Source organism: Scyliorhinus canicula, chromosome 7 (assembly GCF_902713615.1).
Source record: "Scyliorhinus canicula chromosome 7, sScyCan1.1, whole genome shotgun sequence".
In the NCBI taxonomy this organism is placed as follows: Eukaryota; Metazoa; Chordata; class Chondrichthyes; order Carcharhiniformes; family Scyliorhinidae; genus Scyliorhinus; species Scyliorhinus canicula.
This window is the reverse complement of record NC_052152.1, coordinates 41,843,474-41,896,256: the sequence shown is the minus strand read 5'-3', so window position 1 is coordinate 41,896,256 and position 52,783 is coordinate 41,843,474. Positions and strand designations below refer to the sequence as shown.

The 52,783-nt window shown below is 49.1% G+C and overlaps 1 protein-coding gene across 1 annotated transcript; it reads left to right on the top strand.

The window, feature by feature from the left end:
* Nucleotides 1–13,232: 13,232 nt before the first annotated feature.
* On the top strand, nt 13,233–52,081 carry si:ch73-264p11.1 (uncharacterized protein LOC100000923 homolog). Its single transcript, XM_038801228.1, has 5 exons — nt 13,233–13,387; nt 30,545–30,770; nt 39,937–40,000; nt 42,992–43,142; nt 50,985–52,081. Exons 2-5 carry the CDS (start codon nt 30,625–30,627, stop codon nt 51,023–51,025), a joined length of 402 nt encoding a protein of 133 aa, XP_038657156.1. The 5' UTR covers nt 13,233–13,387; nt 30,545–30,624; the 3' UTR covers nt 51,026–52,081.
* The last annotated feature ends 702 nt before the right edge of the window (nt 52,082–52,783 follow it).

Below are 52,783 nucleotides of genomic sequence, written 5' to 3'. Positions count from 1 at the left end.
CTTGATGAAGCCTGTCTGGTCTCCTGAGATCATCTCTGGGAGGCAGGGCTCCAACCGCAATGCCAGCACTCTTGTGAATAATTTGGCGTCTGCATTCAAAAGCAAAATGGGTCAAAAATATCCTTGTCCTTCTTCAGGTTCATAGAAATAGAGGCCTGTGCAAAAAACCACGGGACAAGAGCCATTGAACATATCTGATATTAAAATAACTAACTGTCCTGTCCTGCACACCTCTGATAAACTCAATAAGAAATCCATCAGGGCTTTACCTGTCTGCATTAACCCAAAACATTTCATAATTTATTCAAGGCCCAATGGGAATTCCAACTCATCACACCTCTCCCTCTCCACCTATGGGAAGGATAATCCATCCAAAGACACCGCCATGCCGATAGCGACCCCAATGTTTCAAAAGCTGCATTGACCTTGTGTGGGCTGGAAAACAATCAGCCACCCAATCAGGCTGCACAATCTCCCAGGAAGCAGCCTATTGCCTCAGCTGATGAGCTAAAAGGCGACTGGGTTTCTCCCCGTGTTCATAAAAGGCCCCCCTTGAACATCGCAACAGGCTCACCTCCTTACCTGCTGATAGTAATTCAAATTGCTTCTGCAGCCTTTTCCTACTCACAAGCAGCTCCGGGGTAGGGGCAAGCGAGTACTGATGTTCTACCTCAAGGATGGAGTCCACCAGTCTCTGCTGCTCTGTCCTCGCACTCCTTTCCAGGTATTCTTTGTAGGAAATTATCTCCCCCGATGACCAGCTTCAGGACTTCCTACAATGTGGATGGTGAGATAAATTCACTTTTATTAAATGTAATGGGCTGCGTTCTCCATCGGCGGGATTCTCCTTTGCGCCGGCAGCGCATCCACGCCTGCGGGTTTCCCAGCGGTTTGGGGTGATCACAGTGGGAAATCCCATTGGCAGGTGGCGGGAAAAGAGCATCCTGCTGTCAGTGAGGACGCGCCGCCCAGGAAAGGGAGGCTGGCGGGCCTGAGAACCCACCCAATATATTTCCCAATGGCAGAGGTTATGAGTTTGCCAAATCATTTGTCCACCAACAACACCATATTCAATCTCCATGGCAGGATGTGGGACGGACCCGACTCTAAGATCAAATCCACAAAATGTGGAACATGGGCCGGGATTCTCCTACCCTGCGCCAGGTCGGAGAATCCCCGGGGGGAGGCGCGAAGCCCGCCGCGCCGCCCGACGCCGGCTTCCCTATTCTCTGGCGCCGTTTTTTGGGCGCCAGCGGGATTCCCGCCACGCCGGTCGGGGGCTGTTGACAGCGGCCTCCCCGGCAATTCTCCGGGCCCCGATGGGCCGAGTGACCGACATGTTTTGCCCAGGCCCGCCGGCATGAATTACCCACCTCACACAAGGCGGGACCTGGCAGGTAAGTGTGCGGGGTCATCCTGGAGGGGGGGAATCTGACACTAAGTTGGCCTGGCCCGCGATTGGAGCCTACCGATCGGCGGGCAGGCTGGTTCCGTGGGGGCCTACTTTCCTCCACGTGGGCCCCTGTAGGGCTCTGCCATATTGCCTGGGCGCCACCGCAGAGAAGGGAACTCCCACGCATGTGCGGAAATATGCCGACCGTTCTGCACCTGCGCGGAAATACGCTGCCCGTTCCGTGCATGCTCGAACTCGCATCAGCCCTTTGGCTGCGGCTAAAACATAGCCCCATTATTAGAGAATCCCACCCATGGTCTGAAATCACAATCGCCAAAGATCCCGCCCTCTTCACCCACAGAAGGAGAGACCTACCCACCACAAAAAAGTCAGGACGCGATTCTCCGCACTCCCGACGGTGCGGAGAATAGCGTGGCTCGTAAAATTTTACGGCCACGCTGTTCCGACGCCCTCCCGCTATTCTCCCCCCCCCCCCCCACGCCCGACTCCCGATACGAATCGCTGCCGCCGTTTTTTTACGATTCTCAGCTGATGGATGGGCCGAGTTCCCAGCACTTTACGGCTGTTTTTACGAACGGCAAACACACCTGGTCTGGCCGTTCGTAAAAACGGCCGTAAACTGTCGATTATTAAAACCATGGCACCGATTGGCACGGCAGTACCACGGCTGTACCAAGGGTGCCATGGGCCCGCGATCGGTGCCCACCGATCGCGGGCAGTGGGCCTGATGCCCGCGCACTCTTTGTCCTTCCGCCGCCCCGCAGTATCCATTCGCGGGGCGGCTGAGGGGCATCCCGGCCCGCGCATGCGCGGGTTTCGCGCAAATGCGCGATGACGTCATCCGCGCATGCGCGGGTTGGAGTCTTCCAATCCGCGCATGCGCGGCTGACATCATATGACGCGTCAGCCGGCGCTAACTCTGGCAAGCGGGCTTAACGAAATTCGTTAAGCCCGCGATGCCGGAGTTTACGGCGTCGGGATGCTAGCCCCGACCGGGGACCAGAATCGGTTCCCGGTCGGGATGGGGGGGGCTGGCGTCAAACCCGCCCGGATTTGACGCCAGCCTTACGATTTCTCCCCATATGGGAGAATCGCGCCCTCAATATGTGGGTAAACCTGATGGACATGGGAGAAAAAAGAAAAATCTCTATCCCTTGGGAGCAAAAAATACCACGGATCTGGCCCTCCCCCATCTGTTTCATAAAAGACAACAACGCCTTTGCCCCACTTGATTGTGTCAACAATTTGTTCCATCCTGGTTTGATCCATCTTCGGATCTAAAACATAGTTAAAGCCACCCTCCCCAAAATTAGCTGATGTGTGTCCAAATCCGGAAAGGAGGTGAGCAGCTTGTTAATAAAACCCGTATCACCATAATGTGGTGCATAGACATTGACCAGGCCCACTGCGGTTCTTCCCAAGAAGCCACTAACAAATCACATGTCTACCATTAGGATCCGCCAAGATCTTGCCGGCCGAAAATTGAACCGTTTGATTGGTCAAAGCTGCAGCTATTGCCACCGCTCCTGTTAGCTAACCCTTCAGCTAGCAGGGTGGCCCCCGCCCAGAGTTAAGAAAAATACAAACAGAAAAAAGATACAAAGTAGAACAAACCCCTTTCAACATCGTACTCCAACTGGGAGCTATATTTTTCCCATAACAATGATAGCACAAAGAACAAACCTCCCAAAACATTAAGTCTCCCAAGAAATAATCCAACTTTCAAAACAATTATCCCACACAAGAACTAAGACATGCGAACATGTACAAGGAACCCCAACAACTCCCCATATCCACATGCCCACCCGCAACATCCAGAAAACCTCACAGAAATCTCAATCTACTCGCACCCAGCCTATGTTTTTTTACAAAAGTATTTGCATCCTCTGGCACATTGAAAAAATAGTCTTTCGCGTCAGTCACTCTGAGCTGGACCGGGTATAGCACCCCAAATCAACCTCCACTCTTATATAGGGTGGCTTTAGCCTTCTTAAATGTCATCTGTTTCCTTGCCAGCTCAACACCAATGTCCTGATAAAGCTCAGTAGCGTGGCCTTCCTATTTCTCGTCACAATGTTCCTTAGCCCATCTCAAGACGTGTTCCATTTCCTGGAAGCTGTGGTACCTCACAAAAACAGCTCATAGTGGTTTGTTGGGTTGGGGTTTTGCAGAGTGTCTGGTGAGCTCGATCAAGCTCGGGATGGGACGCAACTTCACCCTCCCCCACCATCTTCGAAAAGTAGTCTGTGGGAGTTGGGACTTCCATTCCCTCTGGCAACCCCACAATTCGAATATTCTGCCTCTCCAGTCCACCCACTTTGGCCTTCGGTGTTTTATTCACACTCCCCATCAGAGACATCTCAACTTCCAGAGAGGCAATCTGGTCGCTATGCTCGAGAGAGAGAGATGACCTCATGCCCTTTATCGTAGCGCTGCGCACTTTTACCATCTCGTTGGTCTTCTCCAACGTTGACTGAATGGGAGCCAGGGCATCTTTCATTGACTTACAGACACAACCTGTTATTGCTTCTCAAATTCTGCCACTAAGACGCGGGTAAGTATCTTGGCCGTTAGTGGATTGGCCGGAGTCGCAGCAACAGCCTCTGCCATTTTCTCCACCAAAGGGCCCGAGAAGCCCCCGATTTTGTTAACCAAATTCTGTCTTCAACATTCTTACCTTGGTCCTTCTGGACATTCCCCTTATGTGGGCACCTTATACCATCGAAGAAGAGGTATCCAAAATCTGGGCGAAAAGGTCTAGAAGTACAGTACCCTAGCGGGAGCTACCTTGTGTGCATCTACATACCGCCACCGGAAGTCTCAGATTTTTGAAAGTTAAACTTATCGTGTATCTTCATACAGTTAGATCTACATGCACAGTACTGTCACAATAAACATTTCCTGAGAAGACTGTGGTGAATGTATTATACTAATAATCCACCAATGTATTTGTATCTGTGCTGTCACACTTGTATTTGTATATTTGTATCTGTGCCATACTGTTGCCCTTGTGGGCTTCTCCTATGGGCCATTGTATGGCATTATCCATAGGGGAACATGTTGGGGCATGTATGGGCTCCGCCCATGGCTCCTGCCCCTTCAAGGGAGGTATAAAGAGCAGTCGACCTGCAGGCAGTTCTCAGCATTGGTTCAGTCGCAGGCAGGCTCTGTTCTAAGTTGATTAAAGCCACGGTTTACCTCTACTCATGTCTCTGGTGACAAGACAACCGTGCAAATTCCCCCACAATAACACCAGGGAACTAGGGCCAAAATTGTTCTTCACACTACAGTCTTACATAGGTATGCTCAGAAAATCATACATTAATAGTCAATGTGCAGATCCCTCTATCACCATCCTTGGGTCTGTCCTGTCCCACAGTCAGGGCAGACCCACCTGAGATGGTGGTATTGTGGTATAGAGTTTGGACGGTGTGGCCACGGTGGCCTTCAATATTGATGTCTCATGGCAACAGAACAAATACAAGGAAGAAAACTTCCTGCCGTTGCCATCTAACACCCTCTCTTAATTGATGAATCAGTACTCCGCCATGTTGAACACCACACAGAAGAAGCCCTGAGGATGGCAAGGGCACAGAATGCACACTGGGTGGGGGACTTCAACATTCTTCATCAAGAGTACTGACCGAACTGAGTGAGACCTGAGGGACATTTCTGCAAAATTGAGTTATTGACAGGTTATGAGAGAATAAACACGAGGGTAATGTAGAACCCACGGTAGAACACACGGTAGAGTGGAAATGAACGGCAGGTTTATTATGGTGTACATGAAACTAGGAAAGACTATAACTCCTCTCCCCGAAGGGCCAGCATCGCTGACCCAGGTCAGGGTTTTTATGCTGTTTCCTTGTTAAGGGGAAACCTCTCCCCCAATTACCGGGGGGAGTTCATACTCAGCTGTGCATGAGGGAAACCGAATGGAGCACAGTCCTTGGCCCCAAGGTTATAACAAGTAAAACCTACTTGATGGCATACTCACCAAACTACCTGTCACAAATGTAAATGTCCATGACAGTCCTTGTGGAGACTAAGTCCATACTTAGGACAGCCTCTATTGTGTGGTGTAGCACTACCACTGTGCTAAATGGGATAAATTCAGAGCAGATCTATCAAGTCAAAAAGGAAGTGCCAACCATATACAATTGCAACTCAGGTCTGCATACATGCTGGACAACTGAAGTATCATGCTACAGGAAAGGGGTCATGGGAACTCCACAGAACACGTATTACTACTAATGTATGGTATGGTAGTATGACTAGGGGTATTACGGTACCTGGGAGTGTGAGCTGCCATTGATGCAGAGGACTCGCTGCCCATTGGCCCAGGCATCGTGTGCCTCTTATCCCTATTGGCTAAGAGGAAGGTAGCTCCGCCTATGAGGCGGGGTATAAGAACCCGTGTTCCCGGCAGCCAGCCATTTTCCTGTTTGTCTGCTGCCTGGCTCACCTATGCTAATTAAAGCCTTTTGTTTCGGACTTCACCTACATTTTGTGTCCATTGATTGTGCATCATATGGCCTTTCTGTGGTTGCATCATTTTATTTCCTTTGCTGAGTATCACAAAACCAGAGATTATATGCCTCAGAGAACCTCAATGTAGCTATGATCATGTGGAACCTTGCATTTGTGAAATTCAACCTCAATCTTGTATCATCAGCAAAGTTATTTTTGAGTATTAAAGTTCAAGAAAGTCCCAGCTTTGTACCATAATCAGTGCTGAGCTAGCTGATTACAGCCAGAGCAGTTGCAGAAGTAGCATAATTTGCCTCAATATCCCAGGGTTAAGATGGAAAATGATTGTCAGGATGACTGCTATTAATCACTGTCTGATGATGTGTAATTCAAAGAAACACAGGGTTCAGATGGATAAACTGATAAAACGGAACTAACAAGTTTCAACAGGCATGGTTTTTTCTTTTGATCTGTTTACTGTGTTTTTACCACAGAGACTACATGCTTCAGAGAACATAAAAGCAGTTATTAATTTGGGATGTGGATGAGATTGTAGTTTAGCCATCAAACCGGTGAAGACTGAGGGCGCGATATCCAGCCTCGTTGCGCTCTAGCTTGAGCGAAACAATGCCGGTGAATAGTGGGAGAGGTCGAAAACGAGAACCACGGCAGGCGCACACGTTGTAATGCAACCAGACCGCTCCCATAGGCGAAATCGAGATCTTTTCACGACTTAATTATCACTACTTAAGCCTTATTTCCATACAATTAATGGGAGCGACCCCATAGCCAACAGCCTCCAGTCATTCATCGGTCTTCCCAACAAGTGGTCACATTGATGTTGTATACACCTTTATAAAAACATGAGCCTAGCAGAAGGGCTTCTGCAGGGAGCTGAGGAGATAAGTAGCAATTTTTGCTCACAGGCAATAAGCCCGGGGATGCTAGGCCTCCCGCCCCAGTGCACAGCTGGGGGACAGTCCCAATTGTGTGGACCATCATGGGAGGGGGGTGGTGCTGAGGGGGGCAACCAAGTGTAGCATCAGCATGCCAACCCCTGGATTGTGTGTACCCATTCTGGGAGCAACCCTAGCTCTTGCCCGTCTGCCCCACCAGCTACCCATAACCCCCACAGACTGCTGAGGCCTCTGGCTGTGTGACAGAAGGCTATTGCTAATTGGCAATGTGAGCAGTTCATACAACCCTGTGGGTGGGTGGGCCATGGAGCATGTGGGAGACATTGCCTAGCATCCCAATCACACCTTGATGCCTGGACACTGTGTGATGCGACCATCAATTCACTCCGAGACACGAGTTGGAGTAAACGTGACTTTAATCGGCTTACAACTGAGCCTGCCTGCGACTGCACGATACTGAGGGCGGTCTCGCAGGACCGCAGCACTTATACTCCCTAAAGGGGGCGGAGCCCTGTACATGCTCCTCATCTCCCCCTGTGGGTAGAGCCGCACAGTGGCTCACAGATGGGGCCCACAGGGACAACAGTAAGGTACAGTGTGCATTACTAGTTACACATTCACCACACTGTGCTTGAACACTGCAGGAGGCGACATCAGACACGCAGCAGCCAACATCTGAATCCTAGAGGATGGGACACAGCTCCAGGATATATCCATAGGCGGTCGGTGGATAAGCGCTACGGGGCAGGGGAGATGCCTGGAGAGATGGGCCAAGAGTTTGGAGGTTGGCCCGCATTGTAGAAGAGACAGAGGCATCCTACTAGTTGTGCTCAGCTGACATACAGTTCCCTGCTCCTGATGGTGCTGCCCAACTCTCCCCACCACCCCCTCCAGTGCCCTTAGTGATCCTCAGTGTGCTTGGCCTTTCTAGCTCTTCTGCTACATCTAGGTGTCTCCCCAAGGTGCACAGCTGACGTGGAGGCTGCCAGCTTCTTACCTGGCTTCATACCTGGGGACTCTGAGGTCAGAAGTCCCCGGCGCGCATGTCGATGGCACATGTACAGCCATGTCTCCCTGTCCCGTGTGCTGTCCTCGAGATGCGGCCTCATCAGAGGGAGTGCTGGTGGCCACTGTCGCCACTCCATGGGAGAGGTCCGGCTTGGCACTAGTTGGTAGGTGCCCAAAAGGCCCTGGGTTCACCTTGGGATGGAAGGGCAGCTGAATTGAGCCCTGGCTATCCCAGCGTCATCTGGCTCTGCCAGCCCTAGGGGTCCCGATGACTGTACCACGGTGTCGACACCCTCGATGATGATCCTCAGTGACGGGACCATACTCTGCAGTGCCTCGGCAATGCCCACCTGTGACTGGGACAAGCTCCGCAGTGCCTCGGTCATTCCCATCTGAGAGTGGGACATGTCACGCAGCATCTCATCAAGGTCAGCCTGGTGCTCGGTACCATCCCCCAACGAGTCAGACATTCTGCCGTAACTGCGCAACGTCTTGGACACCTCCACTAATAGTGCCGATGTTGTGCACTAGGCTCTCCACTGCGGTTGCCACCCTGTCAGTGTTGGCCTTGGTGGCACGCAGTTCTGGTGACATATACTACGCCCATAGCCTCTGGGACTCCTCCAATTGGCTATGGGCGTACTGGAGTGTCGCTGAAATCTCCCTTTGAGTTTTCTGACCGCACCCTAACGTCTCCATCAACTCCCGGTAATCCTGTACCAGAGGCTCAGCATCTGGCTAGTACCCAGCTGGGTCCCTGGATCAAGCAGACCTCCGACTGCTGTCTCGCCTGGGGGTTTCTGCCTCCATCTGATGTGCATCATCAAATGTGTGGTGCTCATCAGATGGTGCCCCTGATGCCTGACAAACTTTTCCCACCGAGGCGTGTGTATATGCGCTGGTGGAGGGTCGGGATGACATCCGTGACTCATCGAATGTGTCTTCCCCGGAGCTCTCCTCCGAGGTGTTCTCATGGTAGGCTGGAGAGGGGGCCACCTGGGATGGGCTTCCCCATCTGTTGGAGGACCTATAGGAGAATGAACATGTGGTCAGTGGGAGGGATGGGTCAGTCTACATGGCAATTACAACTCAGGTCCTCTGGTTGGGGCCCAGTGATTCCTCACCTTTGCGTCTTCCGCCAGTCTCCGCGTTGGTGACCGCGCTGCCCTCGGCCACCCCCGTCACTCCCAGGGCCCATTCCTCGTTAAGTGGACCAATCAACGTTGAATAATGTTGCTGGCCTTGCTGGGCCGAGCACCTGGAAGCTCACAGCAGTTTCCACTCACTACAACACTTAGAAATCTTTCCAGAGAATCATGCCCAGAATCTAGCTTGGTTGTGATGCCCTTCATGTCAGAGCAGTGCACTGGCATGCCATTATTTGGGGTCACCCACGATGAACACATAATGTACTGGGAGACGGCTAGTTCTGGTAGAACTAGGTCCCATAGTTAAAGAAATGAAAATCGCTTATTGTCGCAAGTAGGCTTCAAATGAAGTTACTGTGAAAAGCCCCTAGTCGCCACATTCCGCTGCCTGTTCGGGGAGGCTGATATGGGAATTGAACCGTGCTGCTGGCCTGCCTTGGTCTGCTTTCAAAGCCAGCGATTTAGCCCTGTGCTAAACCAGCCGCACTAACCCAAGTTAGTGCCTTTATAAGAAGAAAACATTGGAAAACATTTTGCTGAATAAGTAGGATAATTACTGCTGCTCCCTGAACATCTCTCATTGAAGGCTAAAGAAGGTAAAATTGGACATTGCATTTAGCAAATGTTTTATTTCCAGTATTAATCCAGATTGACAAAAATGAGTTTTTGCATGAAAATGGAATTTTACCCGGAGCATTGGATTAATAATGGATAATGTTGTCCAGGGAAAAGTAAAATACTGTTCGATTTTCCTTTATCTTCTTCTTCTTCAAGAGTCACGTTTTGCAATGCTCTCTAATTTTCATGTTTTTTGATAACAGCCAACGTACTGCTGTTCTCAAGTCCTGTACATAGGCGGTAGGTGTATTTCCTCCATTGTCTGTCTCCCTCTTGCTTTGCTACCCTCAATTTTACCCGTTACTACCAGATGTTCCAGTACTTGCCCAAGGAATTGCAATTGTTACTCAAATCTAATCCTCATCATATGTCTTAGAAGCCATGTGCTGGATTCTCCGCCAACGGAATCCTTCATTTTGCCGGCGCCCGGGGGGGTTTCCCGAAGCATGGCCTGCTCCACAATGGGAAATCCCATTGACCGGCCGGTGTAACAGAGAATCCCGCTGGCATGTCGGGGCAGAAATGTGGCGCGGCGGGGCGGAGAATCCAGCCCCATGTCTCTGTTGCCTTTAATTTATTTTCCATTATCTTGCTAATATTCTAACTTTGGCGTGATTAGGGTGATCATGGCTCGGCACAACATTGAGGGCCGAAGGGCCTGTTCTGTGCTGTACTGTTCTATGGTTCTAGGTAGGTTTTAATGTGTAGCATCTTTTTCTTTATATTGGTTAATATTGCTACAACTAAGGGGAAGTGGTAGCATAGTGATATTAATCGCTGGACTAGTAATCCAGAGACTCACGATATTGATCTGGGGACCTGGGTTCGAATGACAGTTGATGGAATTTAAACAGATGACCAATATTGCTACAATCAGTGCCTTGAGCATTTTTCATTGTGAAAATGCTACATTAATGAAAATTGTCATTGTTCCTTGAAGTTTATTAATTATTATATTCTGAATTAATTACGTACATCAGTGGCTGGGATAGAAACAATTCTTCTAAATCTACTACATGCGCCAAATGTTTGGACATATAAATGATTGAACATGCACTTATATTTAGATGTTCTTTTTTATAACCCCCATGTGACCCCCCCCCCCCCCCCCCCCCATCTTGCCCCCACCCGCCCACTGGCCCAGGTAGCCGAGCTGCAGAATAGTCCAGACTGGGACTGTTACTTGTAAATAGTTTACTTTTGGTAAGAAATCATTTGTTTGACTCACCTTTCCAGACTTCTCTGCGACTACTAAGATTTTGCATATAACAAGGCCTTCCAATGCACCTTTCTGGACTGGAGGAAAATCAGCAAAAAGTGGAGTTAAAATTACAGGATGTAACCAGAAGATAAGATTTGAAGGGTTTTTTAAATGAAGAAATAAAGCAAAAGTGTTTTCAAACAGAATTCTAAGTAAGGGACGTACTTCTGGAATGTTTTGAAATGATACTGTAACAGAGCATTGGGTGGGGGTGCTCGTGGGTTTCGAAGGGTGGGGAGGTGGATAGAAGTGAAGAAGGATTTCAAAGAGCGAAGTTAGATCATAACTCAGGAGAAAACTGCGGAGGTGGAATGGAACGTTGCGAGTGAGAGATTTAAAGACGAGAACACGGAATTTGAAATCTTGTGTTTTGATGTCTGGGGGCCAGTTGGAGTTAACAAGGTCTCGGTTAATAAGTATGTGGGACATTTGGACAGGTTGTGGGAGTCAAAGTTGGAGTTAATGGATGGAATCTTACCAGAATTTAGAAAGTGTCAGGCTCAGACTGAAAACTAACAGAACAGCTTTCTCTCCAAATATTGAGCTTCATAGACAAAAAAAAAGAGTGATCATGGTTTATGGTTTCACTCTGGCAGGATGGGGCCTGATAGATCTGGCAACTAGCTCCACAGAAAACGGGGCGCCATCCTTAAGGGGCTCCCCTATCAACGCTGGAGGATAATGGCCCCCAGCCTCCATCACAGATGTATCAGGGATTATCCCGCACCCTGACAATCCTCGAAGGCATTCCACATCCCCTTCTTCCTGACAATCCTCGTTGGCATCACTGCCCCCTCCCACTACCAACACTGTGGAAATATCGCTGGCACTCTCCCCCCCCCCCCCCCCCCCCACCAGTGTCTGCTCTTTACCCCCCCCCCCCCCCCCCCCCCCCATCCCACCACACATAAACTCCATGGGGCTCCCACTAGGGCCTGCTCTTGGCACTACCCCAGCAGAGGTTGGCACTGCCATGTTGGCACTGTACCAACCTGTGCCAGGTTCACACCCTTTGTGAGTGCAAACCTTCTGACGTAGCCAGTGAGAGGCAGGGAAAATCAAGAAGTGCGATCTCTCCGGCGAGAATTGCGGTTTCCATTCTCATGGGATTTTCTGCTTGTGTTGGCAATGCCACACATGGCTAGAGCGGGCTCAGAATCGTCTCCAATGTGTCAAAGGCAGGCAAGGAAAGCACTGGAAAAATTAAGAACTGATGCTGCAAAAGCTATGGATGGGTTTTTTTAGCAGGCCCATGCATGTTGAAGAGATGGAAGAAGGGGATGTTTTGGTGGTGGATTATTCCTCTCATGGGCCTGAATTTGGAGCTTGGAGAAAGGTAGAGAATTAGCACTGTTAAATTTACCCTGAGCAAAATCTGGGACAGAAGATGATAGGTGGGGTTATGGGATAGGGCAGGGGAGTGGGCAAAGGAAGGATGCCCTTTTGGAGGGTGAGTACAGACTCTTTCTGCACTGCAGGGATTCTATAGATTCTATGACTGTGACTAAGGGACACATGTTCTAATGGGACCCAACATTTTTATAGTCTTGAGTTAAGGAAAGTTCTAATTCATTCATGACTTGATGCCAGACAGGCATCTTAATTTCATAGAACATAAAACAGTACAGCACAGAACAGGCCCTTCGGCCCTCGATGTTGTGCCGAGCCATGATCACCCTACTCAAACCCACGTATCCACCCTATACCCGTAACCCAACAACCCCCCCCCCCCCCTCCCTTAACCTTACTTTTTAGGACACTACGGGCAATTTAGCATGGCCAATCCACCTAACCCGCACATCTTTGGACTGTGGGAGGAAACCGGAGCACCCGGAGGAAATCCACGCACACACGGGGAGGACGTGCAGACTCCGCACAGACAGTGACCCAGCCGGGAATTGAACCTGGGTCCCTGGAGCTGTGAAGCATTTATGCTAACCACCATGCTACCGTGCTGCCCCTTTCCATATTTTAATGGATTTTAAATATAAAATCGATGCAAACATTTGGAAGCAACTATCAAAACAAGCCGGAATATTCTGATGGAATATTGAGAATTGGATTTTATTTGAAATTATTGACGTTCTGTCAAATTTCCAGATCTAGATTCACGAGATGGTTGCTGTTTTTAGACCCTGGAAACAAACTATTTAAAGACAGCCTATTTTTCTATGATTCAGTGATTGTATCATGTCTGTGACGTGACTAATAGCAATTTGATCTGGCCACAAACAGTGGAAACTAAATCGTCATGGAACTTACCCTCCCACATTTACACACAGAGATCGCTTTGGTAAAATGCCTGCGCAGTATTGCACTACTTTTGTGAAGTATGCAGGATAATTTACATATTCATAAGATAAATGAATACTGTGTCTAATATATTACACCAGACGTCACATTTTCTACCAAGGTTGCAGCTGCTAGACAAGAGTTTGCATCTATCTAGTAACTTTCACATGGTGAACTGTTCAAAGGTGCTAATCAACCAAAATGTGACACAAAGCTACGTCAGGAGGTAATAGAGATGGCGAAAAGCTTGGACAATGAGGTAGGTTTTAAGGAATTTTGTTAAAGAGGAGAGAGGTGGAGTCATTTAGGGAGGGAATAGTAGAGTTTAGGGCTTAGAAAACAGAAGCCTTGGCCATCGATGGTGGAGTGGTTAAAATTGGAGATGTGCAAGAATTTGAGGAGCACAGGGTTGTAGGCTTGAAGGAGGCTACAGAGTTAAGGAAGGGAGAGGGCATGGCGGAATTTTAAAAATAAGAATTCTAAAATTGAGCAAAGTGGGGATGAATGAACGGGACTTGGTGGGAATTAGAAAATGGGCAGTGGAATTTAGGATGACCTCAAGTGAATGTAACGTAGAAGATGGGAGGTTGGCCAGGAGTGCATTGGAATAGTCAAGTCCAGGGATAACAAAAGTAAGGAAGTTGGTTTCAACAGCAAAATTTGAGATAAAGATGGAGTAGGGCAATGTAATGTAAAGTGTGAGGTTATGGACTTTGGAAGGAGGAATTTAGGCATAGACTATTTTCTAAATGGGGAAATGCTTAGGAAATCAGAAGCACAAAGGGACTAGGGAGTCCTTGTTCACAATTCTGTTAAGGTTAATGTGCAGGTTCAGTCAGCAGTTAAGAAGGCAAATGCAATGTGAGCATTCATGTCAAGAGGGTGAGAATATAAGACCAGGGATGTACTCCGGAGACTGTATAAGGCTCTGGTCAGGCCCCATTTGGAATATCGTGAGCAGTTTTGGGCCCTGTATCTAAGGAAGGATGTGTTGGCCTTGGAAAGGGTCCAGAGGAGGTTCACAAGAATGATCCCTGGAATTAAGAACTTGTCGTCTGAGGAATGTTTGAGGACACTGGGTTGGAGTTTAGAAGAATGAGAGGGAATCTTATTGAAACTTACAAGATACTGCAAGGCCTGGATAGAGTAAACATGGAGAGGATGTTTCCACTTGTAGGAACAACTAGAACCAGAGGACACCATCTCAGACTAAAGGAATGATCCTTTAAAACAGAGATGAGGAGGAATTTCTTCAGCCAGAGGGTGGTGAATCTGTGGAACTCTTTGCCACAGAAGGCTGTGGAGGCCAAATCACTGAGTGTCTTTAAGACAGAGATAGATAGGTTCTTGATTAATAAGGGGGTCAGTGGTTATGGGGAGAAGGCAGGAGAATGGAGATGAGAAAATATCAGCCATGATTGAATGGAAGAGCAGACTCGATGGGCCGAGTGGCCTAATTCAGCTCCTATGTCTTGTGGTCTAATGCAGTGGAACTAGGTGGTCTTGGTGATCGAACGGAAATGTGGTCAGAATCATATCTCAAAGTCAGACGTGATACTATGTAAATGGTGAGATTGTTTCTACTGGTTCTGTTGGTTTTCACATTTTATGTTGCACATTTCAGTTCGTACATTAAATTACAAGTTTCATAAGCGCGCATAACACCAAGTAAAAGCAACCAAGGAGAGTTTAAAATTTACAAAGGTGAGATACATCAAAGAGCGAGAAAGAAAACATAAACAAAGATCACCATAAATATTCATATCTACTTGTCTCCCCCCCCCCCCCCCCCATGACTGTGCGCATCACTTGGCTGATCTGCCTCAGCTGCCGTCTCCAGTGTTGGCCCGAGTGTGTATTGCTGGTGTATTGTTGCTCCCTCTTGTTTTCCGATAGCCCTTGGGCCCGTCCCCTGTGGCTCTGCCCCGTGTGACTCGCAGTCTTTTTTGGTGGGCTTTTTCCTCCCTATCCCCCTTCTTCCTTCCTTCCTTTTCCTTTATGTTTCATGGCTTATCTGTGCCTCCCTCCCCTTCCCCACCCCCTCCGCTCCACTGGTTGCTGGCTGCAAACAGGTCTTGGAACAAGTTGGTGAACCGCTTCCACCTCCTGTGGAAGCCCTCTTCCGAGCCACGGACAGTGAACTTGATCTTCTGCAGTTGGAGGAATTCCGACGGGCCGGACAGCCAGTCTGAAGCTTTGGGTGATGCTGCGATCACCAGCCAAGCAAGATCTTTCGGCAGGCTATTAGGGAGGCAAAGGCTAAGCCTCAGCCCGTCTCCCCATAAAGAATTCTGACACCCTGAAGACCGCTATTTTTGGGCATGGCCCCACCCTTACCCCTAACCACAACCTTAGACTTCGCCTCAAAAAAGGTCGTCAGAACCTGACAACCCTGGGGCAGGCCCAGAGCATGTGGGTGTGGTTAGCCGGGCCTCCCTGGCACTGTTCGCATTGTCCTCCACCAGGAAAAACCTGTTCATTCGGGCTCTGATTAGGTGCACTCTGTGCACCACCTTTAGCTGCATTAAGCTCAGCCCTGCATGTGTGGAGGTGGAGTTCGTCCTTGTAGTGCTTCAATCCAGAGTCCTACCCACATCTCCCCCAATTCTATGCCTAGTTCTTCCTCCCATTTTCCCCTTGTATCATCCAGGGGGGAGCATACCTCCTCCAACATCCGCTCATACAGATCCCCACAGTTCCCCTTCCCTAGTCGTCCACACTCAACAGTTCCTCAACTAGCGAGTGTCCTGGTATCTGGGTACGTTGTTGTTTCCCTACGGAGGAAGTTTTTGACCTGTGTAGACCTCATTTCATTTCATTTAGGTAGTTGGAACCTCTCCGCGAGTCCCTCCAGAGACACTAATCTGTCGCATGTGTACATGTCGCTCACCATCAGTGTTCCCTTGTCCTTTTGCCACCCTTTGAAGGTGTGTGTCCTGGTCACTGCAGTGATGAAAAATGACATAAATCCAGGGTGTAAATCTTCCTTTCCACACTCTCAGAACCCTGGATCTGGCTGTCTGAAAGAGAAATGGAAATGCACTTGGGAAAGAAGAATGAAAAATAAATTAGGGAAAGTTCAGAAAGTAGGATTTGTTTATAGTGGATCCAACTGAACAGCTAGCACAGTTATTTGGGCCAGGTATCCACCTTTGGTGCTGTGATTGCTGTGGTGTCTGATATAAAACCATGTAAAATCATCTCTAGCAATTGTGCTGACCTTTCCACCTGAATCCTCTCTTTGTGTCAGGCACCCCATCTTGCCACCACAAAATAGGGCTAATTTTCCAGACTCTTGCCTCTGACGGGCTTTCAGAGATGCCAGTAAAGAGCAGAGACAATTTAATGGGGAAAGAAATTTTAATCCCAAGAAATTTATGTCAATCTCAGTGTCAAGGACCCGAGTCCGCTCCCAACCTGTGCAAACTGTCCGTGTGAAGTTTGCACATTCTCCCTGTGTCTGCATGGGTCTTACCGCCACAGCCCAAAGATGTGCAGGATAGGTGGATTGGCCATGCTAAATTGTCCCTTAATTGGAAAAAAAAAAATTTGGTACTAAGAGACTTATGTCAAAAAAGCAGTTCAGGTCATTTCCAGCATCCAGCTTCATTTTTGTAATGGAAGGCTTGTTGAATAATATGGCCTGCCTCAGAACCACCTCCAGAAAGGTTCATGGGGCAGACTTAGACTTGAAGATTTATTAACCCAATCGCTCTGGATCTTGAAATCCCATTTAGGACATTCTGGTTGCCATTCTCCATCAACCAGCAAAACGACTCAATGGTCTGGATAAAAACTCCAAAGAGGATAATGAACAAGGGTATTTGACATTGGGTGGGAAACCCAGAAGAATCTACAATCTGTCTGTGGCGGCCACCCTGTTATAATTTTCATGGAATCCATATCAGCAGGCGAGTTTGCAGGCCAACGTAATGAGACGTCAATTGGAGTATTTAAGAGCCAATCCATAGATAGAATTTGGAAGACTTTGAACAAGGAGACAGAGAAGTTTCCTTATGGATTCATGAAGGTCAAGTGTGTCATGTAGTGAGTAAGCAAGGGATACCCTGACCAAATTTGCCAAGCTTACCTCATCAATAGCGTCTCACACCCACTTACCCTTGCAAGCACAGTCATTGTTCTCTTTTTCTTTGCACTTCCTCACATCCCCATCTAGCAATCCAAACTCTGCCACCCACCTTCATCCTATGCAATTTAAAGCTTCTACCAAATAGCCACGCTTACCAATACAATGCATTCATTGAGCGAGCACATCCAATTACAGTCTTTCCCCTGTTCCAGAAGGAGAGAGCACAGAGGATTAGAAGTGACCATCCCACGGATTTCCAAGTTAATAGATGCTGGGGCGGCACGGTAGCATAGTGGTTAGCACTGTTGCCTCACAGCTCCAGGGTCCCAGGTTCAATTCCGGCCTCGGGTGACTGTCTGTGTGGTGTTTGTACTTTCTCCCCGTGTCTGCGTGGGTTTCCTCCGGGTGCTCCGATTTCCTCCCACAGTCCAAAGATGTGCAGGTTAGGTGGATTGGTCATGCTAAATTGCACCTTCGTGTCCAAAAGTTTAGATGGGGTTACTGGTTTACGGGGATAGGGTGGAGGTGTAGGCTTAAGTAGGGTGCTCTTTCCTAGGCCCGGTGCAGACTTGATGGGCTGAATGGCCTCCTTCTGCACTGTAAATCCGATGATTCTGTGATAACAAAGAAGGAGATCAATGGCATTCTTTTGCTGCTGATCATCAGAGATGGAGAGATCGGGACATACCAGCTACCTAAATAACAGTATACCTCATGTCACACAACACTAGTCATGTTGACTTGATTTCCAATAGTAAATGGACTATAAAACAAAAATGCAAAATGCAGGACAATCACAGCAGTCTGACAGCATCTGTGGAGAGAGAAGGAAGCTAACGTTTCGAGTCTGGTTAACTTTTTGTCATCGCTGAATCTGTTTTTGTTTCAGATTCCATCATCCACAATAAATTGCTTTTATTATTATAGCAAATGGAATCTTCCTAAAATCTTCTTAATAATAAGTTCTAATATCCCTCCCAGCTAATGAATCCTCAGAGAAACTGATTATTTCTCAGGCTCTTGCGTACCATGCACCAGCTCAAACCCAGCTATGTAGTTAGTTGACAGTGGTGGTGGGGGCACCTTGGTGAGTCTGCATCAGAAGGCACAGCTCTCTCCAAGCTCTGCTCTGCTGGACGCAGATGCTATACTTTGGACATGAGAGACATAAAAGGAAAATCATTGAGGGGAGCAGAAAATCCGTACAATACTGGTAGGCCTTCCATCCATATTGCCCATGATTGCAGAGAATGTTTTATGATATATTTAGGGAAAACAACATGACAACACCAGAAGGGAGGTGTGTCATGCAATCCTGTCTTTGTTTCACATTTGCCTGTGAGCAGAACACAGCACAGCCCTGATGTACTCAAGGTTGTTATCTTTGTATAAATGTTCCCATGTGCCTAGTCTAAATAAATGAACCCACAATCCCTTCTGGGCGATTGATGCCTGTAGCATGGCAGCATTATATAAACTGCTTGATGCCATGGGGATCGGAGAGCAACGTGAGTGCAGTTGATGACTCCCTGCACTTGTGAAAAGCCTGCAGTGTGGACGAAACCCATGTCTCTTGTGTCCTGAGTAGCCTGATCCAGTTGAAATGCATGTAGTTCTGAGCCATAAGGAAGAGTGTGTCCATCACCCCTTGAAGCACTTATGAGCGGAGGACTGCAAGATGTTGCAAGGGTCACCCATGGAGCCCTGAAAGGAACCAGTTGCATAAAAGCTGAGGGTGGCTGTGTCTTTCAAAGCCATGGGCAGTGGATGTCATCCAGGTCCATGTAATGCCAACTCCTACAGGAGATCGTATAAGTGAGCCACCGTATCCCTGGACAGATGAAATCGTTGCTGACACTGGTTACCACTCCATGGGGCATAGAAGTACCCGCTCTCTAAGGTCCGTCCTGTAGCAAAAGAGCAGCCCTTCCTCATCAGGGTTCTGCTCCTGCCTCTGGAGAGTAAGACACCTCAATTGACATCTTCTCTCCTCTCAAAGCGCTTGAAGAATGATAACCAGTTCCAAAAGCTCCATCTCTCTCTTTCGCACTAATCACTGCAAGGAAAAAAAGGATTTTTGCCTCCCTTTCCCCATTCATCTCCGTTAGCCGGATTTCGATGGCCAGTGACTTCTGGGCAGGCCATCATATTGAGGACCTTTCCTTCACAATCTCCCAGAATAGACAAGACCCACATCACCCTCTTCCACTTAGGCTAAGTGAGTTGACGTTACTTTAGCAACCCTCCTGTCTCCTGAGCTTGATTTAAGGTGAAGATATTTGTCAAAGGGCAGGCCCTGAAGGCATCACGTAGCAATCACACCCGATGGATCAGGGTACTCTGTTTAACCTGTTTGCCCTCGCCCTCTGCCGAGGTGTGTACTCACCCTCTCAGTGAATGGCACGCGCAGAATGGGGAGGTCAGTGCGCAAATGGTTGACAACTGATAGGTAACCAGTTGCACTTACACACATTAGTTTTCAGACTGAATCAATGTTAATAGACCAGTGGCTGAATCAATTTGGCCAGAATTCTCTTTTTGTTTAAGACTAAGTGTTGCTGCTGGGACTGAATTGCGTGTGCTTTGGTGCTCCCGTTGGGGCTACTATTTGGAAAGCGAGTCATTGATTTATTGATTTATTGTCACATGCACCGAAGTACAGTGAAAAGTATGTTCTGCAAAGGAAAGTTCATTGTGCTGTCATGTCTTTCCCTTAGAGTTGACATGGTCAGTCATGAACACACAGGTGCACCAGCCTCAATCCTCCTGCCCCAACATCTTAGTAGGTCCTTCAGCCCATGTTTACTGGACCCCACCTAACACAAGCAGCTTCCTTGATGTTCACTCTGACAAAGGAAGGTTCAGACGTGAAGATAACTTCAACACGTTTATTAAACTATTTACAATTCTCCTACTCGGATTCACCTTTTCATCCTTTATAGCTACTCAGAACGACAAACCAGTCTGCTACAATCCACGTGGTGGGTGTGATATTGAATCAACCCTGTGTCTGTACTCACTGAGTGTCTCCACTGGAAAGAGGAAGATCATGTGTGCTGTGTCCTTTTTATATGGGTTGGTGTAATGCCCCCCTGTGGTAGTGTCACCTCTGTGCGTACCGTGAATGCCCATTGGTCATGTCCTATCTTGCTGACCTATTGGCTGAGTGTCTGTGTGTCATGCCTCTGGTGCTCCCTCTAGTGTCTATCTAGTCTACGTTTACTTACATTAACCCCTTGTGTATCTACAGTGATGCATATCACCACAAGGACCATCCACAAAAGCGGAGATTCAGCAGCTGCAGATTGTTGCCTCAGGATGACTCAATTTGAATCTTGTTTTTCTTCCCCTCCTGGCTCAGATCCTCTCACCTTCAAAGGCCTACCATTTCTCTCTTCTGGTGACAGGACTATTGCCCCTTTGCCCCCACCTGCCAAATCACCCCCTCTGTCTGCTGCCCAGCCCTCTGCCAGGTCAGCCCCTCGGACTAAACAGCCTTACCGGTTCAATCCCAAACACCTATCCTGCCCTGACTGCTTGCCGATGATCACCCTCTGCCACTGAAACCCCCTCGACCCGGAGCCCTTTGCAGATTCACCCCCCACTTTGCCGATTAACTCCTTGCACCCCAAGACCCTTTGCCTGGTTAATTCCGTGCACCGCAAGGCCCTTTGCTGATTAACTCCCCATATACCGAGACTATTTGCCAGGGAACTCCTCGTACCTTGAAACCCATTGCCAATAACTCTCCAAACCCCGAGGCCCTTTGCCAGTAACTCCCCAAACCCCGAGGCCCTTTGCCAGTAACTCCCCAAACCCCGAGGCCCTTTACCAGTAACTCCCCATATCCTGAGACCTTTCACCAGCGAACTCCCTGTACCCTGAGGCCCTTTGCCGCTGAACTCCACGTACCGTGAAACCCTTTGCCGGTTAACTCCCCGCATCTGAGCCCCTTTACTGGTTAAGCTCTCACACCCGAGACCCTTTGCCGATTAACTATCCATAACCCAAGACCCTATGCTGGTTGACTCGCTGTATCCCAAGACCCTTTGCCGTTTAGCTCCCCATACCCTGAGACCCTTTGCTGGTTAAATCACCATACCCCGATACCTTTTGCTGCTTAAGTCCAGTGCACCCCAAGGCCCTTTTCTGGTTAACTCTCCACACCTTTATACCCTTTGTTGGTTAATTCCATGCACCCAAGGCCCTATGCTAGTTAATTCCATGCACCTTGAGGCCCTTTGCTAGTTAACTCCCCATATCCTGAGAACTTTCGCCGGTGAACTCCCTATACCCTGAGACCCTTTGCTGGTTGATTCTGTGTACCCAGGACCATTTGCCGATTAACTCACCAGATCCTGAGACCTTTGCTGGTTAACTCCCCTGCACCCTGAGACCTTTGCTGGTTAACTCCCCTGCACCCTGAGACCTTTGCCGGTTAATTCCCTGTACCCCAAGCCCCGAGACCCTTTGCCGGTTAATTCCCTGTACCCCAAGCCCCGAGACCCTTTGCCGGTTAATTCCCTGTACCCCAAGCCCCGAGACCCTTTGCCGGTTAATTCCCTGTACCCCAAGCCCCGAGACCCTTTGCCGGTTAATTCCCTGTACCCCAAGCCCCGAGACCCTTTGCCAGTTAATTCCCTGTACCCCAAGCCCCGAGACCCTTTGCCGGTTAATTCCCTGTACCCCAAGCCCCGAGACCCTTTGCCGGTTAATTCCCTGTACCCCAAGCCCCGAGACCCTTTGCCGGTTAATTCCCTGTACCCCAAGCCCCGAGACCCTTTGCCGGTTAATTCCCTGTACCCCAAGCCCCGAGGCCCTTTGCCGGTTAATTCCCTGTACCCCAAGCCTCGAGACCCTTTGCCGGTTAATTCCCTGTACCCCAAGCCCCGAGGCCCTTTGCCGGTTAATTCCCTGTACCCCAAGCCCCGAGACCCTTTGCCGGTTAATTCCCTGTACCCCAAGCCCCGAGACCCTTTGCCGGTTAATTCCCTGTACCCCAAGCCCCGAGACCCTTTGCCGGTTAATTCCCTGTACCCCAAGCCCCGAGACCCTTTGCCGGTTAATTCCCTGTACCCCAAGCCCCGAGACCCTTTGCCGGTTAATTCCCTGTACCCCAAGCCCCGAGACCCTTTGCCGGTTAATTCCCTGTACCCCAAGCCCCGAGGCCCTTTGCCGGTTAATTCCCTGTACCCCAAGCCCCGAGACCCTTTGCCGGTTAATTCCCTGTACCCCAAGCCCCGAGACCCTTTGCCGGTTAATTCCCTGTACCCCAAGCCCCGAGACCCTTTGCCAGTTAATTCCCTGTACCCCAAGCCCCGAGACCCTTTGCCGGTTAATTCCCTGTACCCCAAGCCCCGAGACCCTTTGCCGGTTAATTCCCTGTACCCCAAGCCCCGAGACCCTTTGCCGGTTAATTCCCTGTACCCCAAGCCCCGAGACCCTTTGCCGGTTAATTCCCTGTACCCCAAGCCCCGAGGCCCTTTGCCGGTTAATTCCCTGTACCCCAAGCCCCGAGACCCTTTGCCGGTTAATTCCCTGTACCCCAAGCCCCGAGACCCTTTGCCGGTTAATTCCCTGTACCCCAAGCCCCGAGACCCTTTGCCGGTTAATTCCCTGTACCCCAAGCCCCGAGACCCTTTGCCGGTTAATTCCCTGTACCCCAAGCCCCGAGACCCTTTGCCGGTTAATTCCCTGTACCCCAAGCCCCGAGACCCTTTGCCGGTTAATTCCCTGTACCCCAAGCCCCGAGACCCTTTGCCGGTTAATTCCCTGTGCCCCAAGCCCCGAGACCCTTTGCCGGTTAATTCCCTGTACCCCAAGCCCCGAGACCCTTTGCCGGTTAATTCCCTGTACCCCAAGCCCCGAGACCCTTTGCCGGTTAATTCCCTGTACCCCAAGCCCCGAGACCCTTTGCCGGTTAATTCCCTGTACCCCAAGCCCCGAGACCCTTTGCCGGTTAATTCCCTGTACCCCAAGCCCCGAGACCCTTTGCCGGTTAATTCCCTGTACCCCAAGCCCCGAGACCCTTTGCCGGTTAATTCCCTGTACCCCAAGCCCCGAGACCCTTTGCCGGTTAATTCCCTGTACCCCAAGCCCCTGAGACCCTTTGCCGGTTAATTCCCTGTACCCCAAGCCCCGAGACCCTTTGCCGGTTAATTCCCTGTACCCCAAGCCCCGAGACCCTTTGCCGGTTAATTCCCTGTACCCCAAGCCCGAGACCCTTTGCCGGTTAATTCCCTGTACCCCAAGCCCGAGACCCTTTGCCGGTTAATTCCCTGTACCCCAAGCCCCGAGACCCTTTGCCGGTTAATTCCCTGTACCCCAAGCCCCGAGACCCTTTGCCGGTTAATTCCCTGTACCCCAAGCCCCGAGACCCTTTGCCGGTTAATTCCCTGTACCCCAAGCCCCGAGACCCTTTGCCGGTTAATTCCCTGTACCCCAAGCCCCGAGACCCTTTGCCGGTTAATTCCCTGTACCCCAAGCCCGAGACCCTTTGCCGGTTAATTCCCTGTACCCCAAGCCCCGAGACCCTTTGCCGGTTAATTCCCTGTACCCCAAGCCCCGAGACCCTTTGCCGGTTAATTCCCTGTACCCCAAGCCCCGAGACCCTTTGCCGGTTAATTCCCTGTACCCCAAGCCCCGAGACCCTTTGCCGGTTAATTCCCTGTACCCCAAGCCCCGAGACCCTTTGCCGGTTAATTCCCTGTACCCCAAGCCCCGAGACCCTTTGCCGGTTAATTCCCTGTACCCCAAGCCCCGAGACCCTTTGCCGGTTAATTCCCTGTACCCCAAGCCCCGAGACCCTTTGCCGGTTAATTCCCTGTACCCCAAGCCCCGAGACCCTTTGCCGGTTAATTCCCTGTACCCCAAGCCCCGAGACCCTTTGCCGGTTAATTCCCTGTGCCCCAAGCCCCGAGACCCTTTGCCGGTTAATTCCCTGTACCCCAAGCCCCGAGACCCTTTGCCGGTTAATTCCCTGTACCCCAAGCCCCGAGGCCCTTTGCCGGTTAATTCCCTGTACCCCAAGCCCCGAGACCCTTTGCCGGTTAATTCCCTGTACCCCAAGCCCCGAGACCCTTTGCCGGTTAATTCCCTGTACCCCAAGCCCCGAGACCCTTTGCCGGTTAATTCCCTGTACCCCAAGCCCCGAGACCCTTTGCCGGTTAATTCCCTGTACCCCAAGCCCTGAGACCTTTGCCGGTTAATTCCCTGTACCCCAAGCCCCGAGACCCTTTGCCGGTTAATTCCCTGTACCCCAAGCCCTGAGACCCTTTGCCGGTTAATTCCCTGTACCCCAAGCCCCGAGACCCTTTGCCGGTTAATTCCCTGTACCCCAAGCCCCGAGACCCTTTGCCGGTTAATTCCCTGTACCCCAAGCCCCGAGACCCTTTGCCGGTTAATTCCCTGTACCCCAAGCCCCGAGACCCTTTGCCGGTTAATTCCCTGTACCCCAAGCCCCGAGACCCTTTGCCGGTTAATTCCCTGTACCACAAGACTCTTTGTTGGTTAATTCCATGCATCCCGAAGCCTTTTGCCAGTTAACTCCCATACCCCGAGATCCTTTGCCGGTTAAGTCTCCGTACCGTGAGACCCTTTGCTGGTTAACTCTCCATACCTCAAGACCCTTTGCCTGTTAACTCACTGAGCCCATTGCGAGCTGCTCCCTCACCTCCAAACTCCCCTCAGAGCTGTGCTCACCAGTTTCCTGTTTTTAAAGAGCTGTCTTAAAAGACACCATTGTGCACACGCTGCTGTCGGTGGATTTTCTAATGTGGGGGATGATTGCTGCGAGGAGCCATGATAAAGAGATGCTACTGTGTTAAAATAGGGTTCCCAATGTTGCAACTCTGTTGTATCGTTGGCAGGGGTGCAGGGATAATTGCTTTGGGAAATACTGCTGGCTGAATCACATTTTGGGCTCCCGTTGAATCATGAATCCTGGCCATATCCACAACTACTGTTGAGTATTTCCAGCATTTTCTGCATTTATTTCAGGCAACTAATTAGCTGTCAGCTTACAGCAGATTGAACTTTCTCTGCTAGGGGCATCATTTGTGGGGTAGGCCTGACATTAGCCTAAAGGGCATTTGATTCCTTCAGGCCTCCTCCATGGAACTGCTGAGTGTGGTGAACGTATTTTACTAACCATTCACCACTGTATTACATTGTATCACGCTGTTGCCCATGTGGGCTCCACCTATGGATCATTGTACTGTACTACATGGAATATATCATGTTGGTTATCTCTGCCCCTGGCTCCGCCCCCTTGAGGGAGGTATAAAGAGCAGCTGCCCTGTAGGCCGGCTCTCAGTAGCAGAGCAGTGTTCTAGTCGATTAAAGCCACAGTTTACATCTACTCTCTGTTTCGCATGAATTGATGGTCGCATCAATTTAATCGACTACAACACCGCAATGGAATCAGCCCTCGAACCTGACCGACTGGAACTCGACCCACAGGCCGCGGAAGCTAAAGGGATATTTTCACACTGGCTCCGATGTTTCGAGGCCTATCTCACCGCCTCCTCCTCGCCCTCTGTCACCAATGAACAGAAGCTGAGTCTCCTCCATGCCCGGGTGAGCCATCAAATCCCTAGACAACTCGAGGAAGCCTCCACATATGCGGACGCTCTCGCGATGCTGAAGCGCCTATACGTAATGCCGGTGAACGAAGTGTACGCGCGGCATCTCCTCACCACTCGCCACCAACGTCCCGGGGAATCGCTGGAGGACTATCTACGCGACCTCAAAGTCCTCGCACGAAGCTGCAACTACCAGGCCGTTATGGCCACTCAACATATGGACCTCGCCGTCCGGGACGCCTACGTGACTGGAGTCAGGTCCAACTATGTCAGACAGCGCCAACTCGAGAAAGGTGCCCTCGACCGAGAAGAGACGGTAAAACTAACCACCTCCCTAGAAGTAGCGTTCCAAAGCCTCAACACGTTCCCGTCTGATCACATGACCCCCTCGTGGACCTCCGACCAGAGAGTACCCCAGGCCTGTGCTGCACGGCTGCCCGCCCAACACGGGGGGCTACCCTGCTATTTCTGCGGCCAGCACTAGCACCCCAGGCAGCGCTGCCCGGCTCGGAACGCGAACTCCAGCGACTGCGGCAAAAAGGGACACTTCGTCAAAGTTTACCTGGCCAGGTCCAAATCCTCCAAATCGCAGGCCCGATACTCGGACTCACAGGCCCGCAGACCCCGCATTGTGGCTGCGTGCCCTCCGCCCCCTCCGGACGCGTCATCTGCCTCATATTGTCCGTGGGGGCAGCCATTATCAACCCCTCACAACACGTGCGACTCACGGGGGCCGCCATCTTGGCCGCCATTTGCAATGCCGCCCGACACATGAGACCGACCGGGGCAACCATCTTGGGACCACTCCATTACCTCCGACCACGCTGGCTACCCACAACTCGGGTCACCCTCGACCAGTCACAACCAAAACACCTCCAGAGCTCCATGATGACCGTCCGGGTCAATGGACACGAAACGCCTTGCCAGTTTGACTCCAGGAGCACGGAGAGCTTCATTCACCCAGACACGGTAAGGCGCTGCTTGCTCCAAATCTTCCCCGAACTTCAAGCAATGTCCCACGCTTCCAGATCGCACTTAGTGCAGATCCGGGGGTACACTGCCGCGAACCTCACGATACAGGGCGCCGAGTATGCCAATTTTAAACTATATGTACTCCCCGACCTCTGCGCTCCTCTCCTGTTGGGACTGGACTTCCAGTGCAACCTCAGGAGCCTAACCCTGAAGTTCGGCGGGTCCCTATCCCCACTCACCGTATATGTAGCCTCGCGATCCTAAAGGTCGACCCTCCCCAGCTCTTCGCAAAGCTCACCGCCGACTGTAAGTCAGTCGTCACCAGCAGGGGCTGGTTTAGCACGCTGGGCTAATTCTCTGGCTTTTAAAGCAGACCAAGGCAGGCCAGCAGCATGGTTCAATTCCCGTACCAGCCTCCCTAAACAGGCGCCAGAATGTGGCAACTAGGGGATTTTCACAGTAACTTCATTGAAGCCTACTCGTGACAATAAGCGATTTTCATTTTCATTCAGAAGAAGGCGGTACAGTATCCAGGACAGGACTTTTATCAGGCCCGAGGTCCAGCGACTCTTGCGGGAAGGGATCATCGAGGCCAGCAATAGCCCCTGGAGAGCTCAGGTGGTGGTTGTCAGGACTTGGGAAAAGAACCGGATGGTTGTAGACTACAGCCAGACCATGAACCGGTACACACCCCTCAATGCGTATCCCCTCCCCCGGATAGTGGACATGGTTAATCAGATCACACACTACCAAGTCTTCTCCACGGTGGATCTGAAGTCTGCATATCACCAGCTCCCAATCCGCCCAGGGGACCGCCACTACACGACGTTCGAGGCAGACGGCTGCTCTTCCACTTCCTTCAGGTACCCTTCGGCGTCACAAACGGGGTCTCGGTCTTCCAAAGAACGATGGACCGAATGGTGGACCAGTACGGGCTGCGGGCCACATTTCAGTACTTGGACAATGTCACCATCTGCGGCCTTGACCAGCAAGGCCAACGGCGCCAACCTCCAGAAATTTCTCCAAACTGCCCAAGCCCTCAACCTCACTTATAACAAGGAGAAATGCATTTTCCGCACAACCAGACTAGCCGTCCTCGGCTACGTCGTGGAAAACGGAGTTCTAGGGGCCGACCCCGACCGTATGCGCCCCCTCCTGCAACTCCCTCTTCCCCACTGCCCTAAGGCCCTGAAGCGGTGCCTCGGGTTCTTTTCCTATTACGCCCTGTCCGTCCCAAACTGCACGGACAAAGCCCACTGATCAAAGTTACCATCTTCCCACTGGTGGTTGAGGCCCTCCAGGCCTTCAGTTACATCAAGGCAGACATCGCCAAAGCCGCAATGCACGTGGTGGATGAGTCCGTCCCCTTCCAGGTGGAGAGCGACGCATCAGAGGTCGCCCTCGCCGCCACCGTTAATCAGGCGGGCAGATCAGTAGCATTTTTCTCCCGCACTCTCAACGCCTCTGAAATTCGACACTCCTCAGTCGAAAAAGAAGCCCAAGCCATCGTGGAAGCTGTACGGCATTGGAGGCACTACCTCGCTGCTAGGAGGTTTACCCTCATCACCGACCAATGATCGGTAGCCTTCATGTTCGATAATACGCAGCGGGGCAAGATCAAGAACGATAAGATCTTGAGATGGAGGATGGAACTCTCCACCTATAATTACGATATAGTGTATCGTCCTGGGAAGCTCAATGAGCGCCCAGATGCCCTGTCCCACGGCACGTGCGCCAGCGTGCAAGATGACCGACTCTGGGCCATCCACGATGACCTCTGCCACTCGGGGGTCACCCGTCAACCTGCCCTACTCCACTGAGGAGATCAGGGCCATGACCAGGGACTGCCAAATCTGCGCTGAGTGTAAGCCCCACTTTTATCGACTGGATAAGGCCCATCTGAAGGCATCCTGACCCTTTGAGCGCATCAGTATCGACTTCAAAGGGCCCCTCCCCTCTACCAACCGCAACACGTATTTCCTCAACGTCGTTGACGAGTACTCTTGCTTCCCCTTTGCAATCCCTTGCCCCGACATGACCGCGGCCGCCATCATCAAGGCCCTACATAGTATCTTTACCTTGTTTGGTGTCCCCAATTACGTCCGCAGTGACCGGGGCTCCTCGTTTATGAGTGATGAACTGCGTCTGTACCTGCTCGGTAAGAGCATCACCTCGAGCAGGACTACCAGTTACAACACCCGGGGAAACGGACAGGTGGAGAGGGAGAACGCGATGGTCTGGAAGGCCGTCCTCCTGGCCCTATGGTTTAGGAATCTCCCAGTTTCCCACTGGCAGGAGGTCATCCCCGACGCGCATCGCCCCTGCCCCTACATGGCCTCCACACCCCTCCTATACTCTCTCCCCCCTTCGCCGACCCACAGGAACGAAGCTCCTGAAGACACACTCCCGGAGTCTACGCCTGTGCACGCACCAACGAATTCACCACCCATGCCCGCACCGACGAGTTCGACACCCGGGCCCGCTGCGATACCAGTGCTCCGGCGATCGCAGCGCACAATCAGGGCGCCGGACAGACTAAACCCGTGAGCCCTTTACCCCCGCCGGACTTCAATTTTTCAACAGGGGGTGAATGTGGTGAACGTATTGTACTAACCATTCACCATGTATTACATTGTATCACGCTGTTGCCCATGTGGGCTCCACCTATGGATCATTGTACTGTACTACACGGAATGTATCATGTTGGTGCCGTTGTGGGCTCTGCCCCTGGCTCAGCCCCCTTGAGTGGAGGTATAAAGAGCAGCTGCCCTGAAGGTGGCTCTCAGTAGCAGAGCAGTCGCAGTCAGGCACTGTTCTAGTTGATTAAAGCCACAGTTTACATCTACTCTCTGTCTTGCGTGAGTTGATGATTGCATCACTGAGGTTCTCCCACCCTGGGACGAGACTCCTGTCTGCCTGACAGAATCCGTCCAGCATTTCTCCCTACCTGACTTTACCCCTCTAATCAATACATCATTGCCTGTAAGTTCCACAGAGTAGCAATCTCCGGAGGATTGCTACCCTTGCCAGACTTATCTTCGTTGGAATTCCTAACATTAGGGCTAAACGAGTTGGGTCGGACCCGGGGGTGGGGGTTGGGTGTGGTCGGGTGTGTGGGTGGTCTGGTGGGTCCTGTGGGTGGTTGTGCTTGTTCAGGGTATCCTGTGCAAAGCTGGGTCTGGGTTTTTTAATAGTCTCCCTGGAGTTAGAAGTATTTTTTTTACTGTAAGTCTTTCGGAGAGTGTGGAGTTTGCACATTCTCCCCATGTCTGCATGGGTCTCGCCCCCACAACCCAAAGATGTGCAGTATCGGCAGATTGGCCATGCTAAATTGTCCCTTAATTAGAAACAAAAAATTGGGTACTCTAAATTTATTTTAAAAATCTCTTTCAGAGTATCTATCAGGGTAAAACTGGCAGAACCATCTGTCGTTGCCAATTTAAGTCACTTCTGCCGAATGGTTCCCAGTCTAGCGAAATTGTCCAGAGGACGTTAGCTCTCCTGGGCAATTGCCGGATAATCCTTACTTGGGAATGTTTGAGAAGGATTCCCAGCATACCATAGGAATACCCCTTAGATGCGACGTTGGGGAGCCCAGACGTCATGGGCTCATATTTTCTATACTTTATGCACTGATTTGTACTGAATCGCCAGAACCCTGGGTTTAATTAGTCGTCGTTAATTTCACTTTTTTACTGAACATAGAACATTACAGCACAGTACAGGCCTTAACAGAATAAAGTAACAAGCTTATATTTTTTTTATTCATCAGCTAATACTGAGATCTCAAGACAAAGAATCAAAGTTCCAAATGTGAATGGGAGAGAAGATATGAGATAAAAGCAAGATTAAATGTCTGATGTAACATCACTCCCGTATTTTCATGGAAACATCAGCAAAAAGACCTGTGAAGCTTTATTTGCAGCAAATGGGAAAGATGGAAGTTATTTAGTGCGAGAGAGTGAAACCATCCCGAATGCTTTATGCCTCAGTGTCTCGTAAGTACTTGCATTTCATAGAATTCCGACGTGCAGAAGAAGGCCATTCAGCCCATCGAGTCTGCACAGACTCACTGAAAGAGCACCCTACCTGGGCCCACACCCCTGCCCTATCCCCGTAACCCACCTAACCTTTGGTCAATAAGGGGAAATTTAGCATGACCAGTCCAGCTAACCTGCACATCTTTGAACTGTGGGAGGAAACCGGAGCACCAGGAGGAAACCCACACAGACACTGGGAGAACGTGCAAACTCCACACAGACAGTCACCCAACTCCGGAATCAAACCCGGGTCCCTGGCGCTATGAGGCAGCAGTGCTAACCACTGTGCCGCCCCAGCAAGATAAACATATTTGTTTACAGATCTAATTTTTTACTGGAAGTAAAATACAAAGTCAAAAATGTATTTCTTTTAGAAAACTTTTTAAAAATAAATTTCGAGTACCCATTTCATTTTTTACAATTAAGGAGCAATTTAGCGTGGCCAATCCACCTAGCCTGCACATCTTTTTGGGTTGTGGGGACGAAACCCATGCGAACACAGGGGGAGTGTGCAAACTTCACATGGGATCAAAGCCGGGATCAAACCTGGGACCTCGGCACCTTGAGGCCGCAGTGCAAACCACTGCGCCACCTTGCTGCCGTGCATTTCATCAAAGTATCAGATTGCTTTAACTTCTCAAAAGGAACTAACACGTGAGGCCAACACGCATTAGTCCTCAAACCCTTAATCATTGACTACACACAGTAGTTAATGATCAGGAATGAGACCCAAACGAATTCACCCTTTGTCTTTTAATTGTATTTATACCTACACCTCAGTTGAGATCAGTTAATTCAGTATTGAGGATCAAACCTGGGACTTTTCTGCTGTGTTTGTCTCAGTTACATAACAATTCTATTATTATAATTAGTTATTAAGTGGGTTGATGTTTCTCCTTTGCAACTTCTCTAGGATCAATTTTATTTGATCATAAATTTGCTAATTATGGCAAGATAATGGGGAGCTAAAGTTGATGAAGTATATCAGACTACTTTGAAAGAGTAATAAATAATCATACTCACCCTGATCAACTATTCTTCGTTTTGCAATTATGAACTTTAAAATAATTTTTGTTGCAATTATTGCTACTCTTCTTGAAACTCCTTTGTGTGAATGTGTACATGTGTATGTAGTGTTGGTGTTGAATGCTATAAATATATTTAAAGAGAGGAAGTCTGTTAGTCTGAAAAAAACCCACAACATACACTCATTGTCACTCGTGAGGAAGCCGCGAATCAGAGACCGCCCGAGGGCAGTGGTGCTGAGGTTCCACAGGTACTTGGAAAAGGAGCGCATTCTGCAGTGGGCCATGCAGACACGGAGCTGTAAGTGGGACAACAGTATCCTGCGGGTCCACCAAGACCTGAGTGTGGAAGTGGCCAGGAGAAGAGCAGGCTTCAACCAGATTATGTCAATCCTTTTTAAGAAAAAGGTGAAGTTTGTGTCATAATACACACACAAGTATATGATGGTGCACAGACAGGCAGTGATTAACACACAGGATGACCAATGAACACACAGAACACAGCAGCCAATCACCAGACAGGACATGACCATTATAAAGCCAGAGGGCACTAGTTTTCCCGCTCTCTTGGGATCCAGCCTCTGAGACAGTCAGAGCCCGTGAGCAACAACTAAAACATCCACCACGTGGTAGTAAGATAGTCTGGTCAGGTTGGCCTCAGGTCTCCAGTCAAGTCAGCATAGTGTCAACCCACAGTTAAAGTATGTATGATAGTTAAAAGTTCAATAAAATCAAGTTGCATTTCTTCAAGTGTTGGAAGCCTGTCTCTCTCACTGCTGCAGTAAACGCAGTCCTTGCAGACCCAGCTTACCCAACACATCATGGTACCAGTGAGTCATGCTCGAGTTTGGCGGACCTACCTTGAGATAGTCTGCCTTTGACCAGCGATTAGCCATCCGGTAACGTGGACAGCGTCCGCCCTCCCCCACAGCTTCGCATCGCGGCAACCTCGGTGCAAACTGGAAGATTTTCAAGCAAAAGTTACAGCTGTATCTTGAAGCCATCAACCTCGAAGCCGCATTGGATGCCAGGAAGATCGCTCTCTTCCTCTCTACAGCCGGGGACCACGCTATCCACATCTTTAACTCCCTCACCTTTGCTGAAGGTGAGGACAAGACAAAGTTTAAAACAGTCCTGCTGAAGTTCAACAGCCACTGCGACATTGAAGTCAACGAGAGCTTTGAACGCTATGTGTTCCAGCAGAGGCTTCAGAGTAAGGATGAACCTTTTCAGTCCTTCTTAACCCATCTCCGTATCCTCGCACAGTCCTGCAACTACGGCTCCACTTCCGACTCCATGATCCGCGACCAGATCGTTTTCGGGGTCCACTCCGAACCCCTTCGCCAGCAGCTCCTTAAAGTTAAGCAGCTCATCCTCGCCATAGCCATCGAAACCTGCGTCCTCCACGAGCACGCTAACAACCGTACTCCCATAGCAAGGCGGCAGAGACGGCGCGGCAAGGCCCCCACGATGCGGAGCGGCTGCAGGCCGTAAAACAGCTCCAGGGCCTGAGTCTGGATGAGGGCAGCCATTTTGTGCGCTTTTCCCGGGCTCCTGCGCATGCGTGCCACGGCCAAGACGAGGCTGATGACCGAACTGCGCAGGTGCGCACATCATTCGACTGCACCATGCATGCACGGTGGTGCACGGAGCGTCCTGACGCGGCGCCATGATGTGCAACAACCGTGGCTCTGCTCATTTAAAGCGGCAATGTCCTGCAAAATCTCGAAGCTGTCTCCAGTGTGGCAAGCTTGGCCACTACGCAGCCCTGTGCAGATCTGCTCAACTGCCCAACACACAGCGATCCCGCCGCAGCACAGGAACGTCCGGTCAGTACAGATTCCGACTCCGACATGGTTCCAGATCCCGACACCGAGGGCCTCACATCCCCATTCCGGGTGGGCATCATCACCAAGCATACGATGCTTTCAGCCAAGAAGGTGAAACAACTCCCAGTGATGAGCATTGATCCAGACGACGAGTGGTGTGCCACCCTTACGGTCAACAAGGCTCGCATACGCTTCAGGCTGGACACTGGCGCTTCAGCCAACCTCATTTCAAAGTCTGACCTTGACACCATCCGCACCAAGCCAAGCATTCTTCCATCGGCCTGCCAGCTCCACGACTACAATGGCAATGCCATTGCTGCCAGTGGCTCATGCCAGCTTGCGGTATCCCATCGTTCTTCGAAAGCGACCCTGCATTTTGAAATTGTAGGAACCAACAGAGCTTGGTGCTCGGTGCTCAGGCCTGCAAAATCCTGAATCTTGTGCAGCGGGTTCACACCATGTCGTCCGCAGAGGCAACGGCCTCGCCAGATGTCAACTTCCAAACCCAATTAGATGATAGTCTGGTCAGGTTAGCCTCAGGTCTCCAGTCAAGTCAGCATAGTGCCAACCCACAGTTAAAGTATGTATGATAGTTAAGAGTTCAATAAAATAGAGTTGCATTTCTTCAAGTGTTGGAAGCCTGTCTCTCTCACTGCTGCAGTAAACGCAGTCCTCGCAGACCCAGCTTACCCAACACATCAGTTTGGACTGTTGTATCCGGCCCGTCTCTGGGTCACGCACGAGGAACAGCACTTTTATTTCGAGTTGCCTGAGGGCACGCTGGACTTCCTGAAAAGGAAAGGACTGGTGGTGGACTGAGAACTTTTGAACTTTTCTGCAGCTTTCATGGTTTTTTCTTCTTTTTGTTTCTCTGTTCTTTAAAAAAAAGTTTCTTGTTTTCTGTTTTGTGGAAGCAGTTTGTAATGCCTTCTGTATTGATTTGGGACCAGTGGCAGAGCTGAGTGAGTTAAGGTTTTCATTTGCACTGTTGGGGGCTGGAGGTGTGCTTGTTTAGATTTTGGTGTTTTTCTGTCGGGCAATTGTGTGGGGATTGTTTGATGTTGGAGTATGTTTGCATGAGCGGGAAGCTGGGGAAGGAACAATAGGTGGGAGATTATCCGGCGCCAGGGATGGGGGCCACCAAGCTAGCTGGGCCGACTAGCTCACGGAAGCGCAGTGGGGGGGGGGGGGGGGTGTATATGTTTGGTTTATCAAAGGGGTTGGGTTACAGAGTATTGTTACTAGTGGGGGAGGGTGTGAAAACTGGCGAGGGAGGGACTTGGGCCAAGGGACAGAGAGGAGGTTGGGGGCGGGCTGGTGGAGGCGTGGAGCACGGGCTGGAGGTGAGCCTAAAAAAGGGGATGGTTTATTGGCAAAGGGGGGGGGGGCAATAAGCCCCCCAACTAGGCTGATCACCTGGAATGTTCGAGGGTTCAATGGGCCGGTCAAGAGGGCACGTGTGTTCGCACATCTTAGGGGACTGAAGGTGGACGTGGTAATGTTGCAGGAGACGCACCTTAGAGTAGTTGACTAGATTAGATGAGGAAAGGCTGGGTCAGTCAGGTCTTTCACTCGGGACTGGATTCAAAGACTAGAGGGGTCGTGACCCTGATCAATAAGCGGGTGGTGTTTGAGGCGGGTAGAATAATCTCGGATGTGGGAGGTCGGTACATTATGGTCAGTGGGAAACTGGAGGGGGTGCAGGTGGTATTAGTAAATGTGTGCGCGCCAAATTGGGATGATGTGGAGTTTATAAAGAGGATGCTGGGGAAGATACCGGACCTGGACTCGCACAGGTTGGTCATGGGAGGGGACTTTAATACAGTTATTGACCCTGGCTTGGACCGGTCAAGCTCGAAAACGGGCAGGGTCCCAACAATGGCAAAGGAACTAAAAGGGTTCATGGAGCAGATGGGGGGTGGATCCATGGAGATTTGGGCAGCCGAGGGTGAAGGAGTTCTCCTTCTACTCGTGCGTGCATAAAGTGTATTCCCGGATTGATTTCTTTATTTTGAGTAGGGCCTTATTGGCAGGGGTGGTGGACACGGGGTACTCGGAGATCGCAATCTCAGACCATGCTCCGCACTGGGTTGACCTGCAGGTTAGTAAAGACAGTAACCAGTGCCCGCACTGGAGGTTAGATGTCGGACTTTTGGCTGATGAAGGGGTGTGCGAGCGGCTGAGGAAATGCATTCAGAACTACCTGCAGGTCAACGACACGGGGGAAATTTCAGCAGCGATGGTCTGGGAAGCACTGAAGGCGGTGGTCAGAGTGGAACTGATCTCAATACGGGCCCATAGGGAGAAGGTGGACAGGGCAGAGACGGACTGACTGGTTAAGGAGATACTACAGATCAATAGGAGGTATATAGAGACCCCAGAGGCAGAGCTTTTAAGGGAACGGCGGGGTCTACAGGCAGAGTTCGGCTTGTTAATCACAGGGAGGGTGGTGGAGCAGCTGAGAAAGACGAGGGGGGTGGTCTATGAGTATGGAGAGAAGGCCAGCAGATTGCTTGCACAGCAGCTTAGGAAGAGCGAGGCAGCCAGGGAGATCGGGAAAGTAAATGACGGAGATGTGAACCTGGTTGGAGATTCAGCAGGGGTGAATAAGGTGTTTAGGGATTTCTACAGTCGGCTGTATAGGTCGGAAACCCCCTACGGGGTCGGAGGGGATGAGGCACTTCTTGGGGGGGCGGATTTTCCCAAAGGTGGATGGGGAGCTGGTGGAAGGGCTGGGGGCCCCGAACGGGTTGGAAGAGATAGTGGAGGGTCTGAAGGCCATGCAGGCGGGTAAAGCCCCTGGGCCGGACGGGTACCCAGGGGAGTTTTATAAAAAGTTCTCTGGGATATTGGGGCTGGTGTTGATGAGGATGTTCAGTGAGGCACGGGAAAGAGGGGTGTTGCCCCTGACGATGTCACCGGCCACGATTTCACTGATTCTGAAGTGGGACAAGAACCCGGAGCTGTGTGGGTCCTACAGGCCGATATCCCTGTTGAATGTGGATGCCAAACTGCTGGCCAAAAGTTTGTCCTCCAGGATTGATGATTGTGTTCCGGACGTTATTGGGGCAGACCAGACTGGGTTTGTTGAGGGTAGGCAGTTGGTGGCCAACGTAAGAAGGCTGTTAAATGTGATCATGATGCCCCCGGAAGGTAGGGAGGTGGAGGTAGTGATCGCAATGGATGCAGAAAAGGCTTTTGATCGGGTAGAATGGGATTATCTGTGGGAGGTACTGGGACAGTTCGGATTTGGGTGGGCCTTTATTGACTGGGTCAGGTTGCTGTATCAGGCTCCTGTGGCAAGTGTACAGACGAATAGGACAACATCAGACTATTTTAGACTGCACCGGGAGACGAGACAGGGATGCCCCCTCTCCCCACTGTTGTTCGCGCTGGCTATAGAGCCGTTGGCGATTGCTCTGAGAGCCTCAAGGGGCTGGAAGAGGCTGGTCCGGGGGGGGGGGGGGGGGGGGGGGGGGTAGTGCACAGAGTATCGCTCAATGCAGACGACCTGCTTCTGTATGTATCAGACCCATTAGAAAGGAGGAAAGAAATCATGAGGATTCGAGGGGAATTTGGCCGGTTTTCGGGTATAAGCTAAATATGGGGAAATGTGAGATGTTTGCGGTCCAGGCGAGGGGACAGGAGAGGCGATTGGGGGAGCTGCCGTTTAGATTAGTAGGGGGAAGCTTTAGGTACTTTGGCATTCAAGTGGCGGGGGTATGGGACCGGCTGCATAAATTAAATCTGGCCCGACTAGTAGACCGAACGAAGGACGATTTTCGGAGATGGGACGCGCTCCCGTTGTCATTAGCTGGGAGGGTGCAGACGGTGAAGATGACGGTCCTCCCGAGATTCCTGTCCGTGTTTTTAATGTCTGCACATCTTTATTCCGCGGTCCTTTTTTAAACGGGTCAACAAAGTGATCTCCGGCTTTGTTTGGGCAGGCAAGACCCCACGGGTAAGGAAGGTAATGCTTGAGCGGAGTCCGGGAGAGGGCGGGGTGGCGATGCCAAATTTTAGTAACTATTACTGGGCGGCGAATATAGCCATGACCAGGAAGTGGGTAGTGGGGGAGGGGTCGGCATGGGAATGCATGGAGGTGGCTTCATGCAAGGGCACCAGTTTGGGGCATTGGTAACTGCGACCCTGCCGTTCCCGCCGGCACGGTACTCCACAAGCCCCGGGATGGTGGCGGCCCTGAGAGTCTGGAGGCAATGGAGGAGACATGTGGGAGCAGTGGGAGCATCTGTCTGGTCCCCAATCTGTAATAATCACCGGTTTGCCCCGGGAAGTAAGGATGGGTGGTTCCGGATATGGCGGAGAGCAGGGATTGAGAGGATGGGGGATATGTTTATAGAGGGGAGCTTTCCGGGTATGAGGGCGCTGGAGGAAAAGTTTGGGTTGGCGAGGCGAAACTAATTCAGGTGTCTGCAGGTGTGGGACTTCCTACATAAACAGGTGTCAACGTTCCCGCTTCTACCGCTAAGGGGGATTCAGGACAGGGTAGTTTCCAGAGGGTGGGTAGGAAAAGGGAGTGTCTTGGACATTTACAAGGAACTTAAAGGGTCAGAGGAGACGCAGACAGAGGAGCTGAAGCGCAAGTGGGAGGAGGAGCTTGGAGGAGAGATAGAGGATGGTGTATGGGCGGATGCGTTGAGTAGAGTCAATGCGTCTGCAACATGGCTCAGCCTGATACAATTTAAGGTCATTCATCGGGCTCATATGACAGTGGCCCGCATGTGCAGATTCTTTGGGTGGAAGACAGGTGTGCAAAATGTGCGGGAGGATCAGCGACCCATGTCCACATGTTTTGGGCATGTCCGAAGCTTAGGGGATTTTGGCAGGGGTTTACAGATGTCATGTCCACAGTGTTAAAAACAAAGGTGGCGCTGAGTCCAGAGGTGATGATTTTCGGTGTGTCGGAAGACCCGGGAATCCAGGAGGAGAAAGACACAGACGTTCTGGCCTTTGCTTCCCTGGTAGCCCGGAGACGGATATTATTAGCTTGGAGGGACTCAAAGCCCCCGAAGTCGGAGACATGGCTGTTGGACATGGCTAGCTTTCTCTGTTTGGAGAAAATCAAGTTCGCCTTGAGTTGGTCACTGTTAGGGTTCGCCCAGAGCGAAGGTGGCAGCCATTCGTCGAGTTCTTCGCAGAAAATTAATCGTCAGCAGAAGGAGGGGAGGGGGGATTAATAAAGGTGGGACCTGTAAGGGAGGGAGACGGCTTTTGCATTAGGTTTATAGTTTCATGTACATTGTTTACTGTGTTGTTGTTATAATATCAAAAAATACCTCAAGAAAATGTTTATTAAAAAAAAACATGCACTCATTGTCAGACTTGTTCGAACAGTTTAAGGTTACAGTATGAATCAGGCACAAACTTACAATGGCTGCAAGATGTTCATGGGATGCCAGAGTTTCAGGAATTTTAAACTGCATTTAAACTGTAGTTTTAGGACAAAGTAGTTTCACTAAAGTTATGGTGCAAATCTGGCCGAAGTCTGGAGTTAAAACCTCACTTGATACTGAAGCAAAAACTTCATACTTTGTGTAAGGAAATTTCCATAGAATTTATCGAATCCCGACAGTGCAGAAGGCGGCCATTCGGCCCATTGAGTCTGCACCACCGACCCTCCAAAAGAGTCCTCCTCCCCTCTTCCTCCCCTCTTCCTCCTATCCCAGTAACCTTGCACATTGATCATGGCCAAATCTCAATCCAATTCATTCTTGACTCAAGTGGGGCCTCAACTCTGACAGAATGTTACCACAGAATTATAAAGGTGGAAATAGTGAAGGTTTATTGCTGGTGTATAGAATAAAGGCGATGTTATTTTTTATCATCTGCCTGTGGTTATGTCTATTGGAACAACTCAGCACTTGCAGCAGTGTCTCAGGCAGTAATTTCTGTGCTGTACTGTTTCTTTTGTAAATTTAGAATATCCAATTCATTTTTTTTTCTAAATAAGGGGCAATTTGGCATGGTCAATCCATATAGTATTCACATGTTTGGGTTGTGGGGGTGAAACCCACGCAGATGTGGGGAGAACCCGGGTCCTCGGTGCCGTGAGGCAGCAGTGCTAACCACTGCGCCACCCTGCTCCCCCACCCCCTCCCTGTGCTATAATGTTAATTCCTCTTACAGGTTCCAAATGCAAAAGTGTACACAGGTGCTACACTTCACTCAATACTATTCCTGAAATGAAGCTTATTTTGGAGTTCAGTAATCAATATGATGCAATAAAACTCAATGATCTTTCTTTTTCAGCTTTCAAAAAATTATATATACGTATAGAATTTTTAAAAATCATCGAGGACGCTTTATGGTTCAGGTAAGAATGCAGTTGAAGTTATTTGATCTACTATTGTGCTTTTCACTGCAGTAACCAACATAGAAAATCATTTCTCAAAGCATAAGAGGCAATTTTCCGATTGTTCACTCAAAATGCACTTCAGGTGCAAAGTTAGCTCATAGGAGATCTAGACCATTCTGTTAATCTTGGGTTCATTAACTAGCTGCCATGCACATAACGTAAATCAGGGGTGGGCAACTACGGCCCGGACAAAGGTTTTAATGCAGCCCGCCAATGAGGTGCCCGGAATCATAACCGGCATTTTTGAAAAGCCGCCGGGGAAAAGCCGCTGAAGTAAATGCGCTTATTCAATAAGCGCATTTACTTCAGCGGCTTTTCCCCGGTGGCTTTTCAAAAATGCCGGTTATGATTCCGGGCACCTCATTGGCGGGCTGCATAAAACGCGTGTAGTGGGGTGGATGAGTGGGGCTGTCTCATGGTCGTTTAGTTGGGTGTGCGACCAATAGGAGTCCAGGTTACAAACAATAAGCCTTATTATTGTTTGTAACCTGGACTCCTATTGGTCGCACACCCAACTAAACCGACCAATAAGGCAGCCCCACTCATCCACCCCACTACGCGCGTTTTTATCGTTGACTTGGCTAGGCTGTGCTTCTGTCAGTGTTAAGGATCAGCACAAGCAACTTGACACCTGATTTCAATAAACTGGTAAATGACTGCAGTCAGATGCATCATTCTCATTGACATTGTTCTGTTAATTACTGAGTTACTTTGTTTTTCAAATAAATGTGCTTTTTTTTCTTTAAAGACCTTTTATTTTGGCTATTTAAAATATTAATTATTTTACTTAATATACTATGCGGCCCTTTAAAATTGTGAATTTCTGAATGTGGCCCTTGCACGGAAAAGTTTGCCACCCCTGACGTAAACCGTGACATACAAGTCAATCTGGCGTATGAGATGACCCAATTTCTCAGCCCAAAAATCGGCATATAAGTCGACCCTCATCCTTTCAGCCATGATATACTCATGTTAGTAGTCAGCTTCAATTTTCACCCCACTTCCCAGTACCTTATAACTGGGTGCAAAGGGATGAAACAGGTGATTCGAGCTATGTTGCAAAGATAGGCATGAGTTTACGACATTCTTATACACCATCACCCCTGCGGGCAAAAAACGAAGATTGCAACCACCCAAACGCAAATGGCTCACCTTTCTACTCAGTGAATAAGTTGACCCCCATTTCTGGGGACATTTTTCGAGGCTTCAAAGGCTGACTTATTATACACTGACATCCAGGGTGAATAAAATCTTCTCCCTGATGTGAAAGGGGTTACAGAAGCATTCCGCTAGCACTTATATCATTGTGCATCCTTTATCCATGTAATAATATTCCTTTGGATCTGATTTCTCAACCAGCTGCTTTTCCCAGCTGTAAAGATGATAATGTTTTATGATCAGTTGGCTGAGTTACTTTCCTGAATACTGAAGAAGAACTGTAATAAAAATAATAAAGGTGTTACATTTATTTTGCACCTTAATTTTATTCAGCAATAGATAAACATACTTAGATGTTGATTTGTACAACTTAAGAGGCTCGATGCATTTTCAAATTTGAGCTTTTTATTAAGAATAATAATCTTCATTAGTGTCACAAGTAGGCCTACATTAACACTCTGTTTAAACTTAGTAGAATAGCAGTGGTCAACGAGAGGTGCTATGTGGTGTTGAGCATCTAAGGCATCCATCACTGATAAGAATCTACATTGGATGTTTATTGATACAACTATATGTGTGCATTTTGGGCGTCGGAACCTCTTTTTCTCTTTTATGCAGGCAAGCTACTCTTCATGAGATGTTTGCAAGGCTAGGGGAGGGGGAGCATTGTTAGGCGGCAGCTTCCTGATTGGCACTCCAAGAAATCTTCTTCAGGGGATAGCAACAGAGCAAGTATGATTAAGTAGTTTGCATCAAATTTAGAAGTGCGACTCATGGTCCTGCACAATCAATGCACCTGACCAATCTTGTTTTAACCTTCATGTACTGACCAGTCTGCTGTGCATAATCAGTACTTTGACTTTATTTCCGGTTTCCAACATTAATGATTTCTCTTTTTATTCCATCCAATTTGTATTGTTAAAGAACGACTCCAGAGACCCATCATCCGATTGGGACTCAGCATCTGAATCTCTTCCTTATTGATCTCTACACAAAGATGTTACTCTTATTTTTAAATCTAAAATATTGGTCAAACACTGGTTATTTCATTTTTGAATCTTTATGTTGGAGAACTGGGTGCTACTGCACTTTTTCCGTTAACCTCGGAGACATGGTCTAAACTACAGTCCAGAATGATAGACTGCGCAATTCCTCTGTTAACCTGCTACATTTATGATGTAGAATGAATGAAAATGAAAATCGCTTATTGTCACAAGTAGGCTACAAATGAAGTTAGTATGAAAAGCCCCTAGTCGCCACATTCCGTCGCCTGTTCGGGGAGGTTGGTACGGGAATTGAACCGTGCTGTTGGCCTGCCTTGGTCTGCTTTAAAAGCCAGCGATTTAGCCCTGTGCTAAACCAGCCCTAGAATTGGGTAGTTTTAATTTTAATCGCAGTGCATGTTGACCAAAGCAGCAAGCTGTACCTGAATTAGGAGTGATTCTGCACTGACATCCCTCACCTGAACAGTCACTGAAGACATGTAAATAAACCTTGAAATCGCAACATGTAGAATTGTTTAATACTTTTGTTAGTATATTCAAAGACATTTTATAAAGGATACAGGGTATATTTTTCTCAAAGAAGAGAGGAGTTTCCCAACAGTGAAATAGACATTAAAAAGTTGAGAAGCTTATATTGTATACCTAACCTAATGTATTATTAATTCAGTACAAAGCTTGGAAGGTTGCAGTTACTTGCATATGAACAACATTCTGACAAGTTGACTATTCAGTGAACGTGAATGGATTATGCTAGTTTTTAACAGGATAATTGTATTTTCATATACAGACAGGGTTTGGAGTCAAAGAAAAATTCTTCAAAACCTTGGCTGATTTAATTGCTTACTATAAAAAACCTGGCAGAGGTCTAGTGATTCAATTAATCTGCCCTTTGGAAAGAAGCAAAACTAAAGAGGAGGATGAAGATAATGATTACGAAGGTATGGTAAATTCTTCTGTAACTTAATAAGAATTATGTTTTATCCCAGTTTCTATAAATGCTATTAACTTGACAGCAGGAAGAAGTGAACAAAATTAGGAATGGAATAGAGTAGCATAAAATGATAGGGGAAAAAATTGAATAAGGCCAAAAACGGACGCAGGGATCTTAATGCATGATTAATCCATACCCATTGCTTCCGATGCAGGTAGAAAACTTGCGTGCAAAACAAGCATGCAAACGTCACGCTGCCTGCTAATTTAAATGATTGTAGCATGTAGTTCAGTGCTAAATGCACTGATGAGTGGCTGCACACCTCAGCAGGGGTCTAGATTTTGTGAGACTCACACGATTCAAAGCTATAGCCTGCACTCCGTTAAGGCAGACTGCACCTCTTAAAGGGGAAGTGTATTCTGGCCACAGCAGATGCTACAAGTGACTATGGAAGACATTCTAACCAGGAAGAACACTTTCTTTTTTTAAAAAATAATTTTTATTGAATTTTTTTTTACAAAATATATAACAACAAACAGTAACAAACAACAATAAAGCAACATATTAAGCATAACACCCCCAAGACCGTAGCAACGCATATATCGAGCCCCCCCCCCCCACCCCCCACCACCTCAAACCCGGTAAGCAACAAAGGAACTTGAAAATAAATTAAATTAAATAAACATAGTCAACACCACCCCCCTTTTTTCCCCCCTCCCCCCCGGGTTGCTGCTGCTGACCTAGCTCCCTATCGCTGAGCCAGAAAGTCGAGGAAAGGCTGCCACCGCCTAAAGAACCCTTGTACCAATCCTCTCAGGGTGAATTTGACCTTCTCCAGCTTAATAAAACCCGCCATGTCATTGATCCAGGTCTCCACGCTTGGGGGTCTCGCATCCTTCCACTGTAGCAAGATCCTCCGCCGGGCTACTAGGGACGCAAAGGCCAAAACACCGGCCTCTCTCGCCTCCTGCACTCCCGGCTCCACCGCAACCCCAAAAATCGCGCGTCCCCAGCCTGGCTTGACCTTGGATTCTACCACCCTCGACACCGTCCTCGCCACCCCCTTCCAGAACTCCTCCAGTGCCGGGCATGCCCAGAACATATGGGCATGGTTCGCTGGGCTCCCCGAACACCTTCGCCCCCTACTCATCCTAGTCCCGGACATATGGGCCCGGTGCAGCACCTTGAATTGGATGAGGCTAAGCCGCGCACATGAGGAGGAAGAGTTAACCCTCTCCAGGGCATCCGCCCATGTCCCATCCTCGATCTGCTCCCCCAGCTCCCCCTCTCACTTAGCCTTTAGCTCCTCTACTGACACCTCCTCCACCTCCTGCATTACCTTGTAGATATCAGATATCTTCCCATCCCCGACCCAGACCCCCGAAAGCACACTGTCCCTCACCCCCCTCGCGGGCAGGAAAGGGAATCCCTCCACCTGCTGCCTAGCAAACGCCTTTACCTGCAGGTACCTGAACATGTTCCCCGAGGGGAGCTCAAATTTCTCCTCCAACTCTCCCAGGCTCGCAAACCTCCCGTCAATGAACAGGTCCCTCAGCTTTCTGATGCCCGCTCTGTGCCACCCCAGGAACCCCCCATCGATGTTCCCCGGGACGAACCGATCGTTCCCCCTTAGCGGAGCCTCCATCGAGTCCTCCACTGCCCCCAAATCTTGATGGTAGCGCCACCATCGGACTCGTGGTATACCTCGTAGGAGGGAGCGGCCACAGCGCCGTTACCAGGGCCCCCAGGCTTGTGCCTCCACAGGACGCCATCTCTAACCTTTTCCATGCTGCCCCCTCCCCCTCCATCACCCACTTGCGCACCATCAACACATTGGCCGCCCAATAATACCCCGAGAGGTTGGGTAATGCCAGCCCCCCACCATCTCTGCCCCGCTCCAAGAAGACCCTCTTCACCCTTGGGGTCCCATGCGCCCAAACAAAGCTCATGATGCTGCTAGTCACCCTCCTAAAAAAGGCCCTAGGGATAAGGATGGGCAGGCACTGAAAAAGGAACAAGAACCTCGGGAGCACCGTCATTTTGACGGACTGCACTCTACCCGCCAGCGATAGCGGCACCATGTCCCACCTTTTAAATTCCTCCTCCATCTGCTCCACAAGCCTGGTAAAATTAAGCTTGTGGAGAGTCCCCCAACTCCTGGCCACCTGCACCCCCAGGTACCTAAAACTCTTCACTGCCCTCTTAAACAGGAGCCTACCAATTCCCTCCTCCTGATCTCCCGGGTGTACTACAAATACCTCGCTCTTACCCAGATTCAGCTTATAGCCGGAGAAGCCCCCAAACTCAGCCAACAGCTCCATCACCCCCGGCATTCCCCCCACTGGGTCCGCCACATACAACAGCAGGTCGTCCGCATACAGCGATACCCGATGTTCCTCCCCACCCCGCACCAGACCCCTCCACCTCCCTGACTCCCTCAACACCATAGCCAGAGGTTCAATGGAAGAACACTTTCTAATGGCACAACTAGAAAAAGAGTATGATCTGAGACTCTCTAATGCATCACTCAAGGCCTTGGTACAGGAGATGAAATGAAATTAATGAAATGAAAATCGCTTATTGTCACGAGTAGGCTTCAATGAAGTTACTGTGAAAAGCCCCTAGTTGCCACATTCCGGCGCCTGTCCGGGGAGGCTGGTACGGGAATCAAACCGTGCTGCTGGCCTGCTTTAAAAGCCAGCAATTTAGCCTGGTGAGCTAAACCAGGAGATGGACATGAGGACAGGTTTTCAATCCAGAGGGTACCAGGAGGCCCTCCAGACAGGTACTGTGAGGGAATGGGGGCGGATAACTGCTGCGCAATGTCAGCACTATAGCCCTGAGAACCTGCACAGAATGCTGCAAGAAGTTCAATTATCTCACATGAGTGGTCAGTGATTGCATCTTCAAATGTCAAATCTTTACTTCTGAACTAATCACCTCATATGCTCCTCTCCACCACAGACTCACCAACTAGGAATCTATGTCAATCACAACTCATTCCTCGCGTTCGTTGTTTCAGCATACCTTCATGCACAGCACTGCTGAAACTTTCACAACCACATCTCACAGCTTACACTCATTGCTATATATTCAACGGACAAGTTCCTCACACAGACTCATTGCACAACACTCATTGGCATGCTTTCTTCTCTCTTGCACGACAAGGTGATATACAACCACAGGTCAGCAGCTCTGAATCCACAGGGGACAGACTGTATATCTTCACCCTGATTAGTATAATCACAGGGGTCCCGAGAAGGTCCAAATGGAATCTTTCATCTCGTGCATCTGTGCATCCTGACCCCTGGGGTGTGTTTCTCCTTGGTCCTTGTATGACAGGCAGAAAGGATAAAGAGCTGACCACTCCCAAGGGTGAAGAGATGCTGCTTTGTCACCATCAAGTCCCGGCCACCACACGTAGCTTCCAGCCGAGTGTCTTTATTTTGTTTTTTTTAACTTTTTCCAATTAAGAGGCAATTTAGCATGGCATATCCACCTATTCTACACATCTTTGGGTTGTGGGGTTGAGATCCATGCAAACACGGGGAGAATGTGCAAACTCCACATGGACAGTAAACCGGGAGAGCATTTTCGCTTTGGAAAATCCCGGGTATCCATCCTGCAATATGGCATTCCTGCCTTGGCTCGGGTCTAGGATACGGGCTCTCCGCAAGAGAATGCCACCTTCCATGCTAAACTCCTGTTGTTTAGTCACGAAAACCCAAGCTCTTTAGGCAGTTTTTTCTTCTGTCCCCCATGCAGGGCGATGTGGCGTAACTTCGCTAAGGTCGGGTCCTTTGTGACCACTCACGAATCTGCGAGGCTATGACTGGCAATGTGCCCATAAAATATGGTGCCAACATGACTTTGTCTACTACTGGCGGGACCAGGGGCGGGGGGGGGGGGGGGGGGGTGTGTGTGTGTGTGTGTGTCAGCAATGGGAGATGGCTCAAAGCATCCGTGTGCACAATTTGTGCAGCTGGGCGATACTTAAACACATACTCATTATAATGTCAATCCACATATCAGCAACAACAATCCCATTCTCCTATGAATCCCCAAACAACTGCCAGCATGTTAACATAAACAAATAACAAAAAGGAATCAGGAATCACCCATAGTCACCATTAATAAATACAGTCCCCACCCCCCAACCCTCCCAACATCCCCCCCCACCCCGACTAATGTTCGATGTTATCCAATTCTTGAAAGTGCATGATGAATAACGCCCATGAATTGTAGAACCCCTCCATCCTTCCCCTCAGTTCAAACTTAACCTTCTCAAGAGTCAAGAATTCCAATGGTACCCCCGCCACGCCAGGGCACAGGGTGGAGAGGTTTCTCTCCATCCCAACAGGATCCACCTTTGGGCGATCAATGAGGCGAAGGCTACAACATCTGCCTCCGCACCCATTTCCAACCCCAGCTGGTCCGACACCCCAAATATGGCCTCCCGAAGGCCTGGGTCCAATTTCACGTGCACCACTTTAGAGATGACCCTTATAACTCCTTCCTGTAATCCTCCAGCCAGTCGCCTTTTAGCTCAACAGCTGAGGCGGCAAACGGCTTCCCAGGAGATTGTGCAGATAAGGGACTAGAGCGGCAGTCTGGTTTCTGCCCCTGATTCAGCTGATGAATTACCGCTATCAGGCTTCTTCCCCTGTTCTTTCTGGGCAAATCCTCGATGTAGGCACCTTATTGTCTTAAACAAGTGGGGTTTTAAATAAAAATACTCTCAAAAACTTGGCGAAAAGGCCTTAAGACTGTACCCTTGCAGGAGCCACTATGTGCACGTCTTCGTCCTAAATATTGCCACCGGAGGTCCCGTCTTGTGTACTCATGAAGACCTCTGTGGGTATTGATGGTCACATAATTTGTAACCACTACTCAGGTGGACGGTTTTATGTGGCTTCAGCACCGGGATTACAGGTGCTGCCCATGCCGAATAATTCCCAGGTTTCCCAGCCAGCTGAGCTTGTTGTCAGCACATGCAGCCACACCTCCGCTCCTCACCTGCCAGAATGCTAATGCCCTGTTATTATACACCACCTTGTCATGCAAAAGAGACGTGCTAAGGTGATTTTCCTGCCACAGTTGAATAGTTGTCAGTTTGTGCAAGGTGTGTGAATGTGTGGTTTCCAGCAGTGTTAGTTGTGTGGGGGTGAGCTGAAGCAAATTGATGTGAGATTGATGTAATTGTTGATATCTGATTGAAGAGAGTCTGGTGATTGGAGCATTGTGTGAACCTTTGGTGGAGTTGGTAAGATTTGACACGCAACACTACATTTACTTATTTGACCACTTGTGTGAGGTTATTAAACATTTTTTATCAGGATCCTCAGCTTCAGACTGTTGACTTTGATCTCCAAGACCTCCCGCTCCCACTGCATCTTGCGCACTTGCCTTGAGGGCCCACCTGAGGAAAAAAGACACCTCTCATCCAGTCCACCTCCTACACCAGTAACTCCATCTCAGGATCCGAAAGCAGTGGGGCAAACTGTACATCTCGCAACATTTTGACTCTTTCCTGAAGCTCCTTCAATGTTGCCCAAGTAGCTTCAGCACATACTGCAGCAGTATGCACCTAGCCTTTAAGAGACGTAGGACGCGATTTAATGACAAAGAAACAGAGTCCCGTTTTGGGCGCATTTAACGGGTGTTTCTCGGCTCCTGCAGTACTGTGAACGACCCTGCTATTAAACAGGTTTCTCGGGCCTTGGTGAGGAAAGCCACAAAGAGGCTGCCCTTAGCTTCATTTCCTACACTGACAAACCAAACGCAGCCCAGTGCAGAAAGAGAAAATTGGCTCCCCGATCTCTTGACCCCCCCCCCCCCCCCCCCCCCCCCCACCGCGGCCTTCAGACACTGCCACCACCCCAACTTACCGATTAGGGCAGCCTCAAGACCCCCCCTCACCCCACCTTATAAGGGCAGGGCAGTGCCAGGGTGGTAGTGCCGAGGTGCCCGGGTGGAATTGGAGTATCAACCTGCCCAGAACCTGACCACCCGGGGGCCTTTGATCGTCTGGGAGACCGCCCCAGCTGCCGTTACACCTGATCCACGTTTGTGTGGATTAGCGCTAAAAGGCGCACAGTCGAGATCTCCCAGGCACGGGTGTTCGATCCTGGGCTTGGGAGACTCTGGAGTAGACATAGTGCCAGGGTCCCAGTTTCAATTCCTGGCTTGCGTCACTATCTGTGTGGAGTCTGCACGTTCTCCCCATGTCTGCGTGGGTTTCCTCCGGGTGCTCCAGTTTCCTCCCACAAGTCCCAAAAGACGTGCTTGTTAGGTGAATTGGACATTCTGAATTATCCCTCTCTGTACCTGAACAGGCGCCGGAATGTGGTGACTATATACCCCTTTACATTAACACTGTATATGTGGTGATTATATCACCTTTACATACCCCTTTACATTAACACTGCAATTAAGTTACTGTGGAAGGGATTTTCACAGTAACTTCATTGCAGTGTTAATGTAAGCCTACTTGTGACACTAATAAAGATTATTATTTTTACTTAAGTGATCTGGACCCCACCTAGTGAGGACGAGACCAGATCGCAACAGCTTGCAGATCTCATTAGAAATTGCGAGGCACCCGAGCGACTTACCAACCTCGCCGCGTTGAGTCAGGCACGACGAGGCCATGTGATCGCGGCCATAGTCTGACTTTAGGTAGTGCAGATTAACCTGAATTTGAGCTCCCTGCTAAGACATGTAGCCACTCAGCAGCATACAATCATGGAAATAAGCAGCCAATATGCTGCCTGCATCACTTCAATTGGGTGTGGAATTATTACACCTCACACATTGCCATTCCCATGTTCATATAAATAATTAGTACATTGTTTATATAAACAGAGTAAAACAAAGGGGTATAATAACTGGGTGGAGAAGTTGGCAGGTGGGGTGTAACAAAACAGGCAATCATCCTTTAATCAAGCCTTGACATTATTAGCTATTTCACTTACAGCCACTGCCAGACTCTTCATTCTTTTATCCTCTTTCTTTTGCAAGACCTCATTGATTATATGAAGAATATATGTTATTAATATTTTATTAGAGAGAATATTATCAGAGGCATCAACTTTTTACAAATTCATTTATGGGATGTGTGCATTGCTGGTTAGGCCAGCATTTATTGCCCATCCCTAGTTACCCTTCAGAAGGTGGTGGTGAGTCGCTTTCTTGAACTGCTGCAGTCTCTGAGGTGTAGGTACACCACAGTGCTGTTAGGGAAGGGTGTTCCAGGATTTTGACCCAACAACGCTGAAAGAACGGCAATATATTTCCAAGTCGAGGTGATTCGAGACTTGGAGGGGAACCCCCAGGTGGTTGTGTTCCGAGTTATCTGCTGCATGGGGGCTTGGAAAGTGCTGCCTAAGGAGCCTTGGCGAGTTTCTGCATTGCAGGTGGCGTGGGGTGGATTCAGTGGAAAATCCCATTGATGGTGGCAGGATCTTCAATGGTGGGCCACCTCTCGCAGCCAAGAAACAAACTGCAGGAAAGCCAGAGAACCTCGCCCAGGATAAAGTAGGAACAAATAACAGTTTTGCCAACGGCAGCACGGTGGCACAGTGGTGAGCACTGCTGCCTCATGGCACCAAGGACCCAGGTTCTATCCCGGCCCGGGTCACTGTCCGTGTGGAGTTTGCACATTCTCCCTGTGACTGCGTGGGTTTCACTCCCACAACCCAAAGATCAAAGATGTGCAGGGTAAATGGATTGGCCCTTAATTGGAAAAAATGATTTGCCACAAAGTAGATTGAAAATGACTTTGAAATTATTTAAATGTTATTTCAATATAATCTCATATTTTATTGTTCATTTGTCTTTTATTTTGCAGAAGTTAATGATGCTGACTATGTAGAAGTCCTCCCTGAATGAAAATGATCAAAGTTATTGAATGGAAGAACAAATTTTTTTTTCTTAAAGTAATATAGACATCGTAGAAAAAAATGGCAACATATACAGCAGCATAATTTGTGCCTAAGTGCATAATAATTACATTATAAGAGTGTAATCACTTCAACTGGATGCAATATGAATATGACATAAAACACACACAGCTTCACTCCCTCCCCAGCAGACAACCTTTATTTATTGTAAATAGATTTTAATGTTCTTAGTCACTGATTTGTAAAATTCCTCAGCAAATTTGCTCAAGAAAATGACTCTGAAGCTTCAATTTTCTGGTCAGTGGCAAAGTGATGATGCTCACTGCTGATCTCGAAGAAATCCTTGTAAGCTTATACTTCACCTTTCCCGACATTCATTTGATTCTGCTGCCAACTTTCGGAAACTTCAGTGTACAGCAATAGTGATGTCATCAAGCAGCCAATCATATTGAAGAATTCTCCCAGACCAGAAAGCAGAACATAAAATGCGTTGGTTATCCTTCATTTTTTAATCATTTTACAGAAAATGAAATGAAGATTGGGATGCACACATTGGATTAAAGTAGAGGCTGACATTTTGTCAACTAACTATGAAAGTTAATTTAATATTAAAAACCTGTGGTATCTTTTATAATGGAGGAATTTGACATTTCACAAATATAAAATTAGACGTTGAGAGCTAGAAAGGTTGTTCAGTGGCAATCATTATTCGGTAACCCTTTAAAAATCTTGTCTGATCACCTCGAACAAGGCATCATTTTTCTGACTTTTCTACAGAGGGATTAGCATGTAAACTGTGGAAGACCATATCAATTCAAATAAAGATTTTCATCTGTTGGGAATTCAACAGCGCACCCTACAGAGGAATCGGAACAACTGGCAGCAGCTTTCCATGATTAACTACACATGGGTGGGCACCAGATTATGCTGTCAGGTCAGAGTTGTAATGATGTTGAACACTAACAGTTTCAACAGCACTACAACCACGTAAAGCACGGGCAGCACGGTGGCGCAGTGGGTTAGCCCTGTTGATTCACAGCGCTGAGGTCCCAGGTTCGATCCTGGCTCTGGGTCACTGTCCGTGTGGAGTTTGCACATTCTCCCCGTGTTTGCGTGGGTTTCGCCCCCACAACCCAAAGATGTGCAAAGGTAGGTCGATTGAACACACTAAATTGCCCCTTAATTGGAAAGAAAATGAATTGGGTACACTAAATTTTTTAAAAACCACATAAAGCATTTGGGTTAATAAGATTTTCACAAATTATTCCATACTTGATGTTCTGGTGGAAAAAATATTTTTAAAATCTTAAAATTTTCATTTGTGTTTATGTGCAAATGAGTAAATAAAGAGAGATCATTAAGCTATGGTTCCCCATAATCGTAAAAAAAATATTATAGTCACAATTTTCTATTTGCACCTCATTTAATTGCAATTCCTATTTTAACACATTTATTTTCAAAGGCTGTTTGAATACAATTTCCTTTATTTCACTTCCTGCTGAAATGTAAGTGTGGCACTTAGAACTTCCATTTTAATAAGATGCATCACCTTACAACCTAAGGCATTCCCCTCTCAATTCAATTAGATTCTGTTGTCATGAGTTGTGAGCACCTGTTTGACCTGGGTTCCACCTGTTTGTCAGTGTCGTTGTGTGTGGGGGAGGATGTCAAATTTGCAGTTGGCTCAATTTAAAAAGCACCATGATTTGCCACTGCATGAATAAGTAGATTATTTGAACAGTCTGAA

Coding starts and splice junctions, on each gene's coding strand:
- si:ch73-264p11.1 (XM_038801228.1), top strand. CDS start 30,625: ATGTCTGATGTAACATCACTCCCGTATTTTCATGGAAACATCAGCAAA. Junction 30,771..39,936: donor GCTTTATGCCTCAGTGTCTC/GTAAGTACTTGC, acceptor TTTCTTTTTCAG/CTTTCAAAAAATTATATATA. Junction 43,143..50,984: donor TGAAGATAATGATTACGAAG/GTATGGTAAATT, acceptor TTTATTTTGCAG/AAGTTAATGATGCTGACTAT.